This window comes from Apium graveolens, chromosome 10 (assembly GCF_009905375.1).
Source record: "Apium graveolens cultivar Ventura chromosome 10, ASM990537v1, whole genome shotgun sequence".
Classification (NCBI taxonomy): Eukaryota; Viridiplantae; Streptophyta; class Magnoliopsida; order Apiales; family Apiaceae; genus Apium; species Apium graveolens.
Window position 1 is genome coordinate 6,534,529 of NC_133656.1, and position 72,089 is coordinate 6,606,617.

A 72,089-nucleotide genomic window follows, 5' to 3' on the forward strand; every position below is an offset into this window, starting at 1 on the left:
ACACATGCCAAGGCTGATTATTGATGTATTCTCCCCCGAAATGCTGATTATTGATGAATTCTCCCCCGAAATGCAACTAATACCCTGAAATGCACAAACACTAGAAAAACGCATCAAATACACAAAATACTTGATTTCAAGACACCAATTTAAGCTATTATAAGACGTTCTAAGTGGTATAAAATGCCACTTATCAACCTCCGCCCGTATTTATACTCTTCTTTTTCATCCCTTTTCTCTCTCTTTCCTTGTGCATCTATTCGGCTCCTACTTCTGCAATTGTTGCCTTCTACACCAGAGTGGCATAGTCCATAAGATCAAAGAATGCCACCCTATTCAGAATCCACTACTTCAATCCCTGTTGAAACCTCCATGCTATCTTCTCCTCGGTATTCACATACTCTGGCACAAATCTTGATAATTCTATAAACTTAGCCTCATATTTCGCTACTAATAAGTTATTCTACTTTAGCTCCAGAAACTTGAGCCCATCTAATTCTCTATAAACCTCGGGAAGTACTTTTACCGAAACAATTGACTGAACCTCACCCAGGTTATGATAACATCTATCTCCATATTTCTCTTGGCATCCCACCAATCATTGGCCTCTCCCTTCAAAAGGTAAGTAACGAATACAGGCTTTTGTTCCTCGTCAATGCTCAGAATCTCAAAGGATTTCTCAGTCTCCTTCAGCCATGCTCTTGCCTCAACTGGGTCAGCTGATCTGTGGAACTCAGGGGCTTAAGTGACTTAAAAGCCCTGAAAGAGTTTTCCACAACATTATTGTTTCCCTGAGCTAATGGATTCGGGTGATGTTCCAGGTTTTTCCTGAGTAGGTGCATAAACTGCCTCATGGGATCCATGCCTGAGTTTTCTCCTTGCTCTTTAACTTCAGTTTCCTCTACTTGAAATTCTGCAACATTAAAGATCTCTTCATCATCTCCGTAATATGAGTCATCATGTTAATTATAATCCTCATCTTCCCTTTCACCGTGTTCTTGGTTCCTTCCATCTTGGTTATGGCTTCCCTGGTCCTCAAACCTAGGGTTTGGCCTAGTTCCCATTTTTCTTGGCAGTATATTGCTGATAATTTTGAAAAATTCGATGTTAGGTTTTAATCATTTGCATAAAGTTTTATCATGTACATTCATTACATAATTGGCAAATGAATTCCACAATTCTATATAGATATGACAATTTTAATCGTAGGCAGTGCATATAAATAATAAGGATAATATGGTGATCCCGTCATAAAAGAACTAAACAGAACTGAAAGGAAACAAATATATACATGATACTAGAAATACATTACCTGATCTGGTCAAAAATGCATCAGTCCTACCAACATCTGGTCAAAAGTGAAATACATCAGTCTATCCATCTAGTCGGAAAAGGGATAATAATATACAAATGAAACTATCCCAGCAAATCAGCACTATACTATGGCCATATGTAACTAGAATGCTAGACTACTATATCACCATCTCTGAATCGGTCATCAGTACAGGTCAGGTCCCTCATCCTCACCATCGCACGCCTGTGTCCTGGACACCCTTCCATCACTATCTCCATAAAGAGATTGGATCATTAATCAAGTCCTGAGCTCAATCCTTGTCAGCTCCCTCCTAGCAGCTCGACGGATGGCAGCTCTCCTCTCGCGAAAGAGTACAAACCTAATAGCTCTCTCAGCATCCAACTCTTTCCTCGCCTCCTCCAGTATGGCCTCAGCAGTGGCCAACTGTGAACTGATCCGATCTACTACCCAGCTATGCAGGAACAAAAGCACTCCCTTAACGGAAGAATGTGGTGGGGTATCTGGCTTAGCTGGTAGGGCATCCTCAATCTCCTGGGCCTCGAGGGTGATATCCGAAAAATCATCATCAGAAGGGCCCAGTGGTAGTGGTGAAGGGTGTAGGGGCTCTAGTAGTAGGGAGTGGAGGCAAGTGATTATCAATGTACCCAACAACATCATCAAATAGGCTCCTCGGTATGGGCCTCATCATCCAAATCATAGAGCTGCTCTGTATCCTCCGTAATTGGAACCTCCTCCAGGTCCTCCTCCTCAGAATCCACATCAACAAGTAGCTCAATATCCTCCATGGAATCTCCTTCATCAGAATCCTCATAAACAAATGGCTTAGTATCCTCCGAGGGTTCCTCCTCATCAGCAACATCCTCATATGGGTCCTCAATAGGCTCAACCCGATCCTCAACACGTAGCAATGTATTAAGTTGCTCCTGCTCATAAATATCAAGATTTGTGTCCTCTCGCTCCTAAACATTAAACGAATTATGTTACAATCATGATATTTATAAGGATTCCCCTAAGGATTTTAATTCTCACTACTACATTAAGTAGATGTTGTGCAAGACATGCTTGTATCATAACAAGAATAAGTCAAATTAACAGCCCTAAGAATTAATTGTATGATAATCTAAATTTATATTTTGTACTGTATTACTTGAGTCTGTAAAAATGTCTAAGATTAGACTGGAGTATTTTTCTGTAAACAGTCTCAAGCCTAAGAATAAACTCTGGACGAAGATCAAAAAGATCATGCCTCAGAGAAATTGTGAAGAAGCTTGGAGTTGAATAAATTTGTTTTAGGAAAAAGGTTCTAAATCAAGATATCTACAAGTCACATATCAAGTCATATAGAGAAGTCATTCGAGAACTCCAGAATGACTTATCGAGAAGTCCAAAATAACTTATAGAGAAGTCTTAGAGATATCGATAAGCCAAATGAAGACATGACGATTGGAGATATCGACAAGTCAAATTATCATTAGAGATCTTAGAGATATCTAAAAGTCAAAATGTATATAAAGATCTTTGAGATATAGACAAGTCATTTCCGCATTAGAGAACTCAGAGATATCGACAAGTCAAAATGAAGATATGAAAATTGGAGATATTGACAAGTCAATTTTCTCATTAGAGATCTCAGAGATATCGATAAGTCAATATGCTTATAGAGATCTCAGAGATATCGACAAGTCATTTCCACATGCAGAAATTTGGAGACCTTGATAAGCCAAGTTCACTTATAGAGAACTAAGTGACCTCGACAAGTCAAAGATACTTATAGAGAACTAAAAGATCTCGATAAGCCATTATACTTATCGAGATGTCAGTTCTCTACAGAACAAACTGGAGATCTCGATATGAACCTCAAGTACAGAATGAAGATAAGTTAAATATTCAAGATTATCAATCAACAAATGATCTAATCACTTAGATCGAAAAGTCTACAAAAGCAGCTTGAAGAGTACAAGATCAAAGGCCAAGATTAACTGACAAAGGAAAGTCACAGATCTACAAGATATGCAAGGATTCACTAATGCAGAAATGGAAAGCTTTAGAGATAACTTAAAGTAGGGTTTGGTACATCTTATTGCAAGCTGTGTAAACCTGTGTTTACTAATCTATAAAGTAAACACTGGTCATTTGCTTTTAAAATATATATAAAAATATATCTAGTTTTTTCTTGTAACTCTTAAGGAAGATACTGAGTTCTTTACTTACAAAGAATCCAGGATTTGTAGCAAAACACTAGCTTGATTTTAATACAAAATTAAGTGAGTTTTGAAATATTGTGTGCACTGTTTTATTTCAGCTAACATAATATTACTGCATTTCAAATATGCTTTGTTAACCAAGTAACAAACATTCAAAAAGCCTTAAAAATAACCAAAACACATTCACCCCTGTGTTGTATTCATTACCTAACAAGTGGTATCAGAGAAAAATCCGAAATCAAACAGATTAAAGATCTTGGAAGAATGAATACACAGAAGATTAGCAGTACCAGCCTTTGGTAAGACTAACTACACATTGTGGAAAAAGAAGATGATGTTGTTTCTAAGGATGGCCAACACCTTGTACATCCCAATTCTGAAGAATGGACATTTTATTCCTATGGAAAGGATTGAAGAGTCTACAGAAGGAGACATGGTCATCCCATCTTACTATGGTCCTAAAGATCCTTCAAAATACACAGACATTGAGAAGGAAAAAGTTTCTCTTGACAGTGGTCTACAATTAATTCTGATAGAGTCACTTGACAATGCCATGTACAATAACATTGTCAATTGTGACAGAGCCAAACAGATCAGGGAGAAAATAAAGATTCTGTGTGAAGGTAAAGAGGAAGTTAGATCCAACCAAAGGAGAATACTGGTGTCTCAGTATGAGGGTTTCATGTCTAAACCTAAAGAAAATATAACTGATTTCTTTGAAGTATTAAACAAGATGATTAATGACTTGCAGCTTCATGACAAATACTATGAAGCTGAGGATGTTAACTTGAAGTTTTTTCTCACCCTTCCTGACCAACTAGAACAGAAAATTTCAGCTATAAGAGAAGGGAGAGACTTGAGCAGAATGACACTGGAAGTTTTTTATGGTATTCTAAAAACCTATGAACTAGAAATGATCCACAGAAAATCTTTAAGAGCTGTTCAAGGGCACATTGTTGATTGTTCTGTTGGATTTTTAACACAGCGAGGGCATGGCAAAACACTTTTACACATACAAAATCCAAATAAAAGCATATAAATCATGAATAAAAATTCGAGGGATCGAATCTAACCTTTTAAAATAATTCGGAGACAACGATCAGAGATCCTTAGCAGTTGCTCCTCAAGTGTGAAGCACTCCACCAGTATCCACCAAGAAAACTATGTTAAGGAGGAGGAAGAAGGTGGAGAGAATTGGGTTTTCCAAACTTTTTGGGTTTTCGGGTTTCGAGGTTAGAATAAAATTAGGGTCTATAATAGTGTATTTATAGGCAAAATTTTCAGCTGAAATTTTCCCATGAATAATATTATTATTATCCCATTTATTATTCTCATTAATAATTAAAACACCTTTTAATTATTAATCCTTTTTCTAAACACTTTAGAAATAATTCTCTCTCTTGATTTAATTTCCAAAAATTAAATCCTTAATTAATAATATTAAGAACTTTTCTTAATTAATTTATAATCAATTAAATCTCATTTAATTAATTATTAAATTTTCCAATTAATTATTTATTTCACAAATAAATAATTATTAGCCATTATTAATTAATTCCTCCCCCAATAAATCATTCTCTTTTTATGGTGTGACCCTGTAGGTTCAATATTAAGCCGGTAGTAGAAATAAATAATAATAAAACTATTTTATCATTATTTATATAAATTCTCTAATTTATTAAATATGATTAATTAATTAATCACATTTATTCTACATCGTGAGTGATGTTTCTCAACATATCGCGACTATCCGGATAATATGAATTCACTGCTTAGAATACCAAGAACCTGTCAGTGAATAGTTACCGTACAATAAACTCCTTCTACCCTACAATGTCCTGATTAAATACAAGGCATGGATCTCTTGTCAAGCCTATCTAATTCAATCAACTGCTTACCATTTACTATGCGTAGTTCTATGCAAATTAGAAACTCCTTTCTAATTTCATTCACTCTGGCCAGAGATTCCTGAACTAGCATAAGTGGATCAGCCTTGAACATTCGCTTCCTTCACTAAAAGGGGTAGATCCTTTATTGATCATACACTATCTTCGTGTACAAATTCCTATACCCAGAAGAGCCCTAATAATTGTCCCTGGAGACTAAGAACTAAACCAAAGCATAGTTCAGTGTACACAATATGACTATGATGACCTCAAGTCTAAGGATACTTGTACAACTATCACTAAGCGAACAACTGCTGACACATGAGTGAACTCCATCAGTTGTTCAGCTGGGCGAGTCATGTTCAGTGAACTTATTCCATAATAAGCACCTACATACTAGCTATAGTGTCACCACACAAATGTCTATGAGAACAGACATCCTTCATAATGAAGCAAGCATAGTATGTACCGATCTTTGCGGATTATTAATTACCAGTTAGTAATCCTATGACCAGGAACTATTTAAGTTTAGAGTTATCATCTTTTTAGGTCTCACTATTATGATCTCATCATAATCCATAAAAAGCTTTACTCTAAACTATGATATATCTTATTTAAACACTTAAATAGATAAAGCCCGTAATAAAAACAAAACAAGTCTTTATTAATATCAATGAAATCAAAACAGATTACATAAAAGTTATTCCTAAATCCTAATACATGATTGGACTTAGGACATATTCCTTTCAATCTCCCACTTGTACTAAAGCCAATCACTCTGGTATATAATACCCATCTTGTCTTCATGACGATCAAAGCGACTTTCATAAAGTAGCTTTGTGAGTGGGTCTGCTATGTTGTTATGTGTGTCAACTCTAATTCAATACAATACAAGAAATGTTACCGCGCTCCCACTAACCCTTTTGTAGACCCATGGTACATCTTCGTTTTTGATAAAATCAAACTCTTTGATTGTCTCATCAAAACGAATGTTCCATCTTTCGAGAAGCCTGCTTTAAACCACATATGATTCGCAGTAGCTTACACACTAGGTTTTCATTTCTCTTGGAAAGAAAACCATCTGGCTAATTGCTACAGGTAAAAGGTTTCATCAAAGTCAATCCATTGCCTTTGTTTGAATCCTTTTGCCACAAGCCTGGCCTTATAGGTCTCCACCTGGCCATCTGCTATAATCTATCTTTTGTATACCGTATACATAGATTCCATTCTGGATTTCATGGCACTATGCCATTTGTCTGAGTCAACACTACTCATAGCCTCATTATAGGTCACAGGGTCGTCATCATCAATGATCGACAACTCATTGTCATTCTCAATGACAAGGCCATATTACCTCTCAGGTTGGCGAGACACTCTCCCTGACCTATGAATGGGCTGTTCCACAAAAGGTTGTTCAGTCAGAACAGGTGTTTCCACTTGATCCGTAGTAGTTTGTGCTTCTTGAACTTCATCAAGTTCAATTTTGCTCCCACTGTTTCCTTCAAGGATAAACTCCTTTTCCAAGAAGGTAGCATGTCTGGATACAAACACCCGATGATCGGTGTAAAAGTAATACCCTAAAGTCTCTTTAGGATATCCCACAAAACTATATTTTACGGATCGATATTCCAGCTTATCTGGGTCAACTTTCTTGACATAAGCTGGACATCCCCAAATCTTAACGTGTTTAAGACTCGGTTTCCTTTCTTTCCATATCTCATACGAAGTTTGAGGAACAGATTTTGGAAGGCACCTTATTCAGTAAATATGATGAGGTTTCCAATGCATAACCCCATAGGAATACTGGAAGATTTGCATAGCTCATCATGGACCGAACTATGTCTAACAAAGTTCGATTTCTCCTTTCAGATACCAATCTGGAGGCGTCCACTGGGAAACTATACCATTTACTTTGAGATAATCTAGAAACACTCCAATAAAGTATTCACCACCTCGATCTGATCGAAGAGTTATAATACTATGTTTGGTTGTTTCTCCACTTCATACTTATATTTTTTGAACTTTTCAAAGGCCTCAGACTTGTGTTTCATCAAACAATATCCGAATCCAGATCTATCATCTATGAAAGTAATGAAGTATGAAAATCCACCCATGGCTTGCATAGACATTGGTCCACATACATCTGTGTGTACCATTCCTAGCAAATTTGCAGCCCTCTCTCCATGTCTACTAAATGGAGACTGCAGTGCCACTATAAAGTGAGATTTTCATCATCCCTTTTCTTTTATTAGTTTGTTCAATCTGAAGTAAATTATGTCACATATATACAGACCATTATTTAAAGTACCATATCCATAAAGAATATTATCTCTAAGAATAAAACATTCATTATTCTCAATAATAAATGAAAATCCAGCCAAGTCTAACATGGGAATAATATTCCTCACAATCGAGGGAACAAAATAACAATTATTTCAAACAATAGTCTTGCCCGTAGGCCTATGTAAATGAAATGATTCTACATCTTCAGCAGCAACTCTTGCTCCATTTCCATCAGTAGAATCACCTCCTCTTCCTCAAGAGTCCTACTTCTCCTTGGTCCCTGCAACAAATTGCAGATTTGAGAACAACAGGCGGTATCTAATACCCAAGTAGAAATTTGATTTAATGACATATTCATTTCTATCATGAACATACCTGAATCAGAAGCGGTAGTCTCACTACCCTTCTTCTTCAATTCTGCAAGATAAACCTTGCAGTTCCTCTTCCAGTGCCCCACCTTGTTACAGTGAAAGCAAACACCTTTGCTCTTGGGGTCTTCAGCTTTTGGTGGAACCGGCTTTTCTTCACCTACATTCTTCTTCTTGGAAGAGTTCCTCTTCCTTTTCTTAGGATTGGAACCTTCACCAATTAGAAGAACAAAACTCTTCTTAGGGGGAAAATTCGATTCCGCAGTCTTCAACATGTTGTGGAGTTCAGGCAGGCTGACATCCAACTTATTCATGTGAAAGTTCACAACAAACTGCGAGAACAAACTCGGAAGCGATTGCAAGACCAAGTCTTGCTCAGCTCCCCATCCATGGCAAAACCAAGTTGTCCAAGACGTTTAATCAAATTGATCATCTTAAGTACATGGTCATTCACAGATGATCCCTCAGACATCCTACAACCGAACAACTCCTTCGATATCTCATATCGAGCTGTCCTCCCCACCACATCATACAACTCTTGTAGATGTATGAGGATAGTGTGAGCCTCCATATGCTCATGTTGCTTCTGTAGCTCAATGTTCACGGAAGCTAGCATGATGCATTGAGCAACATTTGCATCATCTATCCACTTATGATACACAACATGTTCATCATTATGTGCATCACTAGCAGGTTCAGTAGGCTTAGGTGAGTCAATCACGTATTCCAGCTTCTCAATCCTGAGAACAATTCTCAAGTTTCGAAGCCAGTCAGCATAATTAGGACCAGTCAATTTGTGAGCATCTAGTATGCTCCTGAGTGATAGTGCAGAAGACATAATGTATATTGTAAATCTGTAAATGATAAACATATAACAACACTTAGCAAATATTCGATTTCATTTTAAAACACTATATGAATCGGGTCTTTATTCATAAGTGGCTCCCACTAGTTTTCCTAATTTATTCAACCCCCTACGTGAAAAATTAAGCATTCATAATGCTAGTGGGAATAGGGATCCTACATTCCATTACACAACCCCGGCTGTGGCACGAAACGCCATGTAATGTTCAATAGGCAGACAACTCTTGTCAATTACATCTAATGTTATTCCCTAATCAAACTTTAGCCTCTTGAATAATTGAGTCACGGCTGTGGCACGACAAACTCAATTTTCTAAGTCAAGTCTAACCCAACATTCCGTACAATTGAATCAGTCCCCAAAGGCCCACGGCTGTGCCACATAACGACCTTTAGATTCTTATTCAGTGTACACATCTCTATGTAATAGACAAGTGTTTCTTATTTCGAAATCAAAGCCCTCGGCTGTGGCACGAAACGACAATGATTCAAAAATAAGAACTACTTTCTACCATGTTGGAAGGCTATGACCGACACAAGCCCGTTGTGTCATTGGCAAATTACTACTTGATATTATTTAATTTTAGAGGGATTATATTACGTTACAATCATAATCATATTATAAAGAGATTCTTCCTTTTAAATTAAATATTTCAAATCAATAATCAATAATCAGATGATTCCCAGATCGGGTGGAGCATTGTCAAGAGGCGTCACTTAATAACCCTTTCTTACAGATAGAAATCTGTTGTTGACAGAATCATCCTTTCTCTCATATCGAAAATTCATATTCAATTACGTGTTTCACAAACACAAGAATCTCATGATTGTATTCATAATATTGTTCTTAAGGTTATGAAACAATTTCACTATACTAGGTTGTCTAACAAACGCCTTATGTTTATTTAAGTTCACCTAAATCTATCATCGCATGATAAGCTAAGCATATATCATATATATCAACATGAATAAACATCAAGGTAGGCATTTTACATCATCTAGCATATTGGTCTAAGCATTATACATCTCTATGTATCACATGAAGCATTTAAAAGCAACTAAAACAGTTAAAAACAACTTTAAAACACTTCATGGAAATATAAACAGTTCAAAACTTTTATATAAACTAAAATTGATCACTCCATTAGATCCGTCTCGGAAAAACGAATCCAACGGTATATTGCACGCCCAAAACGGAGTTACGAAACTGCCAGAAAATCAATTTTAATATCAACAGACGGGCTGTAACGCATTACGGGATCGCGTTACAAGCCCTGTAACGCATTCTGGTGATGCGTTACACCCCTTTTAAGCCATTAAAGGGTGTAACACATTCCGTGAATGCGCCACAGGTGTGTAACGCATTCCCGAAATGCGTTACACCCCCTATTTTTTTTTGCAGCAGCCGTCTTCTCTCTTCTCGAAAAACGTGCCTGACAACCGCCTTACCTGACTGTTCCTGGTTCCGTGCATTAGCAGTAGTACAGCAACAGCAGTAGATGTGCAGATGATATAAATATATATATATATACTATATATACATATAATTATACTTATTAAATTATGAATTTTAATTATAAGAACTTCAAAAATTCATAATAAAAAATCTATACATCATAAAATTATGAAAAAAATACCCAGACGGTCTACAACACTTGTAGAACCCAGATCAACATTCAAAATTATTCTGAGAAACGATTTCTCATCAGACAAAATTAATCCATAATATAACTTGTAAAAATCATAATTAATTCATACAAGCACATAAAATTCTGAAATTTTTACCACAGATCTATATGCATATAACCTATGCTCTGATACCAATGTAAGATTTTTAACACAGCGGGGGTATGGCAAAACACTTTTACACATACAAAATCCAAATAAAAGCATATAAATCGTGAATAAAAATTCAAGGGATCGAATCTAACCTTTTAAAATAATTCGGAGACAACGATCAGAGATCCTTAGCAGTTGCTCCTCAAGTGTGAAGCACTCCACCGGTATCCACCAAGAAAACGATGTTAAGGAGGAGGAAGAAGGTGGAGAGAATTGGGTTTTCCAAACTTTTTGGGTTTTCGGATTTCGAGGTTGGAATAAAATTAGGGTCTATAATAGTGTATTTATAGGCAAAATTTTCAGCTGAAATTTTCCCATAAATAATATTATTATTATCCCATTCATTATTCTCATTAATAATTAAAACACCTTTTAATTATTAATCCTTTTTCTAAACACTTTAGAAATAATTCTCTCTCTTGATTTAATTTCCAAAAATTAAATCCTTAATTAATAATATTAAGAACTTTTCTTAATTAATTTATAATCAATTAAATCTCATTTAATTAATTATTAAATTTGCCAATTAATTATTTATTTCACAAATAAATAATTATTAGCCATTATTAATTAATTCCTCCACCAATAAATCATTCTCTTTTTATGGTGTGACCCTGTAGGTTCAATATTAAGCTGGTAGTAGAAATAAATAATAATAAAACTATTTTATCATTATTTATATAAATTCTCTAATTTATTAAATATGATTAATTAATTAATCACATTTATTCTACATCGTGAGTGATGCTTCTCAACATATCGCGACTATCCGGATAATATGAATCACTGCTTAGAATACCAAGAACCTATCAGTGAATAGTTACCGTACAATAAACTCCTTCTACCCTACAATGTCCCGATTAAATACAAGGCATGGATCTCGTGTCAAGCCTATCTAATTCAATAAATTGCTTACCATTTACTATGCGTAGTTCTATGCAAATTAGAAACTCCTTTCTAATTTCATTCACTCTGGCCAGAGATTCCTGAACTAGCATAAGTGGATCAGCCTTGAACATTCGCTTCCTTCACTGGAAGGGGTAGATCCTTTATTGATCATACACTATCTTCGTGTACAAATTCCTATACCCAGAAGAGCCCTAATAATTGTCCCTGGAGACTAAGAACTAAACCAAAGCATAGTTCAGTGTACACAAGATGACTATGATGACCTCAAGTCTAAGGATACTTGTACAACTATCACTAAGCGAACAACTTCTGACACGTGAGTGAACTCCATCAGTTGTTCAGTTGGGCGAGTCATGTTCAGTGAACTTATTCCATAATAAGCACCTACATACTAGCTATAGTGTCACCACATAAATGTCTATGAGAACAGACATCCTTCATAATGAAGCAAGCATAGTATGTACCGATCTTTGCGGATTATTAATTACCAGTTAGTAATCCTATGACCAGGAACTATTTAAGTTTAGAGTTATCATCTTTTTAGGTCTCACTATTATGATCACATCATAATCCATAAAAAGCTTTACTCTAAACTATGGTATATCTTATTTAAACACTTAAATAGATAAAGCCCGTAATAAAAACAAAACAAGTCTTTATTAATATCAATGAAATCAAAACAGATTACATAAAAGTTATTCCTAAATCCTAATACATGATTGGACTTAGGACATATTCCTTTCATGTTCAAGTGCACTAGTGGTTAATGACAGCCAGTCATCTGATGATGAACTAGAAATCCAAAATCTAGTTGCTTCATATAATGAGCAAAAGAACAAGGAACCACATAAGCAAGTTATTCTTGAACTTGAAGAAGATGAATTCTATACCTTGGATGAACTGGATGAGTTAGATCAGTCCATGGCTTACTTAGCAAGAAAATTCTCTAAAATTAGAGTAAAGAAGCCAAAGTTCTTCAAAAATAAGGGAGAAACATCCAACAAGGACAACAGCTGGAAGGAAAAGGCACAGTACAACTCTGTAAGCAAAAATGGCTACAGAATAGGATATGTTGACATGTCAAAGATCAGGTGCTTTAATTGTGATGAATTGGGCCATTTTTCTACAGAATGCAAGAAGCCAAAGAAAGTGAAAAAGGATAAGGTCTATCTTGAATTCGAGGCAAAGTATAAGGCTCTTCTAAGAGAGCAACAAGGTAAAACTTATATTGCAGACGGAATGAGTTGGGATGATTTAGATAATGATGATGATGAGAAACTAGGAAACTATGCATTCATGGCCTTGGAGCAAGAAGAGTCATCCTCATCAAAAATACAGGTACCAACTCTTACTACTATCAATTTAAATGAAATTCAATATAAGGAAACTGTTAAAAAGATGAGCATAGAAATGTTCCACATTCATACTAGCATAGTAGAAGCTACTGTGGAGGTCAGTAAGTTATCAAAAGCTAATGAGAATCTTGAGAGTGAGAAACAAAAGTGTTAGCTATTGCTTGTGGAGCTTGAGACAGTCAAGCAAGAAAATGAATATCTAAATAATAAGCTCAAGTGTGCTAGTTAGATAGAAGCTGTGTTAAGAGAAAAGATAGAGAAGAATGAGGTGAAACTGGAGTCATTTAGGAATGCATCCCAGCTAGTTGGTCAGTACAATGAGAAGAACAAGCCATGTGCTAACATAGCTATTGGCTTGGATTATGATGCATTGAACACCAATAAGAAAGTTGAAGGTGACAAGGGAAGGCAACAACAAATGAACAACTATGCTGAAAAAGGTTGATTCACCACTGTTCAAAGCATATGAAGTAAATTTTAGTGAGAGGAGTTGATCGTAAAGCAAGAAATTGCTGATGAGGACAATGAAAAGAAATGCACAGAAATAACTTTAGCTTCCAAAGCTAGAAGAAGTCTATGGTAAATCAAACTCCCAAGAAACCAATCAAGGAAGTTAAGGCTGAGAATGCAGGAAAGAAGAAGAAAAATAGGAATGGGATGGTTGGAATAAAAAAAATCAATAACTTTGCATTTGTTGTAGATGCTCCTAGGATACAGTTTCAGAAATGTGGCTTTGCAAATCGTCTAACTCACATTTGTAAAAAGGCTGTTAGTGAGCCAAGATTGGGAGCATGCAAGTATATTGAAGCAAAAGCTAATGATCCTTACTCATTCTGTGACACATTTGATTGCATACCTTGCAATATTAAATTAATGAAAAGTTTCCACAAGATGAGAGTAGATCTTAAGGAAGTTAATATTGAGACCTCAGCTAAAAAGTAAAATGCACATCAATCAATGAACTCTATTCTTTCTGAATCATCAAATTATACTTCTACCAAATCTGCTAACAAGATGAAAGTACCCAACACTACTTGGGTTGCTAAAAACACTTAATGTGACAGCCTCAAACCCGGGGTCAGGAGTTGACGTCATCCACAACACAATAACCAACATAATATAATCCATTTCAATGATAAAACATAATCACGACCCCTCTTACCAAGATCTTTTCCAGGTTTAAGTATGACTTAGGTTATAATTACTATAAAACTAACTCATTACAACCACCTTGACAATACTATCTTAATACAACAACTCAACAGACCATTTTTGGTCTGACACAACTACCTCACAGGAACCTGACACGGAAGGAACTAGAACTCTGCCCTGACTACCACGGAAGAATCTCCTAGGTATCTGCAATACATATATAAAACATTTTGCAAGGGTGAGCAATCAATTGCTCAGCAGTACCATTATATGAATAATAATAAAAAAAAGTGTATGATAAAAATTTATAGGAACAAAAATCATAACTCGTTTATAGAAAACAAGTAAAACAAGTGAAAACAGATGAAAACTGGATGTCAATAACTAGCATGCTCTATAAAATATCTCATTAGCTGTGCTGTGTAAATATCAGAGTTCAATTTTTAGCATGCTACTTTCATTTCCAAATCTTTCGTTCCATTACAGGAACCATAAAATCATTTGTTCCGTTACGGGAACCATAAACCATTTGTCCCGTTACGGGGACCCAAAATCATTAGTTACGTTACGGGAACCATAAAATCTCGCTCATATATAAATGTATTGGATGATCCCTGGTGAGACAGCTGATCAGGATATCTCCATAGGACGGCTCCATCTGCCATCGTGTGAAACTTGTTCCAGAACTCAGAGACTAGCTAGGTCCCTGTCACGTTGGGCTGGTGGTTAAAATAGGGTGCGCAACCGCCTCTTACACTATCTTCCTGGCCGTTATGGGCCCTTGCGCACACTCGTCCACTTATCTGATCAATTTTTATCCAATTTTCCAAACCAATTACCCATCTCTTCTTAAAACAATTCTATCACAGCACACTTTCCAAAATATTTTTATTTCATTCAAAACTTAGAGATAGGTATTTTCAGAAGTTACTCTTTCCCCAAAACATCAGTTAACAAAAAAATTTGAAACACATGGGATACATAACTTAAAATGTTCTGTTCTTGTACGTAATTTAAATCAACAACTATTCATATATTACTGAACCATAAAGATATGGTTAGGGGTACTTTCCTTGCAGAGCTTTACAATTATTTATGATTGACCTTGAACTGATTTGGACACTCGGCTTTATTTACAATTATTACTATTGGACTATCCTGGATCCGACCTCGACCCTTAGGTTCTTCTCTTGGAACCTTACGGAGGTTGTCGACTGATCACTAGGTTATTTTTAGTCTAGTGCCAACTCTCGGGCCTTCCGACTAGAACCTACATAGTTGAAATATCCTAATTTAGACATTCGATTATGCGTGACATATCCTAGCTATTAATCTACCCGTACTCAATCAAAACCCGACTCGTAACATACACATTATTGTGATACACACATCAGTTAGGGTTCACGTTCTCGAAAATCGGTTCGGTGTTCGTTTTCTGAAAATACGTATACTCATCATTGTACGAAATTAGGGTTATTAGTTTTGGCAAAACATTTCACAACAACATACAATCATGTTTCGTATAAAACATATGTTCATATATTTATATATATTCGCTCGATGTGCCGATATTTACCGGATACACTCTCGTATTTCCGTAATTTGATTTTCTGGAAATCGGAGAGCACCTCCTTTATTTATCGGGCTATCCCGTCGAACAATTCGACGTCAAATCAACACAATTATCACAATCCCAATTTACAAGTCCCAACCACCGATTCAACCCAACAACAATCAAAATTCACAATTTCCCAAACGCCAATTCAAATACAGATATTAATTATTACTCGTATTTATATTTTTAACTCGTAGGATTCAGATTGTATCATCATAGTCCACCGTTGGCTCGACGAAACTCATCGTCAATGGCGATAAAATTCACGGGTTTTCGATTGTATTGAACATCCTTCGCGAATTTCATCGATAATTATTATAATCCCGCACGAAATATTTATTTCATAAATAAAAAATCAAATAATTACTGCGGAAATTAAAAAAATAATTCCAACAGTAACCAACAGTCCCAATCAGAAAATAGCACAAGAAGTTGGAATAATTAACCGGAAAGCACAGTAACAGGGCGTCAAACACACGCGCCAGGGGCCGCCTCACCGGAAAACCCGGGGGAACCCAAAGAAACGAAAACACAAGGCATGGAACATCATAAACACACACATGAGTAGATATACACACACGCACTAACCACTTACACACCCACATACAAACAAAATCGAGCAACACAGGGGAAGAAGAAAGGAAACGAGAGGGAAGAGAGGGAAATAGAAAGAGAACAGGAGAGAGGGATCGAGAGAGAGGAGAAAGAAGAGGGGGAGTGGTGGTGGTGGTGTACCGGAGAACGATGGTGGCGGCGGAGGAAGAAAGGAAAGAGACGGGGGAGATTTTATGGGAGAGATGAGAGAGAATGGAGAGATAAGGAAGGGAAAAGAAATAAAATTTTGGGAAATTTTATCGTAATTGCTGCATTACTAGTATTTCTGACACCGCATTTAACAAATAATTAGGAAATTTACGAATACAGATAGTTCAAAGTTTGCCAAAGTAATCCTAAAATCCCCGGAATAATTAAAAGTCAATAAAATAACAATTTCGAAAATTTTACAACATTTTCTGAAACACGCCACGTATCTGTATTTTACGATTAAACGAAACAACGCGCGGGTGAATCTAATCTCAAAAATCTCCAAAATAATTTTAAAATTATCGGAATATTCCAAACTAAATAAAATATGAATTTCGTAATTTTTAAAGAATTCTAGAATATATACTGATTTTATAATGAAATACAATCAGAAAATCATTTAAAGATAATTAATCAATAAATTAATGATTTCAAAATTGTATAAGCTCTTAAAAATAATAAATGAATTTATGAAGCAATAAAAATGATTTTAGAGATAATTTAATATTTATGGAAATAATTCTTTAATAAAATCAATTTTAAATATAAAAACAAAACAACACAGTTGACAAATAATTACTCAAATGAATCTCGAACACCAACAGTCCCAATCGGAAAATAGCACAAGAAGTCGGATTAATTAACCGAAAAGCACAGTAACAGGGCGTCAAACACACGCGCCAGGGGCCGCCTCACCAGAAAAACCGGCGGAAACCCAAAGAAACAAAAACACAAGGCATGGAACAACATAATCACACACATGAGCAGATATACACACACACGAACCACTCACGCACCTACACACAAACGAAATGGAGCAACACAGGGGAAGAAGAAAGGAAACGAGAGGGAAGAGAGGGAAATAGAGAGAGAACAAGAGAGAGGGATCAAGAGAGAGGAGAAAGAAGAGGGGGAGAGGTGGTGGTGTACCGAGAACGATGGTGGCAGCGGAGGAAGAGAGGAAAGAGACGGGAGAGATTATGTGGGAGAGATGAGAGAGAATGGAGAGATAAGGAAAGGAAAAGAAATAAAATTTGGGGAAATTTTATCGTAATTGCTGCTTTATTACTATTTCTGATACCGCATTTAACAAATATTTAGGAAATTTACGAATACAGATAGTTTAAAATTTGCCAAAGTAATCTTAAAATCCCCAGAATAATTTAAAGTCAATAAATTAACAATTTCGAAAATTTTACAACATTTTCTGAGACACGTCACGTATCCGTATTTAATGATTAAACGAAACAACGCGCGGGTGAATCTAATCTCAAAAATCTCAAAAATAATTTGAAAATTCTCGGAATATTCCAAACTAAATAAAATATAAATTTCATAAATTTTGAAGAATTCTGGAATTAATTACTGATTTTACAATTAAATACAATCAGAAAATCATTTAAAGATAATTAATCAATAAAAAAATATTGATTTCTAAATTTTATAAGCTCTTAAAATTAATAAATGAATTTATAAAGCAATAAAAATGATTTTAGAGATTATCCAAATATTTATAGAAATAATTCTTTAATACAATCACTTTTAAATATAGAAACAAAACAACATAGTTCACAAATAATTACTCAAATGAATCTCGAACACCAATAATCACTTATAATTCACCACAAAGCAATATCCAGCTGGAAGAACCCATACACCTATCTTATTTAATTATTTACTTAATCCTCATTATGTGCAGGGAAAAGTGAAGAAGGTCATATGAATTATAGACAGTGGATGCTTGGGACATATTACAGGTGATATGGCCCTATTATCACAATATGAGGAGATGGTTGACCCATTAGTGACTTTTGGAGACAACAGCAAAGGTTTCACAATGGGATATGGTAAGATAATTTATGAAAATGTTGTCATTGAAGATGTAGTACTAGTAGTTGGTCTTGAGGTGAATCTCCTGAGTGTCAGCCAATTTACAGATAGAGGATTCAATGTTTCATTTGAGAAAGGAGAATGCGTAATTATCAGCAAAAAAATACTGGTGAAACTGCTTTGAAAGGAGCAAGGAAAGGAAGTTTATTTGTTGTAGACCTGGACTCAGGGATGGAATTTGCTGCTTCTACATTAAGGAATCTGTAGAACAAAGCAAACCGTGGCATAAAAAGCTCTCTCACTTGAATTACAAAACAATCAATACTCTAGTAAAAAAGGAGTTAGTGAGAGACATGCCAAATATGGAGTTTACTCCAAATGAGGTATGTGAGGCTTTTTTCAAAAGGGAAAAACTGAAGAAATCAAATCACAAGAGTAAAACTGTGAATTCTATAAGTGCACCTTTGAAACTTATTCACATGGACTTATTTGGACCAGTAAATGTCTTATCAATTTCAAGGAAGAAGTATGCAATTGTGATGGTGGATGACTACTCAAGGTACACATGGTTAGAATTTATTCAATCTAAGGATGAAACTCCACACATCATAATTGAACACATCAAGAAGATTGAAAGCAGGCTGAAGATCAGAATTATATGATAGTTGAAGAGTGACAATGGTACAAAATTCAGAAATATAACTTTAACTGAATTCTACAAAGATAAGGGCATTGTTCAAGAATTCTCAGTAGCTAGGACAACTCAACATAATGATGTTGTTGAACAGAAAAATAGAACATTAGTGGAGGCTGCTAGAACAATGCTGCAGGATGCTAAATTGCCAAAAACTTTTTGGGAAGAAGCTGTGAACACTGCATGCTATACTCAAATAGATATCTCGTTAACAAGATTCTTGGAAAATCACCCTACTCAATATTATTTGAAAGAAAGCCTACTGTGAAGCATCTTCATGTGTTCGGAAGCAAGTGTTATATTTTAAAAGATAACTCTGAATATGTGGGAAAATTTGACTCGAAAGTTTTTGAAGCAATTTTTCTGGGATATTCATTGGAAAGAACTGCCTACAAAGTCTATGTGCTTGAGAAAAAGAAAATTATGGAAAGCACAGATGTAACTTTTGATGATGACAAGTGCCCAGGCTTGGAATGCCTTGATGAAAATGAAGCAGAGGCCTTGAAATTTGATAATCTCGACATTGATAGTGATTTTGAGGATGAAGCTTAAGTCAACACAAATCACATAATGGATGAAGAGTCAACTAAACAAGTGAGTCATGAGAATGGAAGCTCATCTCAAACACCTGAATTTGATAGCACAAACTTAGGGGGAGAAAGAGGAGAAAGTTCTGCAAGTCATGCCAATGGTGAAGAAAATACAAAAAATTCAAGTCAACAAACTCACACCAGGAAATGGTATATGATTCACACAATAGAAGCAATTATTGGTGATCCAACTGTTGTAGTGAGGACTAGAAGTGCAACTGCTAATGAATGTTTACATGCATGCTTTCTTTCAAAAATTGAGCCTAAGAAAACTGAAAAATCTCTACTTGATCCTAATTGGATATCTGTTATGCAAGAGGAGCTAAATCAGTTTAAAAGAAACAAAGTTTGGGGGTTGGTTCCTGTACCAAAGAACAGAAGTGTGATTGGAACAAAGTGGGTTTTCAGGAACAAAATGGATGAAAATGGAATTGTCACCAGAAACAAGGCAAGTTTGGTTGTAAAAGGCTACTCACAGGAGGAAGGAATTGATTATGATGAAACCTTTTCTCCAGTTGCAAGACTTGAAGTAATAAGGGTCTTTCTTGTATTTGTACACACTCAAATTTTAAGGTATATCAAATGGTTGTGAAAAGTACATTCCTTAATGGTGAGTTGAAAGAAGTTTATGTGCAACATACACCTGGCTTTGAAGATCCAGAATTTCTAGATTTTGTATACAAATTACTCAAGGCTCTCTATGGATTAAAGCAAGCACCTAGAGCTTGGTATGACACACTGTCAGAACTTTTGCTCAAACATGGATTTACTAGAGGAACAATATACAAGACTCTCTTCTACAAGCAGTATGGTGATGATATGATCTTAGTTCAAATCTATGTGGATAATATCATTTTTGGTTTAAATAAGGAAAAGTTATGTTAAAGATTCTCTAAACTCATGCAGAGTGAATATGAAATGAATGTGATGGGAGAATTAAGTTACTTTCTTGGACTTCAATTCAGTCAAAGGAGTGATGGAATTTTCATCAGCCAAACTAAATATGTCAAGGATTTATTGAAGAAGTTTGATATGGTTGATTGTTCACCTGCATCTACACCTATGTCTACAGCTACTAACTTGGATGAAGATAATAAAGGAAAAAGTGTAGACATTTCAGGTTATAGAGGAATGATTGGATCTTTGCTGTATTTATTTTCTAGTAGACCAGACATTATGTTTGCAACATGTCTGTGTGCAAGATTTCAAGCCAATCCAAAGGAATCACTTTTGATGGCTATGAAGAGAATTTTCAGATTCCTAAAAGGGACTCCAAACTTGGGATTATAGTATCCTAAGGGAACAGGTTTTGAAACTATTGGATACACAAATGCCGATTTTGATGGATGCAGGGTTGACAGAAAGAGCACTAATGGAAACTGTCAGTTTCTTGGACAAAGACTTGTATCCTGGTATAGTAAGAAACAACAATTTGTATCAACTTCTACAGCTGAGGCTGAATACATAGCTGCTCGAAGTTGATGTGCTCAAGTTCTTTGGATTAGAAATCAGCTAATGGATTATGGCCTAGTGTTACATAAAATTCCAATTATGTGTGACAATACTAGTGCTATATCCATTGTGAATAATCCAGTTAATCATTCTAGAACAAAGCACATTGATGTATGGTACCATTTTATTAGAGAACATACTGTAAAAGGTACCATTGAGCTCATTTTTGTTCCAACAGAAAAACAGTTAGGTGACATTTTTACTAAACCTTTGGATGAAGCAACTTTCAGTAGACTTGTAGGTGAAATTCGAATGCTAAATTCTTCATCCTAAAGGCAAAAACTCAGCTAATATTTTACAGCAGATTGTTTTTTAATAAATCAAAATTAATTTGATTTAATTGGAAATTAACTGAAATATGAGTTATAAATATTTCAAAAATATATTTATATTTATTTTTCAAAATTCAAAATTTAGCTTGGAATTTTTCAAATTCTAAGAATACTGTCTAAATGTTGATTTACATTTTCAGTATGTAAAATTTGCACAAGAAAAAATTAAAAAGAACAAAAGTATTTAAAGAACCGAGTCATCGATAAGTCTTAGTGACTTCTCGATAACCCATTTTGAGACTTCTCGAGTGAGTTCTTGATAAGTCATTTTTCTTACTTCTCGAAGGACTTCTTGACAAGCTTTATTATGACTTATCGATAAATCATTGCAGAATTCTCTATAAGTGTTAACTTACAGAGTTCTCTACAAGTATAAATTTTAGATTTATCAATAACTCCGAACTAAAATAATTTAATTTAATAAACTATTTTCGTAAAATATTTTTGACAAAATCATTCTGGTTTTATTTTGATTTATTCAAATAAAAATTGGAAACAATTCAGTCTATTCAGGACAAACTGGGTATTTATTTGACATCTCGACAAGTCATTTTCTAGTTCTCGATAAGAGTTAGGAAAATGACATATCGATATGTATCTATTCTCTCTACATGACTTGTCGATAAGCAAATTCCAAACGTCCATTTTTAGTTCTCGATAAGTCATTTACCTTTTACAACAGACACTTGAATGTGGGCTTATTGATCCTGGAAGAACTTAGCACCAGGTTTACAATGCCCCTAGCTACAAGAGGTAAGGAAATCATCTTTCCTAGATTTATAATGTCTTCTTTAAATCATTAAGTGCATGACATTCATATGCTTAATGGTATAGATATTGCTAAAACAGGCAATTGTAAGCAAGTGTCCAAAGTTCTATTTGGTTCACTTCTTACTAAAAATAAGGTACCAGTAAGTCTTAAAATCACTCCATTTATGATGGAGAGATTGATAAGTGGATTTTATATCTACTTGGAACACTTCATATCAGCTTAAGTTGGTGTTCTGGACTCAAGTATTTGGTGTTTTAAATGTGTTCTGTGTTGAGTCATTGCAGGGCACTAGTCAGAGGTGGAAATAAGGTTTTAAATGATTATATGTTGATAAGGGATCAGGGAAGGAGTCACGGAAGTTTGTGCGAAGGACGGAGCGCAAAAAGAAGAAAGCTGCAGAAATTCTACAGAAAGCAAGCGCGCCCATGCCCGCGCCCAAAGGAGTGCGCCTGCTCCCTATTTGTCAAACACAGAGCGCGCCCGCGCCAACCAAATTCTGTAGAATCCTGATTTGATTATAATTTGGTTATTGTGAGGGTCCAGGTCAACCAGGGCTATACCTATAAAGAAAAGAAGACGTTTTTAAGAACAAGAAAGCAGGGTGAACATAGTAAAGACCTAAAGCATACAGGACGCCTAAGGAGAAGAAGATTTAGTTTTTACTTTTGTACTCTTCGATTTAGGAGATACTTTTGGATGCTTGTTTTTGATTTGTTCTAAACCCTAGCACTTTTATATTATCTCGTAGTATTCTGAACTTATTTATTATCATATTTTCATTTGAAACCATGGTGACGATGTGTTCGATCATGAACTAATCGTTGTCATGGGGTTCTAGCGGATTTATTTATGGATTTCAATAGTTGATTGTTCTAAATCGTTAGTGTGTGGAGATTTATGTTTTCCTAGTATGGTTGTACTTATTTTTCTTAGATGCGTAGCTAACATCTAAGTCATTTGTTAATCTTTATTGAAGCGAAAGTGGATATAGAGGTTTGGAACTTGCCATGCTAGCATAGGTTTATGTATATTGTCATGCATGATTCGTAGTATAATTTTAACCATATTACGCTGCCCTATATAATCTCAATAGATAACTTGCTCATTAAACCGTTATGTTTTCAAATCTTATAGAAATATAGGGTCTAAGCATAATTGGTGTCTACTCAACTTCTATCTTATTTGTGGATGTTTAGTAGTAGGGTATCCGTATATCAAAAAATAGCGTATACTAATTTCGTGTTATCTGATTAGTAATCACCATCGCATGCTAAGATTAAAGGCACAAACTCTGAATGAAGTATTTAATGAAGTTAGAATCCCATATTTTATCTCATATAAGTAAATCAATTTTATTCTCTTAGTTAATGCATGCTAGTATAATCACTTTAATTAGTTAATCAACTCAAATTTGATACTTGTCTTAGCAGTGAATAATAATCATACATTGTTGCATAAGTGCATATTCTGTTTAAACCAGTCTCTGTGGGAATGAACTTAACTTAATCTTATACTATTTGTGATCGCGTACGCTTGCGTGGTTTTGTGCGAACAAGTTTTTGGCGCCGCTGCCGAGGATTGGTGTTAAATTTAGTTTATGTGCTTGTCATTAATGGACGTTAAAGTTCACTGACTTGGATTATTTTCTTACAAGGTTTACTTTGTTCGTGTGTTTTAAGTACTCTAGAGAGCGTGTATGCGAACACATTCTCAATATCGTAAGGAAACACTAGACGAAGTTGATGAAGAGGAAAAAGAAGTTTTTGAAGAAGTTGAAAAAGTTGAAGAAGAAGTTTTTGTTGCAATGGGAGAAACAATAGCAGAAACGAAAGCGTTGAAGGATTATTCTCAACCAAAAATCAATGACATTTAGTCTAGCATTGTCAGACCATCCATTGCAGCTAATACCTTTGAATTCAAGACTGGCACGATTCAAATGGTACAGAATTCAGTCCAGTTTCGGGGTTCTCCAACAGAAGATCCCAATATTCACATTAGGGATTTCATCGAGATCTGCGACACCTTCAAATTCAACAATGTTTCTGAAGATGTTATGAAACAGAGACTTTTCCCATTTTCTCTGAGGGATAAAGCTAAGAGGTGGTTGCACTCTCTACCACCAGGTTCTATTGCGACATAGGAGGATCTCAGAAATTTCTTATTAATTTCTTCCCCATGGCAAAGATAGCTGCAATCAAGAATGCTCTTACTCAATTTGCGTAGCAATCAGGTGAATCTGTATGTGAAGCCTGGAAGCGCTACAAGGAGATGCTTAGGAAGTGTCCTCATCATGGAATGCCTAACTGGATGGTGATAAATTGCTTTTATAATGGTTTAGGAACACAGTCAAGACCTATGCTCGATGCAGCATCAGGTGGAGCTTTATGGGCTAAGAGCTATGAGGAATCTTATGAGCTAATTGAGATGATGGCCGCTAATAAATATCAAAATCCAACTCAGAGACTATAACAAGGCAAGGTAGCCGGAATTCTGGAAGTGGATACAGCTACGGCTATAGCTGCTCAACTAAAGGCGTTAACTATGAAAGTGGATTCTCTGTCTAAATATGATGTTCATCAGATAACTAGTATTTCTGAGCTTTGTGCAGGTTCGCATCCGATGGAGCAATGTGCTATATCTAGTGCATCAACTCAGTTTGTGAGCAAATTTCAGAGGTTGCAGCAACCAGTTCCTGCCACTTATCATCCTAACAACCGCAACCATCCTAACTTCAGCTAGAGCAATAATCAGGGTGGTATGCAACAGCCTTACGAGAAGTTTGGAAACAAGCCTTTCAATCCTCCTGGTTTTCAGCAACAGTTTGCACCAAGATAATAATTTCAGCCACAGGGAATGCAACAACAATCTCATGGAGGTGCAGGTCCATTTTCGAATGAAAAATCTGAATTGGAGGAGTTGAGGCTGATGTGTAAAAGCCAAGAGGTTTCAATCAAAACTCCGGAGAATCAAATAGGGTAAATTGCCAATGCTTTATTGAACCGACCACAAGGAACTCTTCTTAGTGATATAGAAGCTAATCTAGGAAAGAGGGAAGTCAAGGAACAGTTGAAGGCAATCACCTTGAGGTCTGGAAAGGTCGTTAGCCCTAAAAATCATCAAAAAGAAAGAATCTAAAAAATTTCTCTAGAAGGTGGGCATGCTCGTGCCCATATCAAGCGCGTCCGCGCCCTTGCCAGCTTCAGAAAATGTAATTCTTGAGGAAATAGTTGATCAGAAGGGGGTCGAAGCGGAAATGAAGAAGAATTCTATGGAAAACACTACTTCTGAGAAAAATATAGGAGTTAAACAAGTCTATCTGCCTCCTCCATATCCTAAAAGACTTCATAAGCAGAAGTTCGATAAACAATTTGCCAAGTTTCTGGAGGTTTTCAAGAAATTGCATATTAACATACCTTTTGCGAAAGCTTTAGAACAAATGTCGAGCTATGCTAAGTTCATGAAAGGTATTCTTTCTCATAAGCTTAAACTTGAGGAGTTGGAAACCGTTGCTCTAACTGAAGAGTGCAGTGCTGTGGTGCAACAGAAACTACCTCCTAAATTTAAAGATCTAGGAAGCTTCACGATACCATGCACTATTGGAAACTTATCTTTTGACAAGTGCTTGTGTGACTTGGGAGCTAGCATCAATCTGATGCCATTGTCTGTCTTCAAGAAACTTGATCTGCCTGATCTAAAACCTATAAACTTGTCCTTACAATTGACTAATCAATCCATCACTTATCCGCGAGGTGTAGTGGAGGATGTGTTGGTTAAGGTGGACAAACTTATCTTCCCTACTGATTTTGTTATTCTGGACTTTGAGGAAGATAAGAAGATTCTCATTATCTTGGGGAGACCATTCTTAGCTACTGGCCGAAATTTGATCGATGTGTAGAAGGGTGAGCTTACTATGAGGGTTCAGGATCAGGACGTTATCTTTAATGTTTTCAATGCAATGAAATTCCCTACTGATGAAGAGGAGTGCTTTAAAGTAGAGTTGGTCAACTCTGTAGTGAATTCGGACCTTGATCAATTTCTAAGGACTGACGCCTTAGGGAGGGTCTTAATAGGGGAATCTGATAGTGAAGATGAAGAAGGGGAAGAGTAACTGCAGTATTTGAATGCATCTCTGTGGAAAAGGAGACTGGACTTGCCATTCGAGTCTCTTGGATTATCAGAGCTTAAAAATTCTCAGGGTAGTCTCAAACCATCTATTAAGGAAGCTCCCACACTTGAACTAAAACTACTGCCTCATCACTTGAGGTATGCATTTTTAGGTGATGCATCTACTTTGCATGTTATTATCACATCTGACCTTTCAGGTAGTGATGAAGAAAAGCTTTTGAGAACTCTGGGAGAGTTTAAATCAGCAATCAGATGGATTATAGTAGATATCAAGGGAATCAACCCTTCTTATTGCAGGCATAAAATTCTGCTTCATGAAGGAAGTAAACCAATCGTTGAACAATAGAGGAGACTCAATCCTATCATGAAGGAGGTAGTGAAGAAAGAAATTCTTAAATGGATGGATGCAGGGATCATCTATCCTATTTCAGATAGTTCATGGATGAGCCCAGTGCAGTGTGTGCCTAAGAAAGGAGGCATTATAGTTGTTGCTAATGAAAAGAATGAGCTTATTCTTACTCGGACAGTCACAAGATGGAGAGTATGCATGGATTATCGAAAGTTGAATAAAGCCACCAGGAAGGATCACTTCCCTCTTCCATTTATTGATCAAATGTTTGACAGGTTGGCTGGCCATGAGTATTATTGTCTTCTGGATGGGTATTCGGGCTATAATCAGATTTTCATTGCCCTAGAAGATCAAGAGAAGACAAATTTTACTTGTCCTTTTGGCACTTTCACTTTCCATCGAGTTTCTTTCGGACTTTATGGTGCACCTGCTACTTTTCAGAGATGCATGATGGCCTTATTCTCAGACATGATTGGTACTAATGTGGAGTGTTTGCATAATCTTGGCTTGTTGCTGAAAATATGCGTTGAGACCAATCTGGTTCTCAAATGGGAAAAATGTCTCTTCATGGTGCCACAGGGTATCATTCTTGGGCACAAGGTATCTAACAAAGGTCTTGAAGTGGATAAGGGCAAGGTGGGGGTTATTGAAAATCTTCCTCCACCAATCTCAGTTAAAGGAATTCGCAGTTTTCTTGGTCATGCGGGTTTTTATCGGCGAATCATCAAAGGCTTCTCCAAAATCTATAAACCCTTGAGTAATCTATTAGAGATGGATGTTCCCTTCAAATTTGATGAAGAATGTTTGGCTTCTTTCGAGAGTTTGAAAAAGAGTTTGACTACAGCACCTGTTATTATTGCACCTGATTGGAATGTGCCCTTCGAGATGATGTGTGATGCTAGTGATTTTGCAGTTGGAGTTGTTCTTGGCTAGAGAAAGAAGAACAATTTTCATGTGGCTTACTATGCTACTAAAACCCTTAATGGTGCTCAGCTAAATTACACTACTACAGAGAATGAGCTTTTGGCAATTGCCTATGATTTCGAGAAATTTTGATCTTATTTGCTTGGGAATGTACGGTTTACACTGATCATGCTGCTATTCGATATCTGGTCTCGAAGAAAGATTCAAAACCTTGATTGATTTGATGGATTCTCTTATTACAGGAATTCGAGCTGGAAATCAAAGACAGGAAAGGTACAGAAAATCAGGTAGCGGATCATCTCTCACGTTTGGAAGATCAAGACAAAGCTTCACAGGATAAGACGTTGATCAATGAATTTTTTTCAGATGAGCAACTTTTTGGGGTGCAAGAAGTATAACCATGGTTTGCAGATATTGTGAACTATCTTGTGAGTAATGTTATTCCCCCAGAATTCTCTTATGCTCAAAGAAAGAAGTTTCTACATGAGGTGAAGTGGTATCAATGGGATGAGCCATTTTTTAAGACAAGGGGAAGATCAGATTATCAAGAGGTGCATTCCGTATAGTGAGACGGAGGGTATCTTGTGAGACTGTTGTTCTATTGTGTATGGCCATTATGGTGGGGAGAAGACATCTGCCCCTATCCTTCAAGCAGGATTTTTCTGGCCTATTTTGTTTAAAGATGCTCATCAGTTCATGTTGAGATGTGATCGCAACCAACGAGTTCGAAATATATCCAAGAGAGACGAGATGCCTCTCAATGTGCTTCTCGAAGTTGAGATTTTCGATGTTTAGGGAATCGACTTCATGGGGCCATTTGTCTCATCATGCAATAATCAATATATTCTTTTGGCGGTGGATTATGTGTCTAAATGGGTTGAGGTTAAAGTTTTGCCAACCAACGATGCTAAGGTGGTGATCAATTTTCTTCATAAGCAGATATTCACACATTTCGGTACTCCAAGGGTCATAATCAGTGATGGGGAATCGCATTTCTGCAACCACAATTTTACTACATTAATGGAAAGATATCATTTGAATCATCGTGTGGCCACAGCTTATCATCCGCAAACTAATGGGCAAGATGAAGTCTCTAATCGAGAGATCAAGCGAATCTTGGAGAAGGTTGTGATTCCCTCAAGATAAGATTGGTCTTTGAAGCTAGATGAAGTTGTTTGGGCCTACAAGACAACATTCAAGACCCCTCTAGGCATGTCTCATTTCCATTTGGTATATAAGGCATGTCATTTGCCTGCGGAGCTAGAACCTAAAGCATATTGGGCTTTGAAGAAGCTGAATCTTGACATGGAAGCTGTTGGAGGAAAGAGAATGCTCCAACTTAATGAACTCGACGAATTTCGTCTACAGGCTTATGAAAATAACAAGTTATACAAGGAGAAGGTCAAGAGATGGCATGATAGGAGGTTAGTGCACAAGACATTTATGCCTGGTCAGCAAGTTCTATTATTCAATTCTCGCCTACGACTTTTTCCAGGAAAGCTTAAGTCATGGTGGTCAGGTCCGTTAATTGTCCAAATTGTGTTTCCACATGGAGCTGTGGAAATTTTTTATAAGCATCCGGACCAAGCGTTCAAGGTAAATGGTCAGAGGTTGAAGCATTATATGGGGATACGACGAGCCATGAGGTGGTGAGAGCCGTTCTTGCGACAAATTGATTTCGAAGTTTCACGTCAAGCTAAAGACGTAAAACAAGCGCTTTGTGGGAGGCAACCCCTGCATTTGTTTTATTTTTGCTGAAGAAAAAAACAAAAAAAAAACAAAAAACTGAAAAGATTTTTCCAAAAGTGCGGCGCGCCCGCGCTCTACACAGCGCGCCCGCCCGAGCTCCCCGGAAAAGAAAAAAGTATAAAAAAATTGAAAATCAGATTAACCCATGCCCAAACCGGAATTCTACCCTAATTATAACCTTATTTCTACACCCTAAACAACTCCCCACCCCTATCTATATCCTATATATATACATCTACATACATACAAACACATCTCTTATACCCACAAACCCTAGCCTCTCCTACATACAATACTTACACCCAAATTGCTATCACTTGTGATTATGACACCCAAAAGAGCACGGACCACAGGGAGTAGTAGCACCCATGTATCGTCTAGCGAGGATTCTAGTGTGGGTGGCACGGAGAACAGATTTACTTCACCGGAGGCTCAGGCGGAGTTCACTAGGTTGATGTCTAAGCCGATTTCTAAGGAGAGGGGACTTTTACCCAACGCTAAGGATTGGAAGTTGTTGAAGATAATTGTTGAGAAGGGTTGACAGACTTTCTGTGAGACACCCGCTACGGATCCAATGAGCATTGTGCGGGAAATTTACGTAAATGTTAAGGAGGACAAGAATGGGTATTCTGTTGCTCGTGGGTTGACTGTTAATTATCATCCGGCTGCTATTCATCAGGTTATAAATCAACCCGCGAGGCCTAGGACTGCTTATGATTGGGTACAGAAGACTATGGAGGATTTGGACTTGGATTACATTTTGGCAGAGTTGTGTGTTCTAGGCACGGAGTGGAAGTACAAAGCAGGCACCACTGAGCCGCTTACTTTTCCTGCTTCTTATATGAACAGGTATTCTAGGGCTTGGAACCTATTTGTGTGTGCTAATATCATGCCATCTTCACATTCACACGAGGTTACTATGAATCGGGCTATTCTGCTGCGGGGGATTTTGAATAAAGAATATGTTGATCTCGGCTATGTGATTCATCAGAGTATGCTGCGTTTTCTGTGGGCGGAAACGGGGGAGATTCTTCATGCCTCCATTGTTATAAAGTTGTGTACTTCAGTTGGTGTTAGGTGGCCTGAGCATGAGCAGCTACAGATGCTGAGTGCTCCCATTGATAGATCGACGATTTCGGTGATGCATGAGTGGTATGGCGGTAAATCCCATGAGAAGGGATTGGGTTATACATATGATCATCTATCGGGTGGCCAGCCAGCTGACTAGACGTATGCAGGGGGTTCTTCTCAGGCACAAAATGCAGCTGTTAGATCCTCTCATGTAGCCGCTAGATCTTCTCATGCACATCAGACAAGGGATAGGACTGGACTTGGAGATGCTCAGTATAGGAGATTGACTAGGCGTATGGATGCCATGCATGACATTCGCAGCTGTTTTGCTCAGGATTTGACACAATATTTGAGTACTGCTTTTAGAGCCACTAGTGTCGAGGTCGATTGGCCTGTATTTGGAGTGAACAATGTTTACCCGCCACCTAATTCTCCACCCAAGGAGGGTGATCCCAGCGACGACTAGGTATGCCTTGTATCCTTATTATTCCTTGAATGAGGACATTGAATATTTTAAGTTTGAGGGCGATAATGTAAGGATTAGTTGTGTGTCGTGTTCATATAGATTCATATTGCATGTTTAGTTGTTGTTCGTTCATTATTTTTGCATGATTGTTCATATAGGTCATATTTGTTTGCATATTTGTTCATGTTATTATGTGAGTCCATGTAGTTGCATTTGCATGCATATAACATGATCCCGTAGGATGAGTTATTTCTGATTGGTAGGTTCGTGTTGATTTGAGTGTAGTGATGTCAAATAGAGGGATGATTAAGTCCTAATGAATTGATTCGCATGCCCAGAAACAAAGTTTTTTCACAAGTCTTTATAGGTTTCTTTTGAACTAGATCATTATCATACTTGTTTGTTTGTTTGAATTTAATCACTTGGTTATATTTAGAATTTTTGCTATCCTCCTAATGACGTAGGAACACTGAATTTTTAAACTAGGGAAAAACATGGATATCATTGCTAGCTGTGAATAATATTAGGCATCAAATGGCTAGTAGCCGACTCGTATTTTTATGAGTAGTCTAGGGTTGAATGAGATGGAGCGAAACACACTCATTCAGAGTCATTGAAAAATAAAGCAAGAACAAAAAGAAAAAAAAAGAAAAAAGAAAAGAAAAGAAAAAATATTGTGTTATTATATGCAGAATTGACCAGGGGCGAGCTCTTTAATACTCAAGCAATTAAGTTCTTAGGGACTTTGTGCCTAGTGACCTAAGGCTTGTATAGTCTGGGATCTATTAACCTAACGCTCGCTACAAGGGTATTATTGTATAAGTCTTTTGGGACCTCATTCATTGCACGGTCAGATAAGCATTTGTGTTTGATATGTTTCAGTATTATAGCATGATCCTTGTATAACTAGTAAAATTGAGGTGTTGTGAGTCATTATGTGTTTAACGTCTATTCTATTTATAAATTTATGATTGTTTTGGCGAAGGATAGGATATGGTTACTGATCTAGTGTTGAGTGTATATTTGATAAGCATCTCATACATGCACGTTTCTGGTTTGTATGTTGGTTTATGGGATTTAGTTGAACTCTGTTTAAAGTTATTGCATTCTTAGAGACATTGCTTATTGATTTCGTTATGGTTATTCTGAGGGGATTGTTGCATTATCATTTAGTTACAGTTTCACGTAGTTGCATTCATGCAATAGTTTTGTTATTAGTGTCGAGTCTGTTTATGCTAGAGGACAAGCATCGATTTATGTTTGGGGGTGTGATAAGTGGATTTTATATCTACTTGGAATGCTTCAGATCGGCTTAAGTTAGTGTTTTGGACTCAAGTATTTAGTGTTTTTGATGTATTTTATGTTGAGTCGTTGCAGGGCACTAGTCAGATGTGGAAATGAGCTTTTAAATGATTATATGTTCATAAGAGATCAGGGAAGGAGACGTGGAAGTTTGTACAAAGGACGGAGCGCAAAAAGAAGAAAGCTGCAGAAATTCTACAGAAAACAGGCGCTCCCGTGCCCAAAGGAGCGCGCCCACGCCCAAAGGAGCGCGTCTGTGCCCCATTTGTCAAACGCAGAGTGCGACCGTGCCAGCCAAAATTCTGCAGAATCCTGATTTGATTATAATTTGGTTATTACGAGAGTCCAGGTCAACCAGGGCTATATATATAAAGAAAAGTAGACATTTTTACGAACAAGAAAGCCAGGGAGAACATAGAGAAGACCTAAAGCACACAAGATGGATAAGGAAAAGAAGATTTAGTTTTCACTTTTGTATTCTTCAATTTAGTGATACTTTTGGATGCTTGTTTTTGATTTGTTCTAAACCTTAGTGCTTTTATATAATCTCGTAGTATTCTGAATTTATTTATTATTATGTCTTCATTAGAACCCATGGTGAGGATGTGTTCGATCATGAACTAATCATTGTCATGGGGTTCTAGCGGATTTATTTATGGATTTCAATAGTTAATTGTTCTAAATCGTTAGTGTGTGGTGATTTATGATTTCCTAGTATGGTTATACTTATTCTTCATAGATGCGTAGCTAACATCTAAGTCGTTTGTTAATCTTTATTGAAGCGAAAGTGGATATAGAGGTTTAGGACTTGCCATGCTAGCATATGTTTATATGTGTTGTCATGTATGATTCATAGTGTAATTTTAACCATCTTACGCTGCCCTATGTAATCTCAATAGATAACGTTCTCATTATACCGTTATGTTTTCAAATCTTACTGACATATAGGGTCTAAGCATAATTGGTGTCTGCTCAACTTCTATCGTATTTGTGGATGTGTAGTAGTAGGATATACGTATATCGAAAGATAGCGTATAATAATTTTGTGTTATCTGATTAGTTGTCATCACCATCACATGCTAAGATTAAAGGGATAAACTCTGAATAAAGTATTTAATAAAGTTAGAATCCCATATTTTATCTCATATAAGTAAATCAATTATATTCCCTTAGTTGATGCATGTTAGTAAAATCACTATAATTAGTTAATCAACTCAAAATTGATACTTGTCTTAGCAGTGAATAATAATCATACATTGTTGCATAAGTGCATATTCTGTTTAAACCAGTCTCTATGGGAACGAACTTAACTTAATCTTATAATACTTGTGATCGCGTACGCTTGCGTAGTTTTGTGCGAATAGAGATTCATGACTTACCCTTACCCTACGCCTGACATGAGGTCTAATATTGAACCTAGTACATCAATGGCTCCTATCCTTGTGGAATTAAAAACACAGGACAACCAACAGGAGCCTTCACAAGCTGAGACCCTTCCTTCTGTACCCCTAGAAGCTAGGAAACCAACCACTTCATCCTCTCAAAAGGATGAAGTGAGTAAAAAAAAGAGGAAGTAGGGACCCTTGAAAGTAGTTACTGAGAGTGGTGAGGATAATATAGAACTTGAGTCTCACCTGGTCAGAAAACCAAAGAAGGAAAAACAAACTGAGTTCACCACTCAAGCCACCTCTGCACCATTCCAACAGTATGCAGTTATAAATCAGGGGATTAAACAGACTCTAAAGGCATCCTCCCAATAGGGTGTCTCTATTGAACAAAGCATTCACCCAAATACATCTTGTTCAGAGTCTGCACCAATACTTGAACAAATTCAAGTGTATGAAAGAAGAAATAAAGATGGCACACAAAAAGACAGCACATCTTTTGAAACTCCCTCTTCTACTCAGGGGGAGCTGCCAATACTCAACTCTAAAATTCAACATCTAATTTCTCAAATTTCTTCTTCATTTAATCAGACTCTTGAATCTGATTCTCTAGAGTTGCCAACATCAAGTGACATGTTTCAAGAAACTGTGTTCACCACCCAGGAACTAAATTTAGTTGGTGAGAGGCTACATGATGGGGTAGACCCTTATGACACCAATACAAACACAGGGGTTTCATCAGTTTTTACTGAAGACCATGTGGTAGATTTAAATACACCTTCATGTGCAAATCAACCTTAACAGGTTGTAAGGTTTGAGGGTAGTACTCCTGAGGGGGAGCTATCTAAATCCCCTTTAATTCAATTGGAGGTTCCTCTTGCAGGAACAACTCCCCTCAAAACCCTAGATGAGATTGCACTCACAATTCAAGCTAGGAGTTCATATGCCAATGATCTTGCTATGGGGGAGGAAAGTATATCACATTCAAATGACAATACTTTGAAAGAAGTACAAGGGTTTGAGGCTAGAGTACATTACAGTAACCTAGTTAACTCCCCTCCAATTCCAATGGAGGTTCCCACCATAAGTGGAGAACAACAAATTGTTACAACCACAGTTCAACCTGTGAGTCAAACTGTGACTTCTGTCACAGGTGATGTTCTAGAACCTCAACCCTCCACCTCAAATCCTACTAATATTCCTTCAACATCCAATCCCACATAACAATCCTCTCACATAATCCAAAAATGGTTACAAAATGCTCAATGCCAACCAAACACAGTGGATAATCTTCTGGTTGATCAACTCTCAGGTCTTACAAACATCACACAACATTTTCTCACTATAGATATATCAAATCAAGACTATCAGAAAATTCTGCTTACCTATAAAAAAGATGTTGAAAAGCAAAAGCAGAAGATAGTGAATGCAGCTGAGCAGGATGGAAATGTGGATGCTTGGATTCTAAGGACTTCACCTTGGATATAGATGAGGTCTTGGCAAGGTTCAGAGAGGAATATGTCACCATTTTAGGGACTAATGCTAAGATCCTCAATCCACAGGAAGTCTATGATGCAGTCAATGAAGTCTACAAGGCTCAAATAAAAGCTTTTCACCTCTTTGGTAAAGCACTACAAATGACTTTGACTGGTCATTAAGACAAAATCAGAAAGTTAGTAAGGGAGAAGATGGATGAAATTATCCCTTCACAAGTTAAGATCAAATCCAAATTCAAAAACTTTGTAGAACAGATGGCAAGATTTGATCTAACTGTAGTGGACGCAAATTCTAAAAATCTAAGGCAATCCTTTGTGGCTCTACATGAGGTGGTTCAACAACACATTACTAATTCAAATGACACCAAACTCAAGCGGAATCAACTTCACTAAAGCATATATGAGCCATCTACTCTTTTGATGGAAGTAATCAAGGAAGTTGTGCAAGCCACATTTGGTACTTCAATATCTTCAGGCTCTCAGCAACCCATATCAACCTCAACCAACTTGCAAATCCAGGCTCTTCAATCTTAAGTCTCTACCTTACAGTCAACTAATGAGTCTCTAACAACTCAAGTATCACAACTCACAACCATGGTTCAAAGTCAACAGGTTGATATTCAAATCTTGGTGGACTATCATAAACATCTACAAATATAAAATTCTGTGTCTTTGGGAGCCATCATGGGTGCACTCAACATTCCACTGCCTGCACTTCCAGAAGCTGTGAGGCCTAAAATCCCTACACCTCTTATCTTGCCTGCTAATAAGAATAAGGGGGAGATAGAGGCTAGGTTATTAAGATTGTCATTATCTGTTCAAGTTGTTCACAAAGTCAAAGCCAAAGAAGTTGATGTTGGAATTGAAAGGCTTATCAAAGCAGCCAAGGGACCTAGTCTAAGCACATAATTTGATGAATTGCTAAAGGATCTTAGGGCTTCTCTGAACAACAACATTTTCACATACAAGAAGGCTTTGGATAAAACAGTAAACTTTCTAAGGGTGATCATGGTAACTGTAGATGGATTCCAAAAAAAAATAATAGTTGTCAACATTAATGACTCTGGGGTAGATAGGTGTATACAAGTGTCCCTTAACTATCTCATAACTAGAAGGGCATCTGAATTGGACATTCTCGTAAATAAAGTCCACAGAGTGATTCAAGACGACACTCTCTTGCTAACTGAATTAAAGAAGGCTCAAGTAACTGCTTTTCCAGAAGCATATTTACAGGAAAGCAAGGGAGTGATATACATCTGTCCAACCACCAAACATTGCAAACACTTCCAAATTCCTAAGCAATGTGTCATGGAAAATAAAAAGCTGATTAACACTTTGGATACATACTTGAAGACAAAGTAGTACAAGACTGTTGAAGATGAAGATATGATCAAGCTACTGGGGAGATATTTGAGAGATCCTGAAGCCAAATTGCCCAAAACTCAAATCAATAAGGATATATTGGATGATGATGAGCGAAAGAAAGATGATCAAAAACCTTTTGGTTCAAATCCAAGTCAATCCTCCAAGGCAACTGGCAGCAAAGAAGATGAAAAGAAAAGAGATGCTAAGAAAAAGGGAAATGATGAGAATAAGGGTGATGAGAGAAGAAGAAAGAAAAGGGAGGATAGTTCAGGAGCCAAGAAAAATGCCCTAACAATCCAAATCCAACTTACTCAAATCCCTAAGCCAACAAACTCAAACACTTTACTATCTCTAACCTCTATGCCTAAGTTCTTGTACAAGCCAACTACAAATACCATACTAAAAATACCAATCACCTCCAGCCAAACCACACTAAAAAAATTCTCAAACCTACCTTCTTTCAAGTCACCAATAAAAACTCATTACAAGTCTGTTGGAAGAAAACCAAATAAACTGCAAGTTACTGAGACGGCTATCTAGAACTATTTCAATCAAAATAATTTTCTACCTCTAAACTGGTGCATCACCAATGATGACTACTTTCAAGAATTATCTGAAGAAATAGTGAAAGTTTGGGTTGTATCATAGAGGGAAGTCATAATCTATTATCAGGATTGTTCTTACACTTTACTTGGCAGAAATTTAATGGACATATTTTTAACCACAAAGATTAAGAGAGTGATTAGCTTATTGAAGGATAAGGACACAAGTACAATGGCATGAAGATCTCTATTGGGTGTATGGTTGATAGTAAGAGAAAAAATAAGGGCAAAAGAAAAGGCTGAAAGACAGAAAATGGAGAGAAAATATGCTGAAGAGACAAAAATGTTTGAGCAAAGATCTGAAGAACTTAGGGAAAAAGGGATGAGTACAATTTCTAAGGATGGACATTTTCTGAATATTTGGCAGATTCTCAAAAGTCAGAGTTGGTTACTTGAATATTTATTCATTAGATGATTGGCTCAAGCTTGTGGAAGCTCTAAGAGGGACACAAATTATAGAACAACTGCAAGTACTTGTAGAGTTAAATGACCTCATTAGACAAGAAACGGGCTATGTTAATGAATGAACTTTTCAAAGTGATGTAATCACTTAATGTATAAAAGTTGTACTTCTGTCAATTTTTTATTTAATATTTATTGATTCATTGTAACTTGGGGTTAGTCTTGTTACAAGGTATGAATTTGTGATAAAAAATCTTCCCACAAATTGGGGGAGATTGTTGTGCAAGAAATGCCTGTATCATAACAAGACTACGTCAAATTGACAACCCTAATAATTAGTTGTATGATAATCTAAATTTGTATTTTGTATTGTATTACTTGAGTCTGTAAAAATTTCTAAGATTAGAATAAATTATTATTCCGTAAACAGTCTCAAGCCTAAGAATAAACTCTAGAAGAAGATCAAGAAGATCATGCCTTAGAGAAATTATGAAGAAGGTTGGAGTTGAATAAATTTATTTTTGGAAAAAATGTTCTAAATCAAGAGATCTACAAGTCACAGATCAAGTCATATAGAGAAGTCATTCAAGAACTCCAGAATGACTTATTGAGAAGTCCAAAATAGCGTATAGAGAAGTATCAAAGATATCGCTAAGCCAAATGAAGAGAGGAAGATTGAAGATATAGACAAGTCAAATTATCATTAGAGACCACAGAGATATTTACAAGTCAAAATGTATATAGAGATCTATGAGATATCGACAAGTAATTTTTGCATTAGAGAACTCAGATATATCGACAAGTCAAACTAAAGATTGGAGATATCAACCAGTCAATTTTCTCATTAGAGATCTCAGAGATATCGATAAGTCAGTATGCTTATAGAGATCTCAGAAATATCGACAGGTCCTTTCCACATGCAGAAATTTGGAGACCTCGACAAGCCAAGTTCACTTATAGAGAACCAAGAGACCTCGATAAGTCAAATACACTTATAAAGAACTAAGAGATATTGATAAGCCATTATACTTATTGAGATGTCAGTTCTCTATAGAACAAACTGGAGATCTCGATATGAATCTCAAGTACAGAATGCAGACAAGTTAAATATTCAAGATTATCAATCAACAAATGATCTAATCACTTAGATTGAAAAGTCTATAAAAGCAGCTTGAAGAGTACAAGATCAAATGCTAAGATTAACTGACAAAGGAAAGTCACAGATCTATAAGATATGCAAGGATTCACTAAGACAGAAATGGAAAGATTTAGAGATAACTTGAAGTAGGGTTTAGTACATCTTATCGCATGTTGTGTAAACCTATGTTTACAAATCTATAAAGTAAATACCGGTCATTTTGCTTTTAAAATATGTAAAAAACAGATCTAGTTTTTCTTGTAACTCTTAAGGATGAAGCTGATTTCTTAACTTACAAAGAACCAATAATTTGTAGCAAAACACTAGCTTGATTTTAATACAAAATTAAGTGAGTTTTGAAATATTGTGTGCACTATTTTATTTTAGCTAACATAATATTACTGCATTTCAAATCTGCTTTCTTAACCAAGTAACAAATATTCAAAAAGCCTTAAAAATATCCAAAACACATTCACCCCCCATAGTGTTGTATTCATTACCTAACAGTAGACCGACTAAGAACTTGGCAATAATTTTTATTATTATCTTGGTGAATTTATTATCTTGGTACATTATCTCTAAGGTTCATAACGCTTAGCTCTGATACCATTTCTGTAACACCACCAGATCCCGGGTCGGGGATCCGAGTTGTCATGGTCTTCCTTTCCATTATAACACTTAACTTAAATCAAAATAAATAATTGCATGTTGTGATCCCAGAATAATACACAATTCACAACACGTTATAGTCCTATAGATGAAGTGGGATGAGTATCGTTCATAAGATCCACAAGTTGTAACTTATTATAAACCCAAAATAATTAGTTAATAAGTTTACAAGTTCCTTGCCATTACCTTACAAAAGTCATAATTATAAATAAGTTTGATTCCCAAAAACTGAAATCATAGTCTACTGGTAGATCTACCTATGTAGCAATGATGGCTATGATCTCAACGGGGCGTTTCCCACGGTCTTGCGTGGGGTGCGCTTGAGTGTGGCCATGTTGCCTAGTTGTTGTTGTGTGATAAATAAACAAACAAAGAGTGAGAAATACAACTCACAATATAATATATAAATGATCAACAATGCAAAGTCTCTTTATAATAATTTTTTCTGAAAACTTTGCCATGCATAATAGAAACAATGACTCATTATATTTAAAAGATGAAGTTACGAGGTACTTTAATGCATATCTTTTTGTAATCACTGAAAATCTCAATTATGCAAGTGTAAACAAAGTTTCAAAATATAAACTGTATAATATGCGTTATAAGTTGATCTCATATATCTAACCTTGCCTTAATATTTTTTAGAAACTGTTTGTAGTATAAAGTAAGAGCGAAATCTCATTATATGTAACATATAAAGAAATATTATCAGATAATCCATCTGTATTCTTTTTCATGAAAAACCACTGAGAACCTTTGTTATGTTATCTATAACTAAAGTCTCAGAATATCATTTAAAAGATGAAGTTACAAGATACTTCATTTCAAAACATCATTTGAACGCTCGTCCCTATTAACACTCACCGGTCACCCAGCCGTAACTTTTCCTAATTGGAGTGCTCTCGATGATGTTGCAGAAAATATCCAATCTGGATGATCAATCGCAGTCGTACAACCCCCTTTATACCTACATGTAGGGGAGAACAGTCTGATTTATTTATCGACCGAACACTGGACTCCTAAGGAATGAACCTCCTTTCCGGAACTTCTTGGCCATTTATACAACTACTCGTATTTCTGTGTAATTATTAAATAAATAAAATGTGTTGTGGTTCTGTCAGTTGTGCAGTGCCCTTATTATTAATTCTGTATGACTTATTGGTGTACGAGGATTATTTGTATACTTAATTATTTTGCTGTATTGTTCTATTTCTACTTTTAAAAATGGTTTTATTGAAAATTTAGTTTTCATAAATATTTGGATAGTCTCTAAAATTATTTTCATTGCTTTATAATTTTAATAGTTATTTTTGGGAATTTATAAAATTTAGAAAATAATATTTCATCAATTATTTACTCTTAAACGATTTTCTGATTATATGAAAGTGTAAATTCAGTATTAAATTCCAGAACATTTCAAAAATCAAGAAACTCGTACTTTCTTAGGTCTGGAATATTTTGAGAATTTTAAAATTATTTCAGAAATTTTTCGATTATATTTACCCGCACGATTGCTCGTTAAATCGTTAAATGCGGGTATGCTGCGCGATTCAAAAATGCTTTAAAAATTACGAAAAATTTATTTTATAAGTTTGTAATTATTCTGGGAATTTTAAAACTATTTTGCCAATTTTTTAAGTATTATTCTCCAGCACGTTGATTCGTTAAAATATAAAATTCGAGACAAAACCAGGTTGTCAGAAGGGGAAAACATGTGGTTGTTTCTCAGTAGCTGTCAAAACCTCATTTGATATGTGTAATGCTGTGGTTGATTAAAAAAAGAAAAAAAAGAAAAAAAAAACAAATAAAATAAGACAAACGCGAAAACCCCCATCCCTGTTGTTCATCTCTCTCAGCTTTATCTCTCTCACCTCTCTATACTCTCTCTCTCTCTCTCTCTCTTAATCTCCACCTTTCCCTCTCATCTTTCCTCTCATCTCTCCCTCTCTTTCTCTTTTCACTCTCCCTTCCTCCCCGTTTTCCCTATGTTTTGGTGAGCTCCGGTCGCCGCCCGTTTCCGGTGAGTTGCCCATCAGTTGGTAGCTTCGGTGAATATATATATATATATATATACACATAGATGTGCATATATGTGTGAGTAATGGTATTTGTGTTGATATGTATTTTACGTCCTGTGGCGGCCGTGTTCTGTTCTGTTTTCCGGTTATGGCGCGTTGTTGTGCGCGTATTGCGCGCGTGTTGTCCTGATTAAATTGAGATTTTTATTATTTTATTTCTTTTCTGCAGGAAATAATTGAGTAATTTCGTGAAATAAAATGAATAATTCGTGCGGAATAATTAAGATTAATCGGTGAAATTTGTGTTGGAAACCCGAATTTATCGGGCACCTGCGAATTTTACCGCTGTCGACGATGAGCCTCGGCGACTCGACGGTGGACGGTGATGATTTTATTCTGAGTCCTATAATTCTTAAAAACATTATTTTGTATAATTAGTGCGAAGTGTAATTAGCGGTTATAATTATTTAATCGGTAATTGCGTAATTAATTCGGATTGTGTTGTTGCGAAATTGCGTCGATTATGTTTCGACGGGTAGTCCGAAAAATATAGGAAATGCTGCCCGACATCTGAGAAATAAATTTTTGGAAATACGATACGCATCCTGTAATTATCGGAAATACCAATCGGATATATAATTGAGTATTTATAAATATTTTACAAAAACTGCTTTCGTATTGTGGTGAAATATTTTGCAAAATAGTTCGGTGAATCTATTTTCCTGAAACGACGATCATACGTATTTTTTGAAAATAGATACCGAACCGAGTTTTGAGTATGTGGACCCTAGCTATTATCTATATTATAGTAATACGTATGATTACGAGTCGGGACTTGATATCGTTACGGTAGAATTGATAGCGAGGATATGTCAAGCATAGTTGGTCGTTTAACATAGGGTATTTCGACTCTGTAGGTTCTAGTCGGAAGACGCAAGAGTTGACATCGGACTAAATATAGCCTAGTATTCAATCGAAAAGCTCAGCAAGGTTCCAATCGAAGGACCTAAGTGTTGAACTCGGATCCAGGATAGTCTAATAGTTAGACGATAAAGCCCGAGCGTCTAAGTCGCTCCAAAATCATCCAGTAATAGTTGTAAAGCCCTGCAAGGCAAGTACCCCCTAAACAAATCTTTTAGAGTTCAGTAATATATGAATAACTGTTGATTTAAATTGCGTAGTGGAACATACATTTTAAGTTACTTATCCCTTGTATTTGAAAATATTTGTTTAAATTATATTTTGGGGAAAAGTAACTTGTGAAAATGCCTATCTCTAAGATTGTGAATAAAATTGGAAAGGTTTTGGAAAGTGTGCTATGATATAATTATTTTAAAAAGAGATAGGTATAAGTGGATTTGGAAACTGGATAAAATGAATCAGATATTGGATGGTTGCGTAAGAGACCCGTAACGGCCCATCGGGTTTGCATAAGTGGCTAAGTCGGTTGCGCGCCGTATTTGAACCGCTTAGTCTAGAGTGACAGAGAGCTAGCTAGTCTCTGGGTTCCGGAACAGGTTTGTGGTGGGATAGACTGATCAGCTGTCCCTAGGATTCATCCAATATATATATATATATATGATTTTGGTTTTGTGGTTCCCGTAACAGACTAAATGGTTTTGTGGTTCCTGTAATGGAACAGTGGATTTGGAAATGAAATAGCATGCTAAAATTGGACTCTGGTATTTACACACAGCGCACGACTGATGTTATTATTTTACAGAGCATGCTAGTTGTTGATAACCAGTTTATACCTATTTTACTGTTTTCATAAATGATTTATGATTTCTGTTCCTATAACTGTTTATCATAAACTGTTCTACTGGTTATTCATATAGTGGTACTGGTGAGCAATTGATTGCTCACCCTTGCAGCTTGTTTTGTATATATATAAATATTGTAGATGCCTAGGAGACCCGTCCGTCCTAGTCAGGGCAGAGTTCCAGTCCCTCCCGTACCCGACTCCTCAAAGGTAGTTATGTCAGACCATATATGGTCTGATGAGTTGTTGTAGTAAGTTAGTGTGTCAAACTTGTTGAATAAGCTTGGTTCTATAATTTTGTAATTTAAGTCATACTTAAACCTGACAATGATTTTGCGAAGCAGGGGGTCGTGTTTATGTGTTTTATATTGAGTTGAGTTATATTACATTTGTTGTTATTGTTGTTCATGACGTCAACTCCTGACTCCGGGGTTTAGGCCGTCAGAGGTTGGTATCAGAGCTACAGGTTTAAGTCCCTGCTTTATGTTAGGAATAAAGTCGAAAAGGAGTAAGAAATTGTATTCAAAGGTGTGAGTCAACAACTCATATAGAGGAGCTAGTCTAAAAGTCTAGTCGAGGGTTTCGAAGGCGTAACCCTGGCATCTATTGAGGTTTTGTTCGAAAAACCCTAACTTTTAGTGTGTCTCCCTCGTATATATGTATTATTGGCAACGTCCGATAGAGATTTCCAACTTTCCCTCTCGAGAGAATGAGTCTGATCATGAGAGTTCAGATTTTGAGCGGACCCTTGATGTTTTGGCTGAGGAGACACCAGTGTCATCCCCACCTATCATTTATTCCATGCCTAATGATGTTGCCGGGCCGAGTGTGCGACCTCAGTGAGTTCAGTTAGTATGTTATGATATTAATCGGCGGTTGCTATGACAACCAAGTCTTGTAGTGTATGTGGATCAGTACTGTTGTTTATATCTTGAACCATTACACGCATTTATTGAGACACATTTTGTTTCCCAGAATGATTATCTATCGCCTAATAAATTGCTTGTTTTCCCGTAAGAAGGTCAAAACTCGAAGTAAGCAAACCCAAGGTTGTGTGATTTTATCATGATCCAGATTCTCCTCCCTACCTATAAATTTTCTATTTAAACATTGTTTCTTTTCTCAGTAGTTCTATCGGTTGATTAGGACAAACAATGCATATGATTTGACTATTTGTCTGTTTGACAAAAGGTCAGGTGGGACGCCATCGAATTATGTATTATAAACTATACGATACTAAGACTGGCCATCTTATGTACTTGTATGGTTGCTCTCAGTCATATCTACATATTCTTCACCCTTATTTCCTTTATAATTGATTCATTTATTTTAGAATTCCGTTTGATATTCTATGGCAATGAATTTCTTCGATGAACTCTGTAGTTAGACAGTCCTAGTTATAGAAAGTAAAAAAAGGTTGACTATCAGGAGGAATAAAGGCTCTATATCAAGTTGTTATTTTAGGAATGAAGGCAGCAGAGAGGATTCAAGATCCAATGATGAAGGTTGCAGCTTTATAAAAGTTAATTCAGTAGTTAGCGAGTCACTTGCAGGTGATAGGAAATCACCTTTGGAGGAATGGTTGGTTGAAACTCGGACTAGTGTGCCCAGTAGAGTCCAGAGTTCCTTAAGTTTTACTCGGTTTACTAGTTTGCTCTAGGTAGTCTGTGGCTGATATATTCAACCCAATTTTGTTGTGTATCAGATTACTTTAGTTGTTGTAATATTAAGTAGTGGTGGGAAGTTAATCAGTTGTTATTGTATTGAATAGCTATACTATGATGTTTGGTAACTTTATATTCCAGTTTTTCTGCACTGTTGTTGATTCTACTACTGTCATTGTTGCTAATTTTGTGAGTATTGTAAATCTAGATATATTTTCTAAATGGAACCCGATGATAAAGACATGGTTATTTTTTCTGGGTAGCATTTTCCTGATATAGGTGCACCATTTAAACAGTGATATTTGCTATCATACATTCTCGTTATGTTTTTGAATAAATCCACTGCTATATTTCAGGAAAATTCCACCCAAGATAGTAGTAGTTTTGCTGAGGGTCCAACTATAAATGATATTCTAGATTTGTTGCGCCAGCAGCAATAATAATAGCAATAGTTTACAACAGCAACATCAAGGAGTGAACTGTACTGTTACTTTTAAATCCTTTCAGAAATTAACCGCTAGGAAAAAAGGAAGTAAGAAACAAAAATTAGGTGTTGTGGAAGAAAAACAAAAGCAAGGGGGATCTAGTAAGAAGTTTCTGAAAAAGTTTAGAAGGAATAATGATAAGGGATTTAGAAGACAAAACCTTTCTCAGAACAAGCCTTGTAACACCTTAATAAGTTCTAACCAAGCCAAGTCGGTCAGGTCGCCCATAGCGGAGTGTAAGCAGTGTGGTAAAAGGCATGGTGGAGTGTGCAAAACAAATATTGAATGTTTCCGATGCGGGCAGAAAAGACACTATGCGTGGGGGTGTATAGTGGAAAATTTAGGAGTCACCGGTTATAATTATGGCAAAGTAGGACATCTTGCCAATAACTGTAGGAGTGTTTCTCAAGTTAGTATGCGAGGTAGTGCATCGAACAGGCCGACATCCAGTATACTCAAGGTTAGGACCTTTAAGATGATAAAAGAAATCAACTACTCAAGATTCTGATGTGGTAGCAGGTACACTCTTTCTTAGTTTCATACCTGTTAAAGTATTCTTTGATTCTGGAGTATCTACGTTAACTATATCAAAGAATTGTGTGGGTAGAATGAAGTTATGTTAAGATATTTAAATTAACCCTTAATTATAGGTGGCTAATCAAGATAAAGTACCAGTAAATCAGTTATGTCCTAGATGCTCTATAGAAATTATACGACATTCTTTTATGACCGATCTAATACCTTTCGATCTAGGAGAGTTTGATATAATCTTAGAAATAGGTTGGTTGTCCCATCATAAGGCAAAGATTTATTTCGGGAAGAAGAAAATTGTAATATTTACGGGAGCCAGTATTAGGGTGATTTTCCAAGGGCAGAAGCAAAATAAGAAGTTTCTTTCAATCATACAAGTAAATGAGTTATTAAGAAGAGAATGTAAGGCATATCTAACTCAGGTAGTGGATATTAAGAAGAAAGCACCTAAGTTGGAGGGAATTTGGTAGTAGAAGAATTCCCAAAAGTCTTTCCAGATGAATTACCAAGATTACCCTAAATCATGAGATAAATTTCTCATTGGTGTAGTACCCGGAGTCAAACCAGTGTCAAGGGCTCCATATTGTATGGCATAGTGTGAATGAAGGAATTAGTTAGGCAATTGCAGGAGTTACTGGATATGGGGGTGATCAGACCAGATGTACCCCTGTGGGGTGCACTAGTGTTGTTTATCGAGAAGAATGATGAAAGTATGAGATTATGTACCGATTATCGGAAGTTTAATAAAGTGACAAGTAGGAATAAGTAACCCCTACCTAGAATTGATTACTTATGTGACCCAATTAAAGAAGCATGTTATTTCTCAAAGGTTGACCTAAGTTCGGAGTATCATCCGTTGAAGATTAAGCCTGAAGACATACCAAAGACTGCATTCAGAACTAGATATAGACAATACGAATTCCTAATAATGTCATTTGGAGTAAAGAACGCATCAGTCGTATTATGGAATCAGTGTACAGAGTGTATAAGAAGTACTTGGATGAGTTCGTAATTGTATTTATTGATAACATCCTCACTTATTCAAAGACTAAAGAAGACCATGCCGAACACCTGGAGATTTTCCTCCGAAGGTTGGGAAAGAAGCAACGGTATGCTAAGTCCAAGATATGAATTTTGGTTGGAATTGATTAAGGATTACGATTGTTCTATTATTTACCATCCATGCAAAGCCAATATAGTGACAGATGCCTTGAGTAGAAAGGAAAGATTGAATGCGATTGGGGTTGCTGAAGAGTTAACAAAGGAACTGGAAAAGTTGGAAATTGAAGTTCGAGTGCCAGGAGATAAAAAGGAGCAATTGTATGAGATTACTTTTCAGCCAGAATTGATGGAAATAATTAAAAAGTGTCAAGAAGAGGTCATGAATCAAGGATTGGATAGTTTGACTGGAGAAGAAATTTGTACTCAAAGGGATAGCAAAGGTATGTTTAGGTTTTCCTTGAGAATATGGATTCCCAATGTGACTGAGCCGAAGAATGAGATTTTGCGAGAAGCCCATAATTCCAGGTTTTCTATTCACCTTGGGAGTACTATGATGTATCAGGATTTGAAGTAGAACTTTTGGTGGCCAGTAATAAAAAAGGAAATAGCGGATTGGGTTAGTAAATGTCACACCTGCCAAACATTAAAGGTCGGACATTAAATACCAAGTGGATTGTTACAACCCTTAGAGATTCCACAGTGCAAATGGGAAGAAATCGCAATAGATTTTATAGTAGGACTACCAAGGACGAAATCGAATCATGATGCTATTTGGGTAATTATTGATAGGTTGACGAAGTTTGCATATTTCCTCCCGATCAATGAAAGATATTCTTTTATTTGGTTGAAATTATGACCAAGCATGGATTCCCTGTTTCAATCGTGTCTGATTGAGATCCAGGGTTTAGCTTAAGGTTTTGGACGAAATCCCAAGAATGTTTGGGAACTAAGTTAAAGATGAGTACCGCTTATCATCCCTAGATAAATAGTCAAAGTGAGAGGATGATTCAAACAATAGAAGACATGTTGAGGGTTTGTGCTTTAGATTTTAAATGAAACTGGGATGATCCCATTCCATTGATTGAATTTTCTTATAATAATTAAACTTTTGATAAAAGAATGCAAATTAAAATGAAAATAAACATAGGAATGAAGTGGGACGTAAGTGTAGGTCCCCACTTTATTGGGATGAAATGGGAGAAAAGAAGTTGTTAGGTCCTGAGTTAGTTCAGCAAACCAAGGACGCTGTGGTATTGATTCGGAAAAGTTTAGAAGTAGCTAAGGATAGACAGAGAAAGAAAGCATACTTGCATCGAAAGGATATGGATATAGAAATAGGATCGTTGGTATTGAAAGTCTCACCTTGGAAGGGATTGGTTAGATTTGGACAGAAAGGCAAGCTGAGTCCTAGGTATATCGGACCTTCGAGGTATTGAGAAAGTTAGGTAAAGTTGCCTATGAGTTGGCGCTGCCGCCGCAGCTGCAGCAGCTGCAGCATATCCATAATGTGTTCCACGTATCTATGCTGAAGCGGTATGTTCCTGATTCAAACCAAGTCATTGAGTATTAGCCATTCGAGCTTCAGCCAGATTTGTCCTACGTCGAGCGACTAATCCAGATCCTAGACCGTAAAGAGCGAGTCCTTAGGAATAAGTCTATACCTATAGTTAAAGTACTTTGGAGAAATTCTCGAGTAGAAAAGTCTACTTGGCAGTTAGAGTCATATATGCTTGACAAATATCCTCATTTGTTCAATTAGTTACGATTCTAAGGACATAAACTTTTTAAGGAGGAAAGTTATAACGACTCGTATTTCTTTGTAATTATTAAATAAATAAAATGTGTTGTGGTTCTGTCAGCTGTGCGTTGCCCTTATTATTAATTATGTGTGACTTATTGGTGTACGAAGATTATTTGTTTACTTAATTGCTGAGTCATATTGTTCTGTTTCTACTTTTAAAAGTGGTTTTATTGAAGCTTTATTTTTCATAAATATTTGGATAGTCTCTAAAATTATTTTCATTTCTTTATAATTTTAATAGTTATTTTTGGGAATTTATAAAATTTAGAAAATAATATTTCATCAATTATTTACTCCTAAACGATTTTTCCGATTCTATGAAAGTGTAAATTCGTTATTAAATTCTAGAACATTTCAAAAATCATGAAACTCATATTTTCTTATGTTTGAAATATTTTGAGAATTTTAAAATTATTTCAGAAATTTTTCGAATTATATTTACCAGCACGATTATTAGTTAAATCGTTAAATGCGGGTTTATTAGGGATATGTGTATTAGTTTGATGATAAGTTAAACAAAACACTTAAGTAGGAATCTAGTGTCTGTAGCCTCAACGGATAAGACCATTCTGGCTATCAGTTGATGGAGTAGCTTTACTTAAAAATAAATTTAGTATTGTAGCACATTTCAGTTTCTGTATTCAATTTATAATTCTTATATGTTGTGGGAAATTATAAGTCACGTTGACTACTAGTGGATATGCAAATAGGAGGGCTAACTGTAAATATTTCATGCCTTGTAATTTTGTATAAGTGAAGTAGTATCAACTGATAAGTTAAAGGCCTTCAACGGATAGGAAACAAAGCTTCAACGGATGTCTCTAAAGCTTCAACGGATAACATCCATCAACGGATGAGTGCATCAACGGATAAAGCTTCAACTGCTAATACATCAACGGATGAGTGCATCAATGGATAAAGCTTCAACTGCTAATACATCAACGGATAAATCCATCAACGGATGAAAGCTTCAACGGATGCTAAGTTCAATAGCAGTTGACAGTGACAATTCATAAGCTGACAGAGGCACATGGGTTGACAGAGACAATTGGAATGTGGTAGCCTCTTGGAGGAATCAAGAAAATGCAGCATTTCCATTCTGGTGCAAACAAGGAAGTATTTAAAGATTCACAGATTATCCTAGATTGCATTGGATAGAGAAATGAAGAAGAAACATGTGAAGAATCTTTTCAATTGTATTTTATATTTTTGTCTTCACTTGTAAACTTGGTGATATATAAACCAAGTTGCAGCTAGTAATTAGAGAGAATTTTCCAGAGCTGTTTAGAAAAACATTGAGAGAAAATCATCTAGTTTGTACTAGGAAGCAGCTGTGATCAATTTCTTGAATCACAGATTTTCTGAAATAACACATCTCTGGTGGAACAACAAATCCACCAGAAAAGTTTTTAAGTCTTTTGTGTTCTTTACATTTGTGTTTGAATATATATATGTCTGCACCAGCTCAAAGCAATTCACAAACACTTGTTCATTAAAACACATAGCCTTTGAAACTGCTCAAAACTTGCAAAAGTTTTGAGATTTACATTCAACCCCCCTTTTGTAAATCTCATTGTTAGTTCCTTGGGAATAACAATTGGTATCAGAGCAAGCTCTTAACTTACAAAGAGTTTAAAGATCTATTCTACTAACATCATGAGTAAGAAGGATATTGGTGTAAAGATTCCAATCCTGGAAAGAGATAATTATCATCACTGGAAAGTGAAGATGCATCTACATCTTCTCTCTCAAGATGAAAGCTACATCAACTGCATTGAAAATGGTCCTCACATCCCTCACAAGGTGGCCACAGCTGCAACTGCCACAGTTGCTATTAGACAGTCTATTCCCAATCCAAAAGCAGAATGGACTGATGAAGATATTGAAGAGGTTCACAAGGACAAGAAAGCCATGAACATTCTGTTTAATGGTCTAGATCAAGATATGTTTGATAATGTCATTAACAGCCAAACTGCTAAGGAAATTTGGGATAACGTGCAACTTATTAGTGAAGGTACTGAACAAGTTAAAGAAAAAAAAATGCAGCTTCTCATTCAACAGTATGAATACTTTCACTTTGAAGAAGGAGAATCACTGAATGATACCTTCAATAGATTTCAGAAATTGTTGAATGGATTGAAGCTGTATGGCAGAGTGTACCAAGTCAAGGACTCCAACTTAAAATTTCTGAGGTCTCTACCAAAGGAATGGAAGCCTATGACTGTTTCACTAAGGAATTCTCAAGATTATAAGGACTTCACACTTGAAAGATTATATGGAATTTTAAAGACCTATGAACTTGAGATGCAGCAAGATGAGTTGTTGGAAAAGGGAAAGAGAAAAGGTGGATCAGTTGCACTTGTAGCTGACAATGAGAAGATTGAAGCCAGGAATGAAGAAAAGACAATGCCAAGTCTCAAAATTGGCGCAAGCAAATCAGAATCAAGCAAGGGAAAGGAGCAAGTAGCTGAGGTTGAAGATAATTCCAGTCAAGAAGACTCTGATGATGTTGATGAACATCTGGCTTTTCTGTCTAGGAGGTTTGCAAAGATGAAATTCAAGAAAAATGCTAAATTCACTAAGTCAAACAAGAACATGGTGGACAAATCTAAGTTCAAATGTTATAACTGTGGTATAAGTGGATACTTTGCAAATGAGTGCAAAAAGCCAACCTCTGATAAGAAGAAATTTGAGCAGGTGGATTATAAAAAGAAATATTTTGATTTTCTCAAAAAAAAAGGAAAGAGCTTTTCTGACTCAGGATGACTGGGAAGCAGATGGAGTCAATGAAGATGATGATATGGAATATGTCAACCTAGCCCTGATGGCTAATTCTGATGAAAATGAAACTAGTTCATCAAGCAACCAAGTAATTACTACTGACCTCTCTCAGCTTTCTAAGATTGAATGCAATGAAGCTATAAATGATATGTCCAAAGAATTATATCATTTGCGTGTTTCTCTTAAATCACTAGCTAAAGAAAACACACGAATTAAAGAGAATAATTTGTTTTTAAGTGATAGGAATACTGTGTTAGAGGGTAAGGTAATTGAGCTTGAAAAGATTAAAATTAAATGCTTAACTGTTGAGAGTGAACTTGAAAAATCTGTTAAGAAAGTAGAAATTCTTTCTAAACAATTAGAACGTGAACAAGATGTAATCAAGGCCTGGAAAACATCTAGGGATGTTAGTGCTCAGATTGTCAAGGTTCAGGGAATTGAATCACTCTGTGAGAATGCCTGGAAGAAAAACAAAAAGGAAGTAGAATTAATTGATGGATTATCAATGGATGTGGAATCAACGGATGATGAAAGTTATCCATTGAAGGAAGAAAAGGAGCATCCGTTGAAGGCTCATCAATTAAAACAGGCAAGTGATTCTAAAAAGAACAATTTGAAAAATCTCAATAAGAAGTTCGGTTCAACTTCCAAGAACTTTGTCAAAGAAGAAGCTAGCACATCCAAAGATGCCAGTAAGGTGAATATAGGACACGTGACTTTAGATCAGTTGAAAAATAGGCTTAAGATGGTTGAGGATAAAAAGGAAACTAAAAGAAAATCAAATCGAAATGGGAAGGTAGGGATTAACAAACACAACAATTACACACCTGATAAATATGCTCCTAGAAAAAGTTGTGTGCATTGAAAAAGTGTTAATCATCTATCTGCTAACTGCAAGTCAGTTAAGAATGCTCCCATGCCTTTAACCCCTTCCATGCCTAATATGTTTATGTCACCTCTGCATGCTATGCCTGTTATGTCTCAACAGAATTCTCATGCACATTTTGCAAACATGCCATATGTTAATAATCCTTATTTTGCTGCATTTAGTATGCCTCAAATGCCATACAACATGCCTATGTGGAATAATATGTTTGCACAATCTATGCCTTATCAAATTCAACCAAATGTGCTAAATGATTCTATGACTAACCCTACACTTCAACCAACTACATCTGAGACCAAGGTTGACCCAAAATTACCTAAGTCAAAAGATGCAGGAGGTATGAAGTCTAGGAAAAAGACTAACAAGGCTGGACCCAAGGAAACTTGAGTACCAAAATCAACTTGATTGATTTTGTTGTGTGCAGGGAAAAAGAAGGAATCTATGGTACTTGGACAGTGGTTGTTCAAGGCACATGACAGGAGATTTCACCCTGCTCACAGAGTTCAAGGAGAGAGCTGGCCCTAGCTTAACCTTCGGAGATGACAGCAAAGGATTCACTATGGGATATGGCTTGATTTCGAAAGAAAATGTCATCATTGATGAAGTTGCATTAGTTGATGGTCTCAAACACAATCTATTGAGCATCAGTCAACTATGTGATAGAGGGAATATTGTTTCCTTCAATTCTGAAGCCTGTGTTGTCACAAGTAAGAAGGACAACAAAGTGGTTCTAACTGAAGTTAGAAAAGGGAATGTGTACTTGGATGACTTCAACTCTACCGATGCAGAATCAATTACTTGTCTTCTCAGCAAAGCAAGTCCAGATGAAAGTTGGCTATGGAACAAGAAGCTGTCTCATTTGAATTTCAAGACAATGAATGATCTAGTCATAAAGGACTTAGTTAGAGGAATGCCTCTAGTGGAATTCTCAAGGGATGGACTGTGTGATGCCTGTCAGAAAGGAAAGCAAAAGAGAGCATCATTCAGCAAGAAGCTTGAATCAACAATTGATGAACCATTATAACTGCTACACATGGATCTTTTTGGACCAGTCAATTTATTGTCAATTTCAAGAAAAAGATATTGCCTAGTAATTGTAGATGATTTCTCAAAGTTTTCATGGACCTACTTTCTTGAATCAAAGGATGAAGCTAGTAAAATCATCATCAATCATATCAAGCAAGTCAACAATCATCCAGATTTCAAGGTAAGGAATATCAGGAGTGACAATGGAACTGAGTTCAGGAATTCTACCATGAGGTTGTTTTGTGAAGAAAATGGGATAATGCATGAGTTCTCAGCTCCAAGGATTCCACAACAGAATGGTGTGGTGGAAAGGAAGAACAGATCACTAGTTGAAGCTGCAAGAACAATGCTTGAAGAGTCAAAACTCCCAACATACTTTTGGGCTGAGGCTGTTAATTGTGCATGTTACACTCAGAATATTTCTCTAATCAATCAGGCAAAAGGCATGACTCCCTATCAATTGTTCAAGAGAAGAAAACCAACTTTAAACTTTCTGCATGTCTTTGGTTGCAAATGCTACATTCTAAGGAATCAACCAGATCTCAAAGGGAAGTTTGATGCAAAGGCTGATGAAGGAATATTTGTTGGCTATTCTCCTAGAAAATCATATAGGGTCTACAATCTAAGAACCAACATTGTCATGGAATCTGTGTATGTTGTGTTTGATGATAAATAGATTGATGGACTAACAAATGAGGGACATCATAAAGGACTCAAATTTGACAACATTGAGATATATTGTGATGATAGTGAAGATGAGAATGATGGAGAAGGCATCTCGAAAAGAATTCAAAATTTGCCTTTGGATAATGCACAAAATGCTGCATCAGTTGAAAGTCATAATTCAGCATCCGTTGAAAGACAAAGTGCATCATCCGTTGAAGTACATAATGAAGCATCCGTTGATCATAGTCTATCAACGGATAATCAATTCACTTCATCAGTTGATAGAACTCCCAGTTCCTTTCAAAGGATCAGTAACTTAGGGGGAGTCTCAACCAATCAACACTCTATCTCACATCATGACAATACTGAGGCAACCACATCTAGAGCTAATCTACCACCTCAAAGAAAATGGACCAAGAATCACCCTTTTGAATTGATCATTGGTGATGCAACATCTAAAGTGCAAACTAGAAGGGCTACTCAAGATGAATGTCTATATAGTAGTTTTCTATCACAGGAGGAACCTAAGAGAGTGGAAGAAGCTCTATTGGATCCAGATTGGATTTTAGCAATGCAAGAGGAGCTAAACCAATTTGAGAGGAACAAGGTATGAAAGCTGGTACCCAAGCCAAAGAACAAGAGCTCTATTGACACAAAATGGGTATTCAGAAACAAGATGGATGAAAATGGCATTGTCATAAGGAAAAAAGCTAGATTGGTTACCAAGGGCTACTCTCAACAAGAGGGAATAGATTTTGATGAGACATGTGCTCCAGTTGCAAGACTTGAAGCCATCAGAATCTTTCTAGCCCATGCCAACTTCAAAGTCTATCAAATGGATGTCAAGAGTGCATTTCTGAATGGAGAATTGGAGGAAGAAGTTTATGTAAGCCAACCTCCAGGATTTGAAGATCCAAATTTTCCAGACTATGTGTATTATCTGTTGAAAGCACTCTATGGACTAAAGCAAGCACTTAGAGCCTGGTATGAGACATTGTCAAAATTACTTCACAAGAGGTACTGTTGACAAAACTCTTTTCTTTAGAAATGTTAATGGCTCTACAATACTTGTTCAAATCTATGTAGATGATATTATATTTGGCTCTATAGATGATAAGCTTTGTAAAAAGTTTGTTAAGTTAATGCAAAGTAAATATGAAATGAGTATGATGGGAGAGCTAACTTATTTTCTTGGTTTACAAGTTAAACAAGTTAGTGGTGGAATTTTCATTAGTCAAACTAAATATATTTATGATTTTTTAAAGAAGTTTGACTTAATGGATTGTTCATCTACAAAAACTCCCATGGCCACTGCCACCAAGCTTGAATTAAACAAGGCTGAAAAGTCTGTGGATATTACAAGTGATAGAGGCATGGTTGGCTCACTTCTATATTTAACTACTAGTAGACCTAATATAATGTTTTCTACATGTCTCTGTGATAGATTTCTAGCTGACCCTAAAGAATCTCACTTAGTGGCTATTAAAAGAATTTTCAGATATCTCAAAGGCACTCCAAATCTAGGAATTTGGTATCCTAGAGAGTCTGGTTTTGATCTAATTGGCTACTCAGATGCAGATTACGCAGGTTGCAAAATAGACAAGAAAAGTACAACTAACACCTGTCAATTTCTAGGGAATAAGCTTGTGTCATGGTTCAGCAAGAAGCAAAATTCTGTTTCTACATCAACAGCTGAAGCTGAGTACATTGCTGCTGGTAGTTGCTGTGCACAGATACTGTGGATGAGGAATCAACTATTTGACTATGGGATAACTGTTGACAAAATTTCAATATTCTGTGACAACACAAGCGCCATTGCCATTACTGAAAATCCAGTGCAGCACTCAAGAACCAAGCACATTGACATCAAGTACCACTTCATAAGGGAACATGTGATGAATGGTACAGTGGAACTCCATTTTGTTCCAAGTGAAAAGCAGATTGCAGACATATTTACCAAGCCACTTGATGAATCAACATTCACAAGATTAGTAAGTGAGCTAGGTATGCTTAATTATTCATAAATTCATGTCCTTATTATAATCTGTTTTGAAGCCTGAAATGAATTTGCTGCAAGAACAAAGTTGGGTTTAAGTAAAGATTATTCTATCAATGGATATTCCCTATCCGTTGAAAGCTAAAATTGTTCTATCAACGGATGTTCATTATCCGTTGAAAGACAAATACATTTCTGTTAATTTTATCCTTCAACGGATAAAACTGTGATTAATCTTCAACGGATAACTGTTTACCTTATCCGTTGAAGTGTCACATCAGTTATTTTAAGTAAGTCACAACCGTTGATTCTTTTACTTAACCGTTGATACATATATATACATAGTTGTATGTATTTGTATTAAAGGCAGTTTTTAGAATACATACAGTTTTCTTTATTCTCAAACTGCTGTAATTTACTTAAAAGTATTATTTAATCATTCTCCTTACGTTTTAATTCGAGAAATTATAAAAGCCTTTTGAATTCTTATTCTCACTTTACATTTTCTTGTAATTTTTCAAAAGCTTTTACTCTCTTTCTCTCCCAAAACTCTCAACTTTTCTCTGCAACCTCTACTCACTACAATGGCACCAGTAGTAAAGATAATGTCCCAGTCTGGATTTGTCTATGAGAAGAACAATTTCGTAGCTTTGGCGGAAAAGAATGAAGCCCACTCAGATTATCACAAGATGATGGACTTCATCAAAAATTGCAAACTAAGCTATGCAATGCTGGAAGCCCCAACTATTTACTGTGAGGTAATTGAGGAGATTTGGACAACTGCAGAGTTCAATCCCACAGAAATGACCATCACTTTCTCTCTCAAAGGTAAAGATTACTGTATTAACTGTGATGATATACAGTCTTGTTTTAAACTACCTGAGAACAATGCCATGACACCACACACTGATAGTGATGTATCTAGCATGTTAGATTCCATAGGCTATTCCTTTAATTCTGCTAGCTTGGGTAGTAATAGAAGAAAAGGCCTTAGAAAAGAATGGAGTTTTCTTGGTGATCCCTTTATCAAGGTTTTCTCTGGGAAAATTAGTAATTTTGATGCAATAACTTCATCTCTATTTAATATGCTCTATATGCTATTTTCTAATAGGTACTTTAATTTTAGCAACTATGTCATGCTAGAATTAGGCACCAGGTTAGGTAACAAAGCTAATAGACCCTATAATATCTACAATGCTAGATTCTTTATGTTATTGGCTAACCATGTTGCTGAAGGATTGGTCATAACAAATGAGAGTAATACACTCAAGTGTTGGGCACAAGAGAAAAGGGTTCTTGCTGACCTTTTGAGAATTGACCTCAACAATCAGGTACCATTGGTATATTTGCCAGTAATGAATGTACCTCAGGTAAGTGAGGTAAATACTTCTTCAACTCCTACTACTTCCAACCCCATTATTTCTTTGCCTTCAAGTGTGGCCATGGAATCTGTGCCTCTGTCCCAACAGATTTCTACCAAAGCCACCAAACCTAAAATTTCAAGACCAAAGTCAAAGAAAACCACCTCTGTTGTTTTTCAAAAGACAACAATTGTAACAACTACCATAAACCTTGTGGGGAGTGAACAAGGTGTGAGTGGTGAGGGGAGGGTGAACATCAAGAAACCCCCCAGGATAAGGTAGGAGAGGTGAGTGGTACCCCAGCTAGCCAAGCCAAAGTTTCTTAAAAGAGTGTGGTGGTTGAAAAGGATTCAAACTCAAGTTGCATCCTCCCAAAAGGGTGCAGCTATTGAAAATAGTCCCCAACCAGGGACACAAAAAAAAAGGGGGGGACACTGAAGCCACACACTCACCTGTAAAAGCCTTTATAAGAATAAAGAAGGTTAAAACCTTAGTTTCCACACGGGGTGCACACACTGCACAGATACACCCACCTGTATCTATGCCTTATCAAATTCAGCTTGATGTGACTCCAACAAATGTGGAGTCACAGCCCCATTCTCTCAAAATTGACACACATCAATCACCAACTTCTCCATCACCATCTCTGGATGTGGACATGATATTCACATCAATTCCGGATTCTCCCTCTTTACAACTCAGGGAGGAGCCCCACTCAAATACTGGTTGAAGAATCTGTGTCCCCTAAATTAAAATCAATCCACACAGATTCAACAATCATGTCACTTTCAATTTCTACTTCTTTTCCTTCTTCAACGGATATTTCTCATCCATTGACAAGTAGTTGTTCTTCGATGGATAACCTTAACAGCAGTTATCCGTTGATACCATCAGTTCCCACTTCAACGGATACTCCCTATCCGTTGATAGTCTCTACACAAATAACTGAATCAATTCCAAGTGTAGAAGACATGGTTACTGTACAATCACTTCTAGGATTGAGGGAAGGGAGTGAAAATTTGAGTGAGAGGCTGGGTTGCTCCCAGGCAAAAGGAGAGCTTGAGAGTCTAAATATGCATGCTATTTCTTCCACCATGGCAAAAGAAAGTGAGAGGAGTGCCACCTTTGTAGGTGAGGGTGAGGGTGTGAGGTGTGTGAGCCAGGGGGAGCCCCTGATGCAAGAAAATAGAGAAATTGAGAGAAAAGCAGGTACAGTAGATATAAGGGTGGATCCAGCCATTGCTAATGAGTTAATGATTATGGATGATGCTGGCAAGGAAAGATAATTTCAGCAACATTACAAAGCTGTAATTGATGACATTTCCTTGGATGCCGACACTTTTACTCATCCTGTGTCAGCCTATCAACTGTTGGCTGCTCAGGGCAATGTGGAGGCAGAACAGACTTTGCACCTAGTTCACACTTCAGGATCTCTACAAAGGGATAAAGCTGCTGTCAATGGGATGCCTTCTCAAGCTGGTGATCCATCTGAAGAATTTGGAGTAAATTCTAATGATGATGACTCTGTCTCATTTGATGGAAGTATGAACTTAGGGGGAGATGAAGGCCCTAGTTCAATTCCAGATTTACCTAAATGGGCCTTGACTAAAGAATCTACACCAGGGCATTTCAATGTCTCCTTGGTCAAACAAGTTATGGTTATTCAAAAGGCCCTTCAGGAAACTTCAGATGCTGGTACCAAGGCTATTCTTCAAGCCCACCTAGACTCTCTACATCTCATGAAGCTACAGCAACTAAGACAGAATCTGAGTATGGATGAACTCAAGAAGGATATAGCTGACTTGAAGTCCTACAATTCTGAGAAGCTGGATTCAGTCATGCCCTATGGTACCATGCAGGACTTGTTACTGAGATTGAGAAGAGAATCAGATGCTGAAAAGAGGCTGGCCAAGTTGGAAGACAGAGTTCAAGTCATTGAAAATTATGTGGTCACCATTCTTCAAAATCAACAGTCTCAAACAAGTCTACTTATGCAGCTGGAAAAAGCACAAGGCTTGACCCCTCTCCTTGATGATAACAAAAAGGGGAGAATAAAAGAGAAGGGGAAGGAGAGCCATCTACAAACATTCAAATATCCAAAGTGCTAGTTCCTGCCATCACTACTTCTCCAACACTTCAAATCAAAGGAAAGCTTGATAGAATTGATCTAATCCAGCTAGCAGCAGCTGAGATGCAGGTGAAAGAGCAAAGGAGGAGAATTGATGAAAGGATGCAACAAGTGTTTGGCTCTACAACAACAAAATCATTATCGGTGAAACATAGCACAAAGGTTGAGCCAATCATTATGGAGCATAAGCCAGTAAGGAGGAATAAGGTTGGAGAGACTTCCTTCAGGAATTTGAAACCCATGGTACTCAAGCCATCTACTAGATTCAACAAGGACTCTACAAAGAACCCTCTAAACTTTAGTCAGATAAAAGAAGTAGATTTTCCTCTTCCAAAACCTGATGAAGACAAAGTTTTGGGTGGCAGCGTAATAAAGCACAAAGAGACTAATGATGTAGTGGAAAGAATGAACATGGCTATCATTTATAGAGAAGGATAGAGTATCTGTGTGATGCAAGGACATCCCAAATTCTCTAAAGCCAAGAGGGAAGAAACCATGAGGTTAAAGGAAGAAGCTAAAAAGCTAAGGGCTGACAAAATAGTACAAGCAAAGCTTGAAAAACAGCTAAAGTCAAGTCAAATTGAAGTGAAGAAAGAAATTGAAGACAAGGGTAAAGATGAACGTATGGGGAACATGTTTAGTGAGGATGTGGAAGAAAGAAGTGAGGAAAGAAAGGATTGGAAGAAAGGGAACAGAAGAAAGGCAAATGCAAAAAGGAAGATTGTAGATAATACTGAGGAAATCCAATCAAAATCCAAATGACTACCTTCTATTCCTGAACCCATTGTGCCTGATCCTTATTTAAATATCCATGGTGAAACAATCATTCCTAAGGAGGAACCCGTTGATTGGGACACCATCAAATTGCCCACCTTCTTAACTACTTCTCCACCACTAAAGAAACAGAAAAGAAAAACCAAATCAACACCTCCCCTAACCTCAAGAAAATTCACTCAGAAACCTAAGCCTAAGCCACAAGCTTCAAAGGATGATTATATTCACATTTGTGACATAAAGGAACAGACAGACATTGAACTCTACCTGGATGAGCTGGAGGAAGTAAGGGGAATAGATGCCTACAGACAGCTACCAGAAAGATTAGTGTTCAAGTACAAAGGAAATGGGGAAAGGACTTGGCCCCTTTACAGAGTTCTGAATGAAGGCTATTCTACTTTTGTTAGAGTCTACTCAACTATCAAAAGGGATTCTGGCTTTACCAGGACTGCCAAAACTAAGATTCTCAACAAGATTGCCAGCATAAGGAAAACTTGGTGGGAGCCCAATTCCTTGCCTAGAACATTACTCATCCCTGAGCATGGAATTACAATTCATAAATCACCTCATTGGCTGATGGAGTTTAGAGACAATAAATGAGTCAGAAGATTTTTCAGACTTGAAGACCAGATTAAAATTGCCAGTAATGAAACTCTCAAGGACATGCAATCTAAGTTGGACATCAGTGAAGAAGATGAAGCTGAATTCTACAGACAACTCCAACTCCAAGTAGAAGAAAATGACAGGAGGCTAGGGAAGAAAACAAGGGATCAAAGGAAAAGAAAATAATCTGCTCAGCCTAAAGGAGCATCCTTGAAAACAATGTAATCCTTCAATTCTATCTCAGTACATACACTTTTGCAGCACTTTTGAATTTCTACTTGATTTCAATTCATATATTTGTTAAGTGTTTTGTTGTCATCAAGTTAAACCCAAATTTATGCCTACAATTCTAGTAGACATAAATAGGGGGGGAGATTGTTAGGAATATGTATATTAGTTTGATGATAAATTAAACAAAACATTTAAATAGGAATCCAGTGTCTATAGCCTCAACGGATAAGACCATTCTGGCTATCAGTTGATGGAGTAGCTTTACTTAAAAATAAGTTTCGTATTGTAGCACATTTCAGTTTCTGTATTCAAGTTATAATTCTTAGATGTTGTGGGAAATTATAAGTCACGTTGACTACTAGTGGATATGCAAATAGGAGGGCTAACTGTAAATATTTCTTGCCTTGTAATTTTGTATAAGTGAAGTAGTATCAACTGTTAAGTTAAAGGCCTTCAACGGATAAGAAACAAAGCTTCAACGGATGTCTCTAAAGCTTCAATGGATAACATCCATCAACGGATAAGTGCATCAATGGATAAAGCTTCACTTGCTAATACATCAACGGATGAATGCATCAACGGATAAAGCTTCAACTGCTAATACATCAACGGATAAATCCATCAACGGATGAAAGCTTCAACGGATGCTAAGTTCAATAGCAGTTGACAGTGACAATTCATAAGCTGACAGAGGCACATGGGTTGACAGAGATAATTGAAATGTGGTAGCCTCTTAGAGGAATCAAGAAAATGCAGCATTTCCATTCTGGTGCAAACAAGGAAGTATTCAAAGATTCATAGATTATCCTAGATTGCATTGGATAGAGAAATGAAGAAGAAACATGTGAAGAATATTTTCAATTGTATTTTATATTTTTGTCTTCACTTGTAAACTTGGTGATATATAAACCAAGTTGCAGCTAGTAATTAGAGAGAATATTCCAGAGCTGTTTAGAAAAACATTGAGAGAAAATCATCTAGTTTGTACTAGGAAGCAACTGTGATCAATTTCTTGAATCACAGATTTTCTGAAATAACACATCTCTGGTGGAACAACGAATCCACCAGAAAAGTTTTAAGTTTTTTGTGTTCTTTACATTTGTGTTTGAATATATATCTGTCTGCACCAGCTCAAAGCAATTCACACACACTTGTTCATTAAAACACATAGCCTTTGAAACTGCTCAAAACTTGAAAAAGTTTTGAGATTTACATTCAACCCCCCTTCTGTAAATCTCATTGTTAGTTCCTTGGGAATAACAGGGTTTGATGCGTGATTCAAAAATGATTTAAAAATTATAAAAAATTTATTTTAATATTTTCTAATTATTCTGGGAATTTTAAAACTATTTTGTAATTTTTCAAGTATTATTTTTCCACACATTGATTCGTTAAAATACAAAATTCGGGACAAAACCGGGTTGTCAAAAGGGGAAAACACGTGGTTGTTTCTCAGTAGCTGTCAACACCTCATTTGATACATGTATCTCTATGGTTAATTAAAAAAAGAAAAAATAATAAAAACAAAGAAAAACAAAACAAATGAAATCAGATAAACACAGAAACCCCCATCCCTGTTGTTCATCTCTCTCAGCTTTGTCTCTCTCAACTCTCTACAGTCCCTCTCTCTCTCTCTTAATCTCTATATCTCCCTCTCGTCTTTCCTCTCATCTCTCCCTCTTTTTCTCTTTTCCCTCTCCCTTCCTCCCCGTTTTCCCTCTGTTTTGTGAGTTCCGCTCGCCGCCCATTTTCCATTGAGTTGCATGTCCGTTGGTAGCTTCGGTGAATATATATATACACACATAGCTGTGCATATATGTGTGTGTGATGGTATTTGTGTTGCTATGTTTTTTACGGCCTGTGGCGGCCGTGTTCTATTCTATTTTCCGGTTATGGCGCGTTGTTGTGCGCGTATCGCGCGCGTGTTGTCCTGATTAAATTGAGATTTTTATTATTTTATTTCTTTTCTGCGTGAAGTAATTGAGTAATTTCGTAAAATAAAATGAATAATTCGTGCGGGAATAATTAAGATTAATCGGTGAAATTCGTGTTGGAAACCCGATTTTATCGGGCACCCGCAAATTTTACCGCCGTCGACGATGAGCCTTAGCGACTCGACGGTGGATGGTGATGATTTTATTTCGAGTCCTATAAAATATCAAAAACATTATTTTGTATAATTAGTACGAAGTGTAATTAGCGGTTATAATTATTTAATCGGTAATTGCGTGTTTAATTTGGATTGTGATGTTGCGAAATTGCGTTGATTATGTTTCGACGAGTAGTCCGATAAATATAGTAAATGCTGCTCGACTTCCGAGAAATTAAGGTCGGAAATACAGGACGCATCATGTAATTATCGGGAATACCAATCGGATATATAATTGAGTATTTATAAATATTTTACGAAAACTACTTTCATATTGTGGTGAAATATTTTGCAAAATAGTTCGGTGAACCAATTTTCCCAAAATGACGATCATACGTATTTTCTAAAAACAGATACCTAACCGAGTTTTGAGTATATGGACCCTAGCTATTATGTGTATTATAGTAATACGTATGATTATGAGTCGGGACTTGATATCGTTCGGGTAAAATTGATAACGAGGATATGTCAAGCATAGCTAGTCGTTTAACATAGGGTATTTCGACTCTGTAGGTTCTAGTCGGAAGACCCGAGAGTTGACGTCGCACTAAAGATAGCCTAGTGGTCAGTCGAAAAGATCAGCAAGGTTCCAATCGAAGGACCTGAGTGTTGAAGTCAGATCCATGATAATCTAATAGTTAGACGATAAAGCCTGAGCGTCCAAGTTTGTCCAAAGTCAACCAGTAATAGTTGTAAAGCTCTGACCAAGGCAAGTACCCTTGAATAAATCTTTTACAGTTCAGTAATATATGAAAAACTGTTGATTTAAATTGCGTCGTGGAACTTAACCTTTTAAGTTACGTATCCCCTGTATTTGAAAATATTTGTTTAAAATATGTTTTGGGGAAAAGTAACTTCTGAAAATGCCCATCTCTGAGATTGTGAATAAAATTGGAAAGGTTTTGGAAAGTGTGTTGTGATATAATTATTTTAATAAGAGATAGGTATAAGTGGTTTTGGAAATTGGATCAAATGAATCAGATATTTGATGGTTGCGTTAGAGGCCCGTAACGCCCCAGCGGGTTTGCGTAAGTGGCTAAGTCGGTAGCACGCCCTATTTGAACCGCTTAGTCCAGCGTGACAGAGACCTAGCTAGTCTCTGAGTTCCGGAACAGGTTTGTGGTGGGATCGACTTATCAGCTGCCCCTAGGATTTGTCCAATATATATCTGATTTTTGTTTTGTGGTTCCCGTACTGGAACAAATGGTTTTGTAGTTCCTGTAATGGAACAGTGGATTTGGAAATGAAAATAGTATGCTTAAACTGGACTCTGGTATTTACACACAACACACGACTGATGCTATTGTTTTACAGAGCATGCTAGTTGTTGATATCCAGCTTATACCTATTTTACTATTTTCATAAATGATTTATGATTTCTGTTCCTATCACTGTTTATCATAAATTGTTTTACTCGTTATTCATATAGTGGTACTGTTGAGCAACTGAATTCTCACCCTTGCAGCTTGTTTTGTATGTATATAAATATTGTAGATGCCTAGGAGACCCATATGTCCCAGTCAGGGCAAAGTTCCAGTCCCTCCCGTACCCGGCTCCTTAGAGGTAGTTGTGTCAGACCAGATGTGGTCTGATGAGTTGCTGTAATAAGTTTGTGTGTCAAACTTGTTGAATAAGTTTGGTTGTATAATTTTGTAACATAAGTCATACTTAAACCTGGCAAAGACTTTGGGAAGTAGGCACTACACCAAATATGATCTATCGCAACGCCCTCCAAATTAGTGTTACCCCAATATGTTACCATAGATATGCTACTCATGGCCTACTGCAACATTGTGTTTTTAGTGTTAGTTTAGGCAAGAATGCGATTTTACATTAGCTAGAAAGTGTTCAAGTCTGCAGCATTTAAGAATAAGTGTTACTCTAGAGTATTAAAAAGATAAATATAATTATTTTTTATGATTAAATAATAATTTGACAAGAATTTGATCTGATATACAAATTTGATAAATAATATATATAATGATATACGAATTTCATACATAATAAGATTAAAAAAATGATAATAAGAATTTTGAAAGTATTAAAATACAAAATAATTTATTTTCCCAAATTTAAATAATTATATATAAAAAATAGACATAGTACGAATTTCCCCATAATTTTTAAAATAAGCTTTGATATGTAGTTTTAAAAATAAAAAAATATAAATGTATAAATTTATAAAATTATCAAAAAAAGAGTATATATTAAAGTATAAATATTTGAATTTGTAAAAATAATAAAATATTCAAAAATTTGTCGGGCTAAAGAAACCGCCCATTTTGTTTTAACAATTTTCAGAGAGCCGCCCAATTTTCGGAAAAAACGGGTTCATTTTACTCTCCCACAAGACTCACCTCACTCTTGCTCCCCCAACCCCCTCTCTACTAACTTCACTATCTTGCCCTCTACTTGCCCTCTACTTTTATCTCTATGACATAATTAGAGATTTGCACTTTGAATAACTAAGGTTAATTGATTTTTTCATCAAATTAGGCCTCAAATGATTTTGGTGGATGCTTTAGCTCTCTCTCTCTCTTTCTCTATATATATTTATTTATCTCCCCCATCTCTCTCCCCTGATTTCATGTGTTTAATTAGGGCTTTCCGTTTTAAAGTTTTGAATTTAGGTATTTCTATTGTAGGCATCGTTTTTATATTTATTTAGTTTTTATTTCTCATTTTGATGTTTTTTTTAGTTACGTATTTTATTTCGATGTATATTTGGTTCGTGTTCTGCGTTCTTTATTTCGATGATATTACTGTAAGAAGCCTCAAGCAAATTTTTGTAAAAAAATATTTGTCTTTGACTGTGGTCATCAATTGTTTGATGATAGTCCTGTAAGAAGCCTCAAGCAGATGTATTTTATTAACATTAGTTTTTCTAATACTCTTTGTCGGAAAATTTGCGGTTGACAATTTTTATTGAAGATATTTTGTCAAAATATTGTTTCATCTTGCATTCGGTTTCATATGGGAGTAGTTGCAGCACTTTGTGTTCAATACGAAGAGTTTATGTCTATGGTCAAGGTGGAATAGACGTAAAGCCTTTGATAGAAAAGATTGACAAGGAGGAGAATGAATATATCTTTAGTTTGATGTTTTTTGTATAAGTTTTGTGTGAGATCATCATCTTATGAAATCATCTTGTTGTTTGTCATGATCTTTTAAATAATATAATAGATTTATACATCTTTTTTTGGTAGTAGAAAATGGTAGTTAAATTGGAGATTTATGAAGACAGAGAGAAGACCAAGGCCATGAACGTAGTTTCTAGACTCTGAGGTTTATTTGATAATGTAAATATTGGATTAATGAAGCAACCCGCACTTCCGGACTATTAAATCTAAATAAAAACAAGTACAAAATTCAATTTACAAATTTAAACGTCTATTACAAAGGTACTATTACGAAAGCGCAGCTAACTGAAGTGGTCCAAAAGTCAATCTACTCAAATCCTAAGTCCTCGAACATGAGTCCTATCCAACTCGAAATCGACGATGAAACCTGAAATTGTAAGTAATGAGCTATATAGCCCAACAAGAAAACAATCGATCCAACTAGCAGGCCAAGTAACAGTACACATATAACAAAATATGATAATCTATAAGATACGATATACGAAACAAACACTTTCGATACATATTCTTATTCTTATTCTTATTCGATACACACAATACAAATACCACATAAACAACAATAATTCAAAACCAATAACTCATGCCACGACCACTACAACCCGGTGATAACGGTCCTAAATTTTCACAAAATTGTCACTACAATCCGGAGACTACAGTCCTAAGTTCTTATTCGATAATTTCAAAAACCATAGCATAAATCAAAGATCTTAAATTATCGTCTAGACACCAGAGAGATACAATAATACCTATATTATAACACATCATACTTTCAAATATATAATCACTTAGCCCAAGTTTTGATAATAAAATATACACACATAACACATAATTTTGAAAACACTAGCAAGATCGATCGAAAACTTATCTCAAAACCTGACCAGATTTGAGTTTACTCTTTTTAACCGTCTAAACGAGGTTTTCGTGGAAAACATGAAACATGAAAGTTGTAGAGAATGAAAAGAGTTTTCCGAAAAGACCAGGAAAATGAATAATATGTATTTATAACGATACAAAATCCTATTTCTTAACCAGCAATTTATCCATATTAGAATCTGATTCAAATATTAGACCCATTAGTCTAATTCAATTTTAAATCCTAGTCCTTATGTAATTTTAATCCTTTTATGTCTATCATTCTATTATTATTTTTATTCTAAAAATTACGTGATATTACAATTAACATTAGTCTTATGAATTTACCTTTGATCTATTTTCTTTTTATTGAAGTATGTGAAAATGATAAATTCAGGATATATACTTATGCATACACAACAGGTACCAAAAGCAGAGATCTTCACTGAAGTAATAAGATATTGGAGGGCTAGAGTGGAAAACTTGGGATTTTGAGGAATATTAGTTTTTGATTCTGTCTTATGCCAATATGTTACATTAAGAGTATTGCATAGGGTTTTATTACTCATAATGCTTATCTCAGCAGTAGTCTATACTTGAGGTACATCTTGTCTTAGAAATCACTTCTACAATCTGTAAATTAGGTCCTTAGGTTGAATTTCTACAATCCATTCAGTACAAAAACTTCCCTTAGACGTGGTATGGCTTAGATCATTTCCTTTCTCTGTGCAGGACAAACTTGCATTGAACTACCTTTAAGAAGTGCCATATGGATGACTCCAAGTCGCACAGCCTCTCTGCAATTGTAGCATTTGTTAGTAAATTAAGTCTTAACTGTTTGCTCTGGTACAACCTTAAATATTTAAATATTTTTGTTGGAATTGGATGTTTTTGCAAGCCATAATTGTATGTGAGGCTCTTCATCTCAAATATTCTAAGGTGATCTATTCCATCTTCATAGCACCATATATTCTTCTCCTGGAGAATTCCCATTTGGATGGCCGGTGTGGCAGTTGCCCCCCCTTTAAAGTTGAATACTTTTGAACTTGGGTAAAGTTGTGTTATGTATATATTTATGTTGAACTTGGGTAAAGTTGTGTTATGTATATATTTATGCTAACTTTTTAGAATATCACAAGCTGACATATGAGTATATTATATGTTTTTGGTTCCCCTCCAAAAAAGTCATAGTATCAAGTATCAATGTCAAGTAATAGTATTAAGTATCAATGTCAAGGACGCATGATCCAGATTCTGGAACCAGCTGCCTAGACTATTATAGGTGTAGATTTTCTTTGTTTTGTTCATATGCGAACATTTACTTTATATTAACACTGACTCTTTAGAATGGTTGGCAGATCTATACTATATATATACTATATTATAATAACCAGAATGGGGTATAATTTGGTTCAACGGTTATTCCCTAATTTTTATTATTACAAAAATAAATAAATAGTGTTATAAATCCAATAAACTACTAGATTGTTAAACTACTAAACATATTTAATACTTATCCAACTAAACTACGAATACAACTTATCTTATTATTAAAAAATAAATAAATAGTGTTATTAGTGTTATATATCTGCTAAACTACTAAATCGTTAAACTACTAGAAATAGTCTATTTATTCTACTAAATTACGATCACAAGTTATTCTATTATATCTATTATAAATTTATAATTATTATATATTTATATAAATATTTTAAAAATATAATATAACGGGATAAATAAAAATTTAAAATATTAACGGGAATCGTGCATCGCACGGGATTTATGCTAGTTCAACTATAAAGTCCTGATCGCCTTTACAAGTGTTGAATTTTGTACTCTTTTTCTAGCTGTTGTTGCATTTGAAGAGTTTCGGAGAAGGTAAAGTCACCTATCTCCTTCTCCCTTCTTCACTCTCTGTATATATAAGTTACATGACACATAGACTCGAGTGTTTTTCATATTAGTATGCCACTGAGTTAATTAGACTAGATTAACATAATAGCTGCTGCATTATTTCAGGATGTGTTAGCTTCTTCTGGGCATGTGCTTGAAATGTCATTCCAGAAAGCAGCTATATGTTGTACTGCTATGCACTGTGGAGCAGTACTATCAACAATATCGTATATGTCTAAGGGGACTTGACTGGTAAGTTTCTATGCGTTCTCTTTTTTTTATCTATGTGTTTTGCACAGACTCCTGTTCTTGGATTTCTAGTTCTTTTTCACAGAAAATATATATTAAAGGTGTATGTGTAATAGTTGATGCTTGTTTTAGGTGGTTCAAAATGTTGCCTAGTATCTAGCTTTTGAAGATAGTTGTCGAAACACGGCGAGGGTTTAGGACAGTCTTAACACTTGCATGAAAAGAAGTTTGTAAAACTGACAGAATCATATGTATAGGCTTATATTATATAGTGTCAATTTGATTATTTATGCTTTTGAGAAATTTGAATGGTGAATAATTGTATAATTGCAGGTATGTATTTGCAAGGCCTTCTGGAAAATGATGTTTTGTTGTTTCTTTAAATGGGAATACTATTAGTAGAATGAGAAATGGTTCATTGTTGCATCAGTTTGCTTCTGTTTTACCTAATGGATGAAAAAAGGTGAGGGCTCTGGACAATCATATATGATACTTGACTGCATATTCGACGAGGTATAACTTATAGATACAGGTATTGATAAACCAGTATAATAGTAAAGTCTGGAACTTTATTTTTGGTTGTTTATTGTGTTAATTCACACAACACTGTAGAAGGGGGTTGAATACATTGTAGAATACAATCAAATTGATTTCAAACACAAGTAACAGTAAACAGATATATTCGATATAATAAACTCTGTTACAATGGAACTGTTCTCTCTCAGTGATGAACAAATATCACGACAGCTTCCAGGTTACAATGTATGATCTTCTCGATAATGATAACACATATAGTGTAAACCTATGTTTGTGTTTATATAGTACACAGTTACAAGATAACTTCTAATTAATATGGAATATAATTCTGTCTCCTAAAATATATCAATCAGATATCTTATACAATTCTTTAAGTCCTCTAACTCTTTCCATACATATCTTCTTTTTGTATTAGTCTCGATCTTCTTTCCTGTAAATCAGCTTCCTTCCTTAACTGTTAGTCCTCCAGTACTTAAGTTCTGATATCCATCTTCTGATATTATCTTCTGATAATCTAAGTCCTGATATCCTTAAGTTCTGACTTCCAGTAAGTACTGATTCCAGTAAGTACTGATATTTCCTGTTGTTAAGATCTGAAAACTAAACATGAAATATATTAGACATGACATCTCAACTATATCTAACAATCTCCCCCAACTTGTAAATTATGCAAAATATATAAGTTAATAGATTTGATGATGTCAAAAATATTTAAGTTCAAATGCAATAAGAGTTTGATAAGACTATTAACTACAACTTACAGTCCTTTCAGCTTTACCAACTTCACTGGATCAATCTGGATCCATAATTATTCTTAACAAAATCTCTTACCAGTTTTTCTTTAGCTTTCCTCAGAATTTCAACTAACTGTGCTTTGACCTGCATCAGTTTTTCATCTTTACTATCACCCATCTGATAAATGGTAGTTCTGAGAGCTTGAATTGATGTTCTTTCAAGTCCATCACCAAGTCTGATAACTCTAGGATATGAAGAGTTTTCATTATAACATAAGCATTTTCCTTTCAAAATAACTTCCACCTTAGCAGAATTCTTCAGCATAGGAATTTCTCTTTCATCATCTTCAGTAATCATTGGTATATATTGAGAAGTCTTTGTACCAGAGATTCTGAATAGATCTCTTATAGCCTTCAAAATGTATTCTGATCATCTTCTTGGAACATCATATTTTACTTCCAGAAGATAGTGAATATGTTGAAGTTCTCTAACAGACTTCTTTAGCATATCAGTATCAGCTAGTCTGTAAGTTAATCCATCATAGAGAAATAAAATCAATTTCTCCTTTAGATTTTCCTTATCATGAGTATCTATCACGATTCACTACGCCATAAGTGGGCTACTGTAATGCAAGTGTTACAATGAGCGTTACATTAGCTAAGAGATTTTTGGCCTATTGTAACACCTCTCTTGCAGTGTTACAATAGTTATAAAACTAGTGTTGCGGAGAATTTCCGGTGTTGCATAACATGTAACACCAACAACTGGTGTTATAGTAGATACTTTTTTAATTTTTGGAAATATTAAAATAGAAATATTATCATAAATTAGTATTAAATTATATTCTAATTTACTAGTGAATGATCAATGTAACAAATAATATGATTTAAATCTAAAATTTCTTATACATAAATTCAAAGATTTTTTATTTTCCTATTTATCTGAAATTACTTGTCTGTTTTTTATTTAATGAATAATATTTTAATAATTAAAATTAAAAAGTAAAATGAAAATAATAAAAAAATGATAAACATTTTACTAGGTGAATTATTGGGCGGCACTTTTCCCACCTAAGTGAATGATTGAGTTAAACAAACTCAGACCTCAAGACTCTCTCTCCCCGATATTCTGTCTCGCTCACACCTCTCTCTCTCTATCTCTCCCTCTCTATCTCTGTCTCTCTTTCAAACCTCACCGACCAGTGCACGACGCCTCTCTGCAATCTCACCGCACTGTCTCTACAACCTCGTCGTATGTTTAGGATCTCAATTAATTCGTGGGATGAGGCTGGTTTTTGACATTAGGGCTTTGAATTTGAGTTCAAAATATAGGTTTCTTCATTTTTAAATTAAATTAGGGCTTTTATTTACTTGAACTTCAACTAATCGCCCTTTATATATGTGTGCAGGACTTCTTCAGATCTTTGAATTTATAATAGAAAGTGACGAAGTTGAA

General features: G+C 35.9%; 1 protein-coding gene and 1 non-coding gene across 2 annotated transcripts; one reads left to right on the top strand and one right to left on the bottom strand.

Annotated features, from left to right (window-relative positions):
• Positions 1 to 24,511: 24,511 nt before the first annotated feature.
• LOC141694837 (small nucleolar RNA R71) lies at positions 24,512 to 24,618 on the bottom strand. The gene has a single exon (XR_012564119.1). It is a non-coding gene; the product is annotated as a small nucleolar RNA R71 (small nucleolar RNA).
• Positions 24,619 to 25,574: 956 nt separating this feature from the next.
• On the top strand, positions 25,575 to 28,865 carry LOC141690393 (uncharacterized). Its single transcript, XM_074495200.1, has 4 exons — positions 25,575 to 25,826; positions 27,126 to 27,395; positions 27,962 to 28,111; positions 28,515 to 28,865. Exons 1-4 carry the CDS (start codon positions 25,575 to 25,577, stop codon positions 28,863 to 28,865), a joined length of 1,023 nt encoding a protein of 340 aa, XP_074351301.1.
• The last annotated feature ends 43,224 nt before the right edge of the window (positions 28,866 to 72,089 follow it).

What these genes read in the sequence shown, in the direction of transcription:
- LOC141690393 (XM_074495200.1), top strand. Translation starts at nt 25,575, where the DNA reads ATGAAGAAGAATTCTATGGAAAACACTACTTCTGAGAAAAATATAGGA. An exon ending in AACTTGAGGAGTTGGAAACC is followed by an intron (nt 25,827 to 27,125) that starts GTTGCTCTAACT and finishes GGCTATAATCAG; the next exon opens with ATTTTCATTGCCCTAGAAGA. An exon ending in GTATCATTCTTGGGCACAAG is followed by an intron (nt 27,396 to 27,961) that starts GTATCTAACAAA and finishes CTCTTATTACAG; the next exon opens with GAATTCGAGCTGGAAATCAA.